At 46.8% G+C, this 72089-nt stretch overlaps 1 long non-coding RNA gene across 1 annotated transcript; it reads left to right on the plus strand.

Moving 5' to 3' along the window:
- Window positions 1-9665: 9665 nt before the first annotated feature.
- On the plus strand, window positions 9666-44446 carry LOC146198676 (uncharacterized). The gene is made up of 3 exons (XR_014704725.1): window positions 9666-9965; window positions 34399-34536; window positions 44359-44446. It is a non-coding gene; the product is annotated as an uncharacterized LOC146198676 (long non-coding RNA).
- The last annotated feature ends 27643 nt before the right edge of the window (window positions 44447-72089 follow it).

Consider the following 72089-nt stretch of genomic DNA (forward strand, 5'->3'; position numbering starts at 1 on the left):
GTAGGCGACTGCAGTGAGTGATTAAGTTAAATAAAAACGAGAAAGCGCAATGTATCAGAAAGACTAACAGTCAACACTGCTCAACTCCGGGGCCTATTCCTAGCGCATGCAAGGAGGACGACGATATAAATGACTGGAAGTGTGTTTTTTATATGCCGAATCTTTTGACTGGCTTTCTGCTGCTTCAAGTCCTTTCACTCTAAAGAACAATACTACCGGCAACCGGCCTCTTTAGTCATAGAATTTCATATTTAATACGAACTCAATATTTTAGTTCTTTGTAACGCATTCGCCTAATGCACTGCCAATTTGTTTTATCCTGCTCGATAGAAAAGACGTTTGGCGTCTGTCTCATCTTACAGATCGACGTAGCCAAGGTCATTCACAGGTTACTATATACATGAAGGCCTGTAAGAATGCTCTCATTGTGTTCTCTTTCTTCTATAGGAAAGAAGCATATGAGCGCAAATGGAACGTTCTCCACGATCGCTTGCAGCGAAATTTTCGCGATCTGCTGAGCATTTTTTATTATCCTTGGAAATGTTTTATTCAAATGCGCGTCATCTTATTCTGTTTATTTTGCACCCCTCATGGCCGACTCCACTTTTGGACATTAAACTCCATGTGCCATGCTGAAATATCCTGCTCGATCAAAGCTAGGTTGTACATGGATATTTATTTCGTTCGTCAGGGTCTTAATGACATTCAAAAAGAAAATTTAAGAATATGTGAAATAACACTGCGTGGCTGCCTGGATCCTAACAATGTTGCTTTCTAGAACCAGTGATGAAGATTCACTCATTGAAGCTCGCGAAAGCAAAAACAGATAAAAGATACTTCACAAGTCCGGGCCTGTAAATTTCGGGAATATCGCGCTGGAGTGACCACTCAAGGTAATTACAGTTACCTTGCAGCAGCTTTTGTGGCCTTTTTGGTGTGAACATATATGCATGAGCAGTACTGCATGTGAATGGAACTCACAGTGTATACGAACACGAGTTGCAGGCATTTGTTCCTGTGTTACTCGTCGTGCCGCCGAAAAGCAATCACGGCAATTAATGGTTGCAAACAAATTGATCTTGCTTCAGTGCAGAAGTGCAACGCACGTTAAGGCACAGCAATCCGTCACCGGGGAGTGTACTTGCCGCGCTAAACGCCGCTGCCCTTTGCTCTCATCAGTATCCGACAGCAAGAAACACGTTAAAACAAGTGTCATTTTGTTTTTTTTTTTGTGCGCAATCAACCGCACCACAGCATGCAGAAATATTGGGAATTATGCCTGAAAACACAGTAAGCATCGCGCATCCAGTGCAGACTGCTCGGGCTTTTGCTATACACCCCAAAAGTCACTGCCGTCACTAGCGCCACCGTGCACTGACGTCACGGGTTGACACTTGTCTATATAACTTCATTGTCTCAAACTGCTTATAAGGTGCTCGCTTTCTCCTTTGCTGTGCTTGAAATCGGGGCAACAAATTTTCACTTCTTTTATATCATTTTTAAGAGAGAAAAAGGTTACTTTAAGCGTTTTAGAATCGTCGGCAACCATGTTGAGCTCCTTATTTGTGTTGTGTGGCCGCGAAAAGTTAGCACCAATTTTGGTTCAAAAGACTACACGAAATAAAAGACAGTACACACCGCAAATGTTGTTTCGGCCTTAAAGGGATGAGAATACCTCGTATGATTATGACAAGGTATGTGATATGAAAAATGAACGCTCGGACATTTAACAATTTTTAAAGTAATAAATAGTGGCTTGGAGCCGGCCCGCCTTCAGGCACTATAATTAGTCCATCTAACCGCCGACCGTCGCATTAGGCAGCGCATTTAAGGACATCAACGCTTAATTACTCATTCTTGTTACACTCGCAATTATGTGTTTACCTCTATAGACGTTTCTATGCTAGCCAAGTGCGACAACTTTTCCTTCGTCACGCTGTACGAATTTTCCTCTCATTTGTTATCTCCTGACACCCTGTGTTTTTCATATAAACACTGAGCGTAGTCTGATAATATTTCAGGGTTCTTTCCAGCGATGATATTATGTATATGCACGCCAACTATACATGAGAAAATTGGAGCGTGTTTATGAAATATGGCTTAACTGTTCCCAGCGATTTCTTGCAATCCCTAATACTTCATAGTTTACAGCACACCAATGACTTAACTGTTGTGACGTTGCCACATAGCGTATACGGGGGTTCAGCTACTCTTCTTATCTGCCTGTTGGGGAACTCCAGAATTTTAGAGCGCAGCTCTTTGGCGCCCGTTCCTGCATTTCGCGTCGCCGTCGGCCTCGTAACAAGTTCCGCCCCCCTCTCAGCCCCCTCTTGCTCCGTGGCAATAACCAGTCTAATGGCTAACTAGTCACTAACCAGTACTAATGATTAAATAGTCATTAACCACTTCTAATTATTCATTGGTCATGACTAAATAGTCATGAGTAATGACAGATGACTATGACGCCATCACATGGTTACGTCATCGGCAGGGAGATCATGACCGGATGTGACGTCATCGAGATGTCACATCCGGCCATGTCCAATAACCGGATGTGATAATGACGTCACATCCGGTCATGACGCCATGACTGGTGATGACGTCACCATGAAATTCAATATACTATACGAAGCTGACCCCACCGGCCGTTCGATCCAGGCGTCCGTGCGGCGCCTTTCATTTGGGCTTCCTCGAACGCTGCATCACAGAGCATGTAATAGACGCAGTACAGCAGGCATCAGCGGCATTCAAAATTGATTGACAGCAAAGAAAAGGCGCAATATCGGTCACAATCCTGAGCGGACACCTTAACCGGGCTGTAGAGAAAAGGAGAAAGGTGCAGTGAAAAAAGAGAGGAAGAGATGCCGTGGAAGGCTTCGGACGACCACAAAGCTTCCTTCATAACAGTCAAGAACTGTTACTAATGCGAAAGCATTACTTCGCTATGTTCACAGATTTATGTCTGCAGACCGTGTCCGCAGACCGTGTCCTCAAAATCGTGTCCACAGCAGTTCTGAGTAATTGAGAAGTGTAAGAGTTTAACGAGTGGTGTCAATCGACAGAGCGTGAGGTAATGTTGCGTCCGAAAAAATAATTAGACAATAAGTTAATTAGGTGATTAATTAGAATAACTGGTTCACTGGAAAGACAAGGCGCTGTTATTGTCACACTTGTTCTGTGGACACCTGAACCACGCTGTAAGGGAGGGGAGGAAGGTAGGAGTGAAAGCGGAAAGAGAGAAAGGGATGCAGTAATGGATATGACCTCAAGGATGTGACATCATGCAACCGGAAGTATAACCGAAAAAAGGGCATAGGAAGGGATTGGCGCACAATTTAAAAGTACCAAATACTAAAATGAGCAAACAAGAAGCGAATTATAAGCAACTAGAAGCAACCACAAGCAGCCAACAGCAGCATGCGTGCTTTCTCATTACTCCAATGCAGATTCTGCAGTGCTCTTTATTTTTTTTTTGTTTTTTTTTAAGGAATCCGCATGCAAAATTAAAAAGAGTTGTCTGTAATTGTACATGCATGTCTTGCTCGTAATGTGCAATGTCAGCGCACGCTAAAGATCCCCAGGGGGTCGAAATTACTCCGTAGCCCTCCACTACGGCTTTTCTTTCTCTCTTTCCACTTTCACTCCCATCTTCCTCCTTTCCCCTACTGCGCGGTTGAGGTGTCCACAGGTAACAAGTGAGGCAGTTACCGCGCCTTTCCCTTTCTATCGATCGATTAGTTTGCTCGTGATGTTTGCCTCATTCTATCGAAAAGGTGAAACGAGTGATGAGCTGCGCTCAAATTTCGTATTAGGAAGTAGCGTAATCGTCGGCAAAATGTTTTAATACGAAAATACGAAAGCAACTGCAAACGAAGAAAGACACCACGGTCAGGCCAGAACCCACACAAAGGCTCGTGTGAAGGAACAAAAAAACAGGTGCGTAGTGCTTCATACTGCTTCATATGCACACTCGTGCACTGCTCCGTTTGCGCCTTATGATTTTATCGGGATAGTATATAGAGAAGACAACCCAATTGGTTCGCAGGAAAGAAAAGGTGCAGTATTTATCACACTTGACATGTGGACACCAGAACCGCACCGTAAGAGAAGAGAGAAAGGTGGGAGTAAAAATGGATAAGCAAAGAGGGCAACAGTAGTGGAGGGCTACGGAGTAATTTCAACCACATGGGGATCTTTAACCTGCACTGACATCGGGTGGGGGGGGGGGGGGGGGGAGGTCGTGAAGTGGGGCAGTTCCTGGACCTACGGTGTTCTGGGCTGGGACGGTAGGTCAACGCCGCTTGTGGCGGAGGCTAACCAGCCACCGAATTTTATCTATTGTAAGCCGTCATTGCACCCGCCACTGCTTCGGTGGTGGACGACGGCTGTTGGTGAGGCGCGCGTCTTTCTCTCCCTGTTCTTTTCCTTTCTTCTCTATCTTCTCTTCTGTCCGCCACGCCGGGGTGCGTATGTGGGTTTGCTTGGTAGGGTGGCTCCGCGAGAGAAAAAAACGACAGAAGAGAAGAAAGCGAGGTGTTCCGCCTAGCATCTACTGCCCCCAGTAGCCGAGCGGTCTAGCGATTTGTGGCGCATGCTTTTTCAATGGGCGTCATGTGGGCCGCGGCACTACCTTGAGAGAGCCAATAATGGTTTGGCTTGGTTTGTGGGGTTTAACGTCCCCAAGCGACTCGGGCTATGAGAGACGCCCTAGTGGAGGACTCCGGAAATTTCGACCACCTGGGGTTCTTTACCGTGCACTGACATCGCACAGCACACGGGCGCCTTGCTTTTCGCCTCCATCGAAAAGCGGCCGCCGAGGCCGGGATTCTATAATAATAATAATAATAATAATAATAATAATAATAATAATAATAATAATAATAATAATAATAATAATAATAATAATAATAATAATAATAATAATAATAATAATAATAATAATAATAATAATATTATTATTATTATTATTATTATTATTATTATTATTATTATTATTATTATTATTATTATTATTATTATTATTATTATTATTATTATTTATTGGTTGGAATGGAAAGGCGCCGTATCTGCCACACTTGCTGAACCGCTTGCGCTGCCTCTGGGGGCGGTAGATGCTAGTCGGAACAGCCCGCTTTCTGCGTCTCTTCTGTCGTTTTCTCTCTTGCCGAGCCACCGTACCGAGCAAACCCAAATAAGCCGCCGGCGTGGTGCAGTGGTAAGACGCCCGACTACTGTGCCGGAGTACCCAGGTTCGAATCCGACCTCAGCGGCTGCGTTTCGATGGAGGCGAAACGAAAAGGCGTCCGTGTGCTGTGCGATGTCAGCGCACGTTAAAGATCCCCAGGTGGTCGAAATTACTCCGCAGCCCTCCACTACGGCTCCTCTTTCTCTCTTTTCACTTTCACTCCCACCTTCCTCCCTTCCTTTACGGTGCGGTTGAGGTGTCCACAGAAAACAAGTGAGACAGTTACAGCGCCTTTCGCTTCCTATAAATCAATCAATCAATCTCTTCTGTCCGCACGAGGCTGCGGAGGTGACTCAGCTACAGAGCCAGTAGCAGGCCCGTGCATTTTCTTTTCCTTCTTCCTACAGCCACAACGATAACAACAACGCCTCGTCGTTTCGCCTCCATCGAAATTAACGCAGCCGCCGACGGTCGGGACCGAACCCGGGAACTCCAGCACAGTAGTCGGGCGTCTTACCACTGCACGACCACGGCGGGGCACCCAATCACGGAGTGTTCGTGTTTTCGTTCCTCTGGTTTGCGACTTTGGGACACTCATGACGATGTGTAGTAACGTTTGTGACCTTTTGTAGCGAAAGCTATATTCCACTAACAAGGAGTTTCGCGTGGCGGGAGGTACAGAGCCGTTGCCTAGCAACCGCCGCAGCTGCCGGACGCCGCGCGCTTGCCGCACCATCTGGAAATCAAGAAGCAGCTAGAATAAGATCTCTCATCTTTAATGCAACAACAACATAGCTAGACATAGTGAATAGCGCATATATATTTTTTTTTATTCGAAAATGTTAATTCTCCTTCTCTAGCGCGAGGATGATATTAGTGATGTTGATAGGCTAGTCAGCGGCGCATTCCAGGCGAGCGTGTACTCAGCATTGGACAGGATTGGATCGGACTAGATTAGATTGGACTGGTTGGATTGGACTCGATTGGACTGGTTTGAATTGAACAGATTTGGATTCCATTGGACGAGATTAGTTGGATTTTTCTGCTATATACCCGTAACGGCGGCTGTGTGGTTGTGCACCAAGGCGTTGGGGTATAGAATATTTGAGCCCACAAGTGCAATTACCATTGCTGCAGCTACATACTGGCGGAATTTAAAAGCGACAATGTTCTGCAACTGATGCAAATTAACCCGGAGGTAACGTAACCTGATTGCTCACTGCCTTGTTATGGTATACTTATGCCGAGAGTGCAGCGATGGCTCACTACGAGCATGTAGTGCTGGCCACGCTTGCCGATATTTTTTTTTTTTGTTTCATCCCCAGAAGGCACGCACAATTGTACTGAAACAGAAGCCAGTTCTCGCCCCGTGTCAGGAGATAATCTCCGCAGCACTTCTCATCGGTAAGGCGCGAACATTCACATAGTCAGATATGGCTGGTTGCTAATGAACTACCAACGGCGAAACAAGAAAAAGTGGAAGGAGGTTTCCAGAGAGGCGAAACTATTATCGCCGTGTCTGGACGGTGCGGCTTTTATCAAACAACCCTTGCCCACTCGGACACGACGTGTGAGCTCTGCGTTCGCGACGCATGGTGGCCAGGCCGTGCGCCGTCGCCTATACGCGCGGGACAACCGCTACGTGGCGTTGGCTAACATAGCGGCCGAGCACGTTCACGGATTGATGGTTGTATGTGTTTCCGCTAAATCGACCCGTTCCTTCGTGCCCAGCGTTCGCTTAACCGCTTTCGTCCCCTTTTGGTTGGCGCGCGAGCGTTTTGTTCATTTCGGCGAGCAATTTTATAGCGACCACGGCGAGGACGTTGTAGCGTAGTATGAATAAAAGAAAGAGAAAAGGGAGGCGAGAAAGATGCAAGAAAAAGTTAGGGACGGAAACAGGCCTGGCACAGGAACTGCATCGTGCCCGGGCCGTGTCGCCTCTACAGCTATTCCACTCGGGGTCGAAGTCTGGCCGCATTAACTAATGAAAGGCTAACATGACCCCCTTCGCCTCTTCTTGGCATGCCCCTTTTATGGCTTAAACATACATGTAGTCCCTCATTCCCCGTCTGGCCACTCCTGGATCCCCCCACTGGTCTCTCTCTATATGCCGGCAAAAATAACTCTGCGAATGTTTGGAAATGAGCTCGAAGCGATGAGAATTGTTCCAAGCGCGTGACTTTGCGTTGGGAGCAGATATGAAAAATGCACGAATTAGAACAGGCAAGGAAGAAAAAAAAACGAAAAAAAGAAAACGGAAGCTATGGGTTTAGCATTTTAGAATATTTCGTTGAACTATAGCGGCGCACAAAAATAGACGCGAAACGCTAGGTCACAGGTAGGCCTCAGTAGTTTCGACACAAACAATTAGCATGTTTCTTGCAAAAATAACTTTGTTATCACGAATAATACTTCCGTCAAAAAAAAAAAAAAACTAAACTGCGTGCTCACTACAATTATATACACATATGTACGATATGGCCGTGAACCTTTCAAATTTACCATCATCCATGAGCGTCAAACTTGCGACGCGTATCTACGCGCACGTATATATGGCCCGGATATCTATTTTGTTTTTCTTTTATCCTCAAGCTTAAGACTTTTCTCTGTGACCAGAGCGTTGAAGCCGCAGCCGTCGATATCCACGGTACTTTACCAACTTAAGCCAATGATCAAAAAAAAAAAAAAAAAGCGATGCACTGTGTACAGCTGGGTGAAATCAAAGATCCATTCTTCGCCGTCGTAAACAGCTCCTCAAAGGGCTTTTTTTGGGCCGCCAATTTTTTTTTTTTCGCTAACTTGCCTTAAGGCATAGTATAGAAAGTCATGCAAACCATTTTCTGTCAACTGAAGAAGTCTTTTGGTTTTAGATTTGTCTATTAGCGATTTAGTTAACTAAGACGAATTAGGTAAAATGTTTAATATTGCCTTAAGGGTCTATGTGTACGTGTTTCATTAAGTTCAGTGGGAGTTAAGAATACGCCGATCCAGTTTTTGTCTAGCGGCGCAACTTGTGTTTTAATTTTATCGGCATTTGAAGGAAGGCGGCGGAATATGAAAGAAAGAAAGAAAAGAAACACGTGACTGCGTTTTTGCTCACCATATTGCTGCGCTGCCATGCAAGTTTTGAATCAACAAACGTATGTGCTGACTATCGAAATGAGTGACCTCGAAGTGCGCCTATATCCTCCTGGAGCATGCATGAAAAACACGAACCGTGATCAACGATAAGTGATGAGCAGGCCATCGAAAGCCAACTCAGACGGGGCTTTATTGAGCTATGGTAATGAAGAAAAAAAAAAGAACAAAGATACACAACAGGAAAAGGAACCTCATAGCCGCGTAATTCAATGTGGGCTCCATTTGCTTTATCTGTATCATTGCACTGTCCACCGAAATGGGCGGCGGCCTCTCGCATGGGCCCAGTAAGCGCACACGTTTCCTTCTTGCAAAACGCGATTGGATACCCTGCGGTATGGTGTATAGCGCATTAACGCAGTCAATTAGTAATTTTTCATGTTTCGCGAGTTTTCTTTCAATCCCAGGAAAATACGGCCACTTATACAGGAGGCACTTTGGCGAAGAAAAGAAAAATGAATCGGCTCTTTCTGCAAACCTTCTAAAGCCTAAGAAAACGCACTTGGACCTAAACTGAATTAAACTGCTCGCCTTATTTAATTAACGAATTTGTCGACATACAGAAAATCATGAAAGCAAATTGTATGTTGCTGAACATGTTGCTGATTTCATATATATATATATATATATATATATATATATATATATATATATATATATATATATATATATCCAGCTACTATGTAGAAAAAATTATTTTAAAAAAGAAACGTGTCCTTGCATAGTGTTGCCCCCAATTTTTATTTAACGCCGTCAATAGGGCTGTGGATATGGTATCTTGATGCGAGCACTGTAGCCAACCACTTTTGAAGGCAATCTACATTTCCTGAATTGACACTTTGTCTCTGACTGACGCCAATAATTCATAAGCCAGGTAAGTGGTCCTTGCTAAATAAATAGAATTGGTGAACGATAAGAAGACAGCAGAGAAGGCCACAGCTTGATTATATATTTAGTTGCGATGCCTGATATATATATATATATTAATACAAGACTTCACAAGTGGCAGTACGTGTCCCAAGGGCGAATGAATCTATGCGGAAACAATCATCTCAGCATACGGTGGTTGTGGTTACGCAAAATAAAACCGCTTACCCCCGAAACGGAAATATCTAGCAGGTAAACAGAAATCGAAAGGAATGTGTTCTTATAAGAAACACTGCCCCTGAGTCAAATTCCTTAGCAAGCAGTCTATAATGTTAGGGAGAAGGGGGGGGGGGGGGGGGGGGTTGCATGGCTTTGGTATTGGCACGCACTATATTACAGGGTGACACGGTTATCGCAACCGCTTCCGAGCTGTTCCCACCCCTTCATTATTTGGTTTTCTTTCGCAGCAAAATGCCTGTTTGCAGGATAGCTGCTTGCCACAGATCCAGCAGTGGCCTTCCGCTGCGAGGCGACCAGGAGCGAGCTTTCACCCGGTCCACGTAGTCTCGTTCTCACAGCAGCGGTCGCGAGAAACGCGACCAGCCAAGCGTCTCGTCCTGTCTGTTCCGGCCGTTGTGGTCCACGCAGGCTGCACGAAGAAAGACGCTGAAAAACGACTGCAGCTGCGGGAATGTACACACGGTCGCTGCATGTCTCGAGTTGGACAACCGCAGACCTTGAGAGCCCTCTCGTGAGTTCGAAGGAGAGAGTCTCGGTGAGTAGATCGTCGCGTGCACGCAGTGCGCATTAAGCGTGGTCCACCAAACAAATAAAAACGAAGTCGACGGAGAGAAATCTACGAGCTTGGACGAATGTACAGACAGAGAGACGTGGAAAGGCGTTGGAAAGCGGACACTTCTTCCGTCGCGCTTTTCTATCGCGATATGGCAGCAGCGGCAGAAGGCAGGCCCTTGCCTTTGAAGCGAGGCGGCGACGAGCGGATGACTGATGAACGGATGGCGAGACGTCTTTTTTGTGCACGTCTTCTTAAACTCGCATCGGACGCGCGCCGCAGCCGGCCGCCTGCAGGTCTCAGCGGAGACCACGGTGCCTATCTCTTTACAGATCTCTTTCAGGCTCGCCTGTCATTACAAGTGCTAATACGGCCGTTTACTCAATTTGGGATCGCGTTTTCTTTCACCCTCTGCCTGTATCTCTCTTTAACTCGGTTCTTTGCGGCGCGCGATGGCCGCTCTTCCTCACGCATGGACATGCAAGGGCATCTCTTGGTGCTAGCGGTGTGCAGCCGGCGAAAAAAAAAAAAAAAAATAGCGTCATAGGTGAATGCCTGGCCAGCCAGCTTCGCAGGGATTTTGGCTTCTTCATCGCATTATGCAGTTTGGAGCTCGCGAGCGCAATCTTCACACCTGTTGGAAACGAATGTGCACCAAGCCGCCTGGCGCTTAAGGGAAAGAGAGAGGGAGATGTTATCGCCTTCTTCGAGCAGCTCCTGGTGGGAAAGACGTGCACATGCTCTCTTGACTGTGCGTAATCACGGGCGGCAGCGTTATGTATGCGTGCGTGCGGCTCGCGGCCGGCGGTCTCGCTGCTGTTTATTCGTGTACTTTATTCGTAATTTCCCGTAATTCGCCCTCAGTGCTTCCACTTTTTGCTGTTGACACCTACCGGCCGACGAATTACGCCTCATAGGTGTGGCCGTCTCCGTGATTCTACTGTTATGATTGGACGCGAGAAAAGTGCGTAGACGACGGGTAGCAGGACAGCGCCATTTTGAGAGGCAGCTGGCGTCTATGCATGTGCGTGCCTTTTTTCCTTCTGGAGGTTGGTCGGTGCACGCCAAAGCGCGCCACCACGACAAGCTTGCTCGGGCATTTGTGCGGACAGATGGGTCATCATCGCTGCCCACGTTGGAGCTCTCGTGTATGCTCACGCAATAACCCCGACGCTTAATTTATAGGCTTTAACTCAAAACCTTAACTAGTTCTGTGGGGAACCAGATGACAAGAGAATGCAGATTTGCCCAGAGTGAAACCACTAGCTTATCTCCCTTTTAAGTCCTTAGACATTTTTACGTTATAGAGTAGCCTCCTGGGCATGCGCAGTGCAAGAGTCACGGCCGGGCGGGCTCGGCCACTGGGCGTGTGCAGCCGACATCCGATAAAATACGTCTCCGCTATTATTAAAGCTTCCGTTAAAGCATTTTCTTGCGCAACGACGCGGGACGTTTGCCAGTATATATAAGGTCAAAATGCCTATCTCTCTCAAGAGGCACTAGCCCGCGGACAGGGGCGTGTTTTATAGTGGCAATTAGTCGGCCTGTTTTCCCACGTTCTTTTTTACTGTATACGAACTATGCACGCGTATCTCAGCCACATCAACCATATGCTCTCAAAGTTCATATATTCCGTTGTGGTGCACAGGCTATGTTTTGCGATCGTAAACATTGACTATGAAGCGGTACATTTTACCTTGTTTGAAACAAACAAACAAAAAGAAACTGGGCTTACATCGAAGAAAAGTTGGAAATATGACTTCGCTCATTATCGCTCTTTAATAGGTCACTTCAGAGCGAGCTTATGGCATTCTAATTCTTAAGCACATATGAGACTCACTAACATACCAATAAAGAAAATTTCGGCCTCCAGAAAAGGGATTGCAGGTGTTTGTATTGCACACGCTGTACTCTTAGCTCGGAAAGAATATATGCTACTAGGTTTCATCGCACCTTTAGTCCCTGACATCGCTTGAACGTTAAATTAGTGTGACGCGTAGAAAATTGTCACTCGTCGAGATCGAGATTTAGCGCATGCAGAGAGCGTAGACGTATAGGGGGTTTGCAGGACGCATCCTCCCACTCTGCTAAATATATAATACGACATATGCGTAATCAGGGTAGATGGATCGAAAGAAGATGGCTACATGGTATGAAAGAGCATGCACTGAACAAGAGTTGAGCGGAAGCCTCAGTTCGCAAACCGTGTCAACGTTTCGACTAGTGGACTTCTCTTCGTCCTCGGTCCAGATGAAGACAATTGTCCATTTGTCGAAACCTTTGCTCGGCTTGCGAGCTGAGGCTCCCCTCAACCCTTGTTCAGTGCTCTTTCATACTATGACATTAGCGTAAGTTACGCAAGGACAATGGGATAAGCCTCTCGGTCGAACATTTAAACGTCGAAGTTCGAGCTTTCTTCAGGAACAGTATCAAGAACCCTTGTTTTGCCAGACAGTTATACTTAGCCGCTCTTAGTAACTGTACTGCTTGTTGTTCGTCGACCGTATCCATAAGAAAGGGCAATACATTATCTTTTGTATGATTGCATAGCAAGATTCCGTGCTTTGCTATTTGCGAGTAAACTCGGTTCCTATTGGTCACAGAAATCACGCTACCCAATCTCCATCCTGCGACTACTTGAAAAGAATATCGCCTTTCTATACGCGCCTCAGGATGGCTATACATGCGCATATTTACGACGTTATTGATTATGGCACGCGTGCATCTCGGGCACACCCACGCGCAAATGTCGCCCCGAATTTCAAAGCGTGCCATGAATATGGAAAATAGCGGAGGAAATGAAGAAAAAGACACAACGTCGCGCGCGCCATTTCGCGCGGCCGTAATGCATGCGAAGCGCTCTGCGAATGCCGTTTCATTCAGGACATTTCTCTTTGTCCAGCAAAGCCTTTGACTCCGCGCCGCCGACGCCGCCACTGGGGGCAACACGTTTCTTGAAATATAAACACACACACATACACATATGGTACGACAGCCGCACTTGCTTCGCGCAACATTCAGATTGCATAGCTATTGCCAGGTCGCCTTCCTTTTGTCCCAGACGTTCGTTTTCACCCGAGACGCCAGCCCGCTGCCAGTACCGTGCGCCGTACAAATAAATGCATTCCAAGCCAAACAAAGCAAAAGGCGTCGTCGCCGCCGCCGTAGAGCACTCACGCAAGGCTTCGCCGTCACCGCCTCGGCTGAGGAGAGCGTGTGAAAAGCCCGCGAGGAAGGCGAAAGGAGAGGTAGAACAAATTTGCGCCTGTTTCGTATTGATTGCCGCTGTTTTTCGACAATAACGCACGCCAGTGCTAAAAAGGCGTGGCAGGGGCTCGCGCCTCGAGCAATGCATGCAGCGCATGCAGCAGCAGCCACGCTACGGGAAGCCGATGCACACACAAGGAAGGAGGCATACACGGGCTCCGAGTCGCACTCTGTACGCACGCATGGAGACAAACCATAGGGGCCCGCGCGAGCCCCATTGTTGCTCTTCGGGGCGCCGACGCCTTATAACGTTTGCATAAACACGCCAGACGCGAGCAAACTGTGTCACATATCGATGAAAGCGGAGGCGAAAAGGACTCCGTCGTCGCGACTATGTCCGTCTTAGGTTTCTTTTTTTTTTTTTTCTGTAACTTTCTTTTGCCGTGTCCGAGCTCTTGTAAAGCTGTACACATGTGTGCGTGGACGTTCGCCGTTGAAAAGAGAAGAAAGACGGCATCGATCCGCAGAGCCTTGGCTTCCAAGGATTTTTCTACTCGGCTTGGGCCGAACGGTGCTTGTGTTTGGCTTGGCGCGCGTATTCGACGGGGTTGGCTGGATTGGTTTGTTGGGCTGTCGTGCTTCTGCAACGGTCGATGGCGTGGAAGCAAGTACACAGTGACTTGACGTGTGTAAGGACGCCGTATGCCGTTCCCCGGATGCTTTTCCTCTTCATTTTCTTCCGCTTGTGCCTCGCTTCTTTCCCGCACACGGGTGGAACCGGGGTCTATGGGAAGACCATATAGTGCCGTATACGCATGCACGTATATATCGAAGGAGCGGCGGTGGCGTGCCGACGCGCGTTATGGATTCATGAGCGGGCGTTCCCGCTTCCGAGTCATTTGCAGACTGTGCTTCTCCGATTGCTGGGATCAGAACGCCAAGCGAACGGCGGCGGCAGCCAAGGTTTCGATCCTCTCCGCTCTAGAGCCCCTTTCTTTGGTCGTTGTTGTTGTTGCTGACACGACGTCGCGCGCGAATGACGTCTGTTGACGTGTGCACGCTACACCTTGTCTTGAACGCTGCATACAATGGACAGTCCGAAAGGACCTAGCATCCGGAATTCAGCGACGCGAGCTAATGATTCTCCTAGTTTTCGAACAGCATGCTTAAATTCCCCGAGAGACATGTGCATGCACCGGTCTCTAAACCTGGATGGATGAAAGCAGCTATGACACGAGGTGAGCTTCACTCCCTCCATTTGGTACGAACTATACATCCTGCTCCGAAGTTCTGACTCTTGTGGTGACGTCAATTTCACTTTGCCAAAAAGGAAGTATCGAGACAGAGCGTACAGACATAGCGGAGAAGCCCTTTTTTCCTGTGCAATTCAAGTCAGGAGATGAATTTGCGGTTCGCACTCTCTCGAATATACTGTTGTGGACCCTGCAGAACAGAAGTACTTGGTCGATATCCGATTAATGCTGACTACATGATTAATTTCACATTCTTAGCAGTGCACATATATTTTCTCTTTCCAAAACCCGTGCCGCGGGAAATGCTTTTATTGGATAAATTTTTCAGGCAGCAATGTGAATGTTTATGCTTTGCACGCGAGGTCAACAGCAGACGCAAAGCTTTGTTTCCATTTCACATACCGCACGATAGGTGGCGACACAAAATGGCACAGAACTCTATACTCCGTTTCATACATCAAGTGCAACACTACCAAAGCTACAGCTCTTGTTTGCGCTCTCCGCATCCGCGATAAAAAATAGTGCCTGCTCTTGATGACAGAAAATAATAGTTGCTTTGTCTGCAAGCTTAATACATTTTACATTTGCCATCAACTTCATAAAAAGCATCTTTTTTAGGGAGAAAAGGTCGGATTCGGCTAATTTGTATGTTTTTTTTATGTCGTTTTTGTTTGTGCCGCGTTTTGCTGCCCCGCAACCTTGCCAGCTGTGCCACCAGATGGCGCTGGCGGTGCCCTCCGCGCTGCGCATCGCTTTCTGAGAAAATGGTTCTTTGGTGCGCATTTTTTCTCTAAGATCCGCTCTGTGAAGATGTCTAAGCATGCGAAGCATGTTATTGCAAACGTGTATGCTCGGAATAGAGCCCGTTTCGGCAGGAACCACTCGCCTACAGAACGAGCGCGTAGTGATACGCCTCCTGTTTTTTTTCTTGCGGACTACTTGCGTAGCTTTCGCTGCGTTGCACCTGATGTATGAAACGGAGTATAGCTGCACTTATATATACGTTTTCCAGGCCCCGATCGTTGGCAGCTTCTGAGCAATGCATGCTTCTCCTGTTTCTCTCGAGCATGGGTTATATGTGTCTATTGTAGTCTTATCTCAGTCTAATCAGGTATGCGTCTCTTCCTTCTGGAATCAGAGTTCTTTAGGAGCATGACTGCGCTTTAAACCACTTTCCTCCCAAAAGTCACGCGTTTGGGAGAAATATTCACCACCATGAGCAAGAACAATGACGCATTTATGAAGCATCTTTACGACAAAACAGATCGCATACCGATAGTGTTCGACCGCACCTTCGACTTCGGCAGAAGGCATTCTACTAGTTCGAACTTGCACTAAACGCTACCGATCTTATCGATCAGTCATGGGGAATGACACTGCGTGAGAAGATGCCGGATACATCGTATACGCCTTGAGAAAATCGTTTCCTTAAACAAAAAGAAAATTGCTTATGCAAATGGTTTTAGAGGTGGACGAAGATTTTTCTTGGGAAACTTGGCGTAATAAAGAAGTCAATTGCGGAAGCATGTAATATAAGACCCGGAGATCAACCTGTGGACAAAAAAAAAAAAAAAAAAAAAAAACATGACACTTATACGGCGATTTGTGGCGTTATATAGGAGAGCTAGGGTTGGGCTCTTGGCTTAAAACAAAGCATGGTCGCACTGAGGCGTCGTTTGTGGTAGAAAGCGAATCGCAGAGAGTATCCTTCTGCGGCAAGGCGGCCTGTTGGAGGTGCTCATTCAAGGGATGGAACAATGGCCACCACCTCGTCCTTATCTTTCAATGGACATTTACGAACAAGTATGCGCACTGCGCTGAGTACATTTTCTACGCTTCTTGTCGGCAAAGTGAAAAGCCGGCAGTACATACAGGGCGTGGCTAGCTTGTTTCTATTTTTCGTTCGCCTGACCCGCTCGTGAGTGCACCGAAACACAGGTTTTGTCTCGCGCACCGTATCGTCCTCACTGGCAGAAAAATGCGTCTTCGCAAATGGACCCTGTGCGTTCTCCCGTATAAAGTATAGCCTTATTTTTTTCCTTTCCTTCTTTTAAGTTATACACGGCTCAACCTTTCCCCTTCTGAAAGCCATACATCAAGGTGCGTGCATCGGGCATTGATGGAGGTTGTATATATGACTCCGCGGCATTCACGCGCCTATAGGCGTTGAGATTCAGGAAATGGAAAGGACCATTCACTGTAGCGCCCTACACAGATGGCGTTTTTACGAGCGACGCTATATAGAAGAACGGTGGCGCCCACTCGACACGTCCGGTCTGTTGTACAAATGGCCGCGGGGCCTGGAGGGAACATAGGCGGCACGTAATGTGTCCTTTGTTTCCCACGTTATGGAGCGCGAGATTCCACTCGCTATATCTATGCATCGCGCACGTATACGTATACATCAGCGCGCGCTGTCTATCAAAAAACGTTCATTCAGTTTTCGTATTCTTTCACGGCTTCAAAGTTGCCGACGAAAGTGCTTCAACCACTGTCTTCAATGGGCCGTGGAAGTCAATGAATGTGTGCAGCGATACGTATACTTACATACTTACCATGTTGATGACATCATAAGATGTGTATGCGGATAATGTCCTCGCAGTGTGCGGAAAAAATAAATAGGCAAAATTATCCTTGTTGAAGGTGTACGCGTTTCATGAATGCTCCCAGCCTTGTATTACGTTACAACAAAGCGCAGTGCCCGTATGCGGTCCGCTGTGCATGTTCATCGCTCGTCAAGCCTTTCTACTGGCTTTTTGCCGGCGCACCCAACATCCTCAAGATGTTAAATAAACGTTATTCTTATTCTTATGTGTACGTATGAAGATAGAAGCACTGGTGCAAATGCACTCTTAGTGCATGCTATACTATATTACCACAAGCAATTTGAACTCCATCGCTCACATTACTGTATTTGTGAGCCCTCATGAAGCAAAGCTTGGAGTTCCCTGGCCTGAGAGAAAGGCTATCATATTTCGAGGCAAGTAGTGCGATAGACATTGGACGAGTTGGCCCAGACCAAGTTCGGTTATGAGATGCACCTCAGACGTGGGAGAGCATCTTACAGGGATGCTTCTCACATGGCAGGAGAAATGGATCTGCGCCAATATAGAAATAGACTCGCATATATACAGTACTATGGGATGAACATGCACAAAATCGCTTTCGTGATACGCCGTCGCGGCACCTCATTGTATTCCGAGCTAGGGTCTCCGGGCCAGCGCACTCCGTAATTTTGAAGTGTCGACCTCGTCACCAGCCCGACATCACCAAAACACTCTCCTTCAGCACTAAACACACACACACACACACACACACACACACACACACACACACACACACACACACACACACACACACACACACACACACACACACACACACACACACACACACACACACACACACACACACACACACACACACACGCACACGCACACGCACACGCACACGCACACGCACACGCACACGCACACACACACACACACACACACACACACACACACACACACACACACACACACACACATGTATAATCAACCGAGTAATTAAGGACTGTACACGCGGCGTGGTGACGTCTCCCAACAGCTTCTGGCAAAAGATGAAGAAGGAGACAGATGACATCGTAAGAGTACTAAGACGTTTTCAAACAAACCAGCTCTCAAACGTGTATACGAAGGGCTTATGACTAGGTGAAGTAGCTACATTGCAATATAGGCAGATGAAATGTGAGCAAAATACATAAGCGCTATTTTCTAATGAACAAATGCTATGGCAACACTCACTTAGCATTCTCAAGGCATCGCAGCAGCACGGCCAGCTTTCCTTTCTCGAGTCCGTTCAAGGATGCCCCGCATTCCAACGCAGGGTCATCACTTTTTCTCGCGCCGCTCGTTCCCCTCCACTGTGTTGGAGGCGGCGGCGCGCACAAAGGCACCCGCCAATTTGGAGTATGGGAGTCCCGTTCCGTTTGCCCCCAGGGTTTGAAGAGGCATGTTCCACGCAGCACTTCGGCGAGTCTGTCAGAGACTCCTCCACTGCACCTTTGCCCTCCCACCGGGCTGCCGAAGCGAACACATGCCGATCGACGATGCCCTTCTTGGCTCTGTTTCCCTGTTTTACTTTTTCTATACGCGGGGCAGTGGTGGGTGTAGTACTCTTTTTTGTTGTGTGCTCGCATGGTAAAAGTTTGGTTTTTTCTCCTTAATTTCGCGAAAGCAAATAGACGGGGTGACCGCAACCATCAGGGGTACTGAGCACTTTTGAACCCCGTGGGAACTTCCTAGCTACGTGTACGTGTACGATGTACGTAGGTCCGGACGGTTGGACTCCTTGCGCGCACATTGCTTTCTCGGACTTAAGCGAGTGACAAGCGCTGCCATTGCCATTGCCGAAAGCGTTCGCTACGTTAGAAAAGAAATGCAAGTCCGAAGACTCGGAGACCCTTCCATCGCGAGAACAATATAGTACACCCGGAACAGGCTGTCATATAGCTTGATAGTGCGAATTGGAGGATTATTGCAGTAAGAACGACAAGATGCTATTGCCTTCCTTTTTACTGTCTGTAAAATGACGTCCCAAGAGACCATTTCTGAAAGGCGCTGTAAGTTTTTCTAATTGTCAGAAAAGCCGGCTACGTAACGTTTAGTTCACAATGATTCGTTGATGTAGCAAGCGGACAAAGAGATGGGATTCTTGATAACCCAAAAGTCAACTAGAGTTCAAAAACCTCAAGCCAAAGATTTCAGAAGGGAACTTGTTCTCATCTGAGACAAGGACTCTTCTCGCATTGTTAGTTAGGGATTGAGACTCCAAAGTAACCTTTTGTTGCCTCTTTATGCCTCTTCGGCACTGCCAGCTAAAGGCGCAGAAGAGAAATGCAAGAACGATTAAAGGAACTGGCCCCACGTCAACTCGGCGTACTGACGGATCGCGCTTCAAACGTGGGATTCGCGCGATTCTTCTTTAACAAATATGAGTTCCCTTATTTCCCCGCTGCTTGGGAGCAAGTTTTACTTTATATATATAATATGTTCTCCGACAATTTAACTGAGCAGGTTTCTTGTCTACTCGGGTCATTTTATGATACCTGCAAGTGTCTGTATAGCACAATTGCCTCTTTACTGTGGTAAACTTTTTTATTGTGATATAGCAATACTGCGCCAGGTTTCGGCCCATTGCGTCGTCCCGGGAAGGGCCACGTTTGACCTCGAACTGCCACGAAGAAGACGAAGAAGCCGAAGAACGCTCGGTCAGAACAGCAGCAGCTGAAGCTTTCGCTCCACATTCGGTTCAGCAGCATTGAACCCTTCTCATTTATATGTCGGCTGATAGCTTACGCTTAAGTGTCCCCAATAATGTAGGACCTTACACTGATAGGGCGCTATAGGGGAATAATGTAGCAGGCAAAAGAAGCTCCCGCCGTTGCTATCGCAATTCAACTAGTTGACTAGAGTTAAACCACAACTAATTTTGTGTGTGTGTGTCAGCTTTTATACCATTGGAGATCACCTTAACAATATATATATATATATATATATATATATATATATATATATATATATATATATATATATATATATATATATATATATATATATATATATATATATATATATATATATATATATATATATATATAGTTAAGGCGATTTTATGACACAAAAGCTACTTTACCCGAAAGTGTAGGTTACCACAGTTGGAGGCTGTATCATGAAATGGCCCCGAGGAGAAAAGCGACCTCCTTACGGTTAATTTTCTTAATTTATAAATGCATTTATGACCACCTAATCCTGTCTTTTCGTCTCCAGGCTAAGAGGAAGGAGGAGCAAACAATAAATTTACAGGACTTGTACACGTCTGATGGGGCTCTCAGTCCAGAGCTCCAGTCGCCGCCACCACCGCACGGGCCCTGGTCACCAGCGACTGCTTGTCGCTCAGGTATGTCGAGCGGAGGACTGCGTCCCATGCCGCTGGGCCACGATCGGTTACAGGTTGGAGGGATGGAATGACGAGGTAAGCCCACGTCACGTGGTGCAGGTAGGGGTAGGCGTCACAGGGGGACATGTGGATCAGAACTGAGAGGGGTAGAAGCGATGCAAGTACGTGAGATTGTGGATAGACGTTCGCTTAATTGTACCTGCAGCTCTACGCCACAGCCTTAGCTCGACTGAGCTGAGGGGGAGGGGGAGACACGCTAATGTAGAAGAAGGTCGGGAGTGATGACAGGGGTCATATCATCATCGATCATATCCATACCATCAATCAGGTGATAGAAAAATGCTCGGAATATAACCAGCCCTTATACATAGCATTCATTGATTACGAAAAAGCATTTGACTCAGTTGAACTCGACGGCGGTGATGCAGGCATTGCGAAATAAGGGGGTAGACGAGCCGTACGTGAAAGTGCTGGAAAATATATATATAGTGGCTGCACAGCAACCATAGTTCTGCATAAAGAAAGTAACAAAATTCCCATAAAGAAAGGTGTTAGGCAAGGAGACACAATCTCCCCAGTACTATTCACAGCTTGCTTAGAGGAAGTATTCAGAGACTTGTAATGGGAGCAGTTCGGGATAAGGGTAGATGAAGAATACCTCAGTAATCTGCGATTTGCTGATGACATTGCCTTGCTAAGCAACTCGGGGAATGAACTGCAAATAATTATTGATGACCTAGACAGGAAAAGTAGAAAGGTAGGCTTGAAAATCAATATGCAGAAGGCTAAGGTAATGTTCAACAGCCTCGGGAAGGAACAGCAGTTTACATTAGCTAGCGAAGTACTGGAAGTAGTAGGCGAATATGTCTACTTATGACAGGTAGTAATCGATCCGGACCATGTAAAGGAACTAACAAGAAGAATAAGATTGGGATGGAGCGCATTTGGCAAGCACTCGCAGATTATGACTAGCAGCTTACCGGTATCGCTCAAGAGGAAAGTATACAACAGTTGCAGTTTGCCTGTACTCACCTATGGGGCTGAAACGTTGAGGCTAACCAAGATAGTTCTACTTAAGTTGAGGACAACCCAGAGGGCTATGGAACGAAAAAAGGTAGGGGTAACATGTAGATAGGAAGCGTGCACAGTGGGTCAGAGAAATAACTCAAGTTACGGACATTATAGTGGAAATTAAGAAGAAGAAATAGACATAGGCAGGACATGTAGTGCGAAGAGAGGATAACCGATGGTCGCTGAGGGTAACGAACTGGATTCCAAGGGAAGGAAAGCGTAGCAGGGGGTGGCGGAAAGTTAGATGGGCGGATGAAGTTAAGAGGTTCGCAGGTGTCAAGTAGATGTAGCTAGCACAGGACCGGGTTAATTGGAGGAGTATGGGAGAGGCCTTCGCCCTGCAGTGGGTATAGTCAGGCTGATGATGATGATGATGATGATGATGATGATGATGATGATGATGATGATGATGATGATGATGATGATGATGATGATGATGACAGGGGTGAGGGTAGAGGTCTGGACTGACTGAGGCGTCAACTGGCAGGCTGCCCGGTTGATGCATTCGCGGACGAGTTGATGTGCCTGCTGATTGCCGGTCACCAGATTGTGTCCGGGTGCCCACAGGAGTTCTACTTGCACATTGGTTCTTATGTGACAGTGGAGAATGTGGAGGGTTCGAGGGGTGACTCGACCTGTTTGGTAACGGCGAAGGGCCGCTTGAGAGTCTGTGATGATGGTGGCTTACTCAACGTGGGATGGGATGGCAAAGGCTATGACATTTTCTTCAGTATGAGTATGTCGGGGGTATACAGAGGGGCAGTAAGGACAGGAAAGCTTGTGTACTCAGTAATAGATACTGAAGCTGTGCAGAGCGATTCAGGTAGAGAGCAGCATCGCAGTAGCGCACCGAGTCGTTATTTGCATACATGCTTCTGGATGTGACGAGCCCGAGCTGCCCTACGTCCAGAATGAAGAGAGGGGTACATGTTTCGAGGAATGGGAGCAACCTGAATTTGGGTGCGGTATATTCAGCGGAGGCTCTCTAGCATTCGGGAACCCACCGGAAGGGGAGGGCTGAGACAAGTGAGGAACGCTCGTCCGGCGGGAATGAAGGCAAAGCGTCCTCTTTGATTGGTCAAGTGCATCTCCGCCAACTCTTGAAAGGTGATGTGTACTCTCATAGCCAGAAATCGTTGCGTGGGTGTGTGCTGTGGTAGACCGAGGGCGTGCTTATAATGGTTATAAAAAAGTAATAAAAATACAGCAGTAAAATATAAGACAATAGAAAGCAAACAATAAATCAATGACTAAAATTATGGGTTTCGAAAAAGGCAGTCCAGTTGGTCACGTTGGGTCTGAGTTAGGGGAAGATAAAGGGCTCCATAAGTGAGGCGGCTGTGAATGAGGTCCTAGATCAAGCGGATGTTGTCATGCTCAGTGAGCCCGTGTCTCCTGGAGGTGACTCGGACAGCCATGCTTAAGACCTGGTTGGAGGTTTCCAGGAGCTGGTTCACAGTCGCGGTCATTCTTCTGAGGAATGAGGTCAAGCAAGCGGAGAAAATCCACTCGTGGAACGCTTTTCCCATCCAAAGAGAGTCTGATATAGGAGAAGGTGGTACTTTGGTTGTGGCAGTAGGTTGCAGAACGAGAAGTTGAGACTTAGTGGCCGAGCAGCAGAGATTGTCTGGATTAGTAACCGCTGGGTGACATCTATGGCGGCTTGCAGGGCCTCTTTTTTGTCGCCAAGGAAACCCGATACTGTCCATATTGTGAGGTCTTTGGCGTTCCCGGATTTTTGGTATGGCCTAAAGCAGGGGGGGGGGGGGGGGGTACCTGCAGAGGGCCAGATTGAAGAGTGTCGGAGACAAAATCGAGCCCCATTGAGTGCCTCTGCTTGGAAGATTGAATTTGAGGGAGCGCAAGGTGCTCATACCTATGGTGGCCATTCAGTCTTGTAAAAAGCTGCGTATATACGCGTACTCTCTGTGACCGCAGCTGGTGGGTGCCAAGTTGTTAAGCATGAGCGCGTGGCCTATACGTTTACTGAAATCGGTCGAAGTTTGTCGATAGAAGGGCTCTTTCTGGTGCCTGCCTTTGGGATCAAACGGATGCAGGCATGCTTCCAATCTGCCGGAGGCTCTCCCGTGTCCCACACTTGATTGAAGTAATCGGTGAGTGCCAGCAGGGTGCCGGAGTCTAGATTTCACAATGCTTTGTTCGTCACTTGATCATGGCCAGGTGTCCTGTTCCACGTTAGTCTAAAAGCGGCAACGGTTTTGGCAGGCTGATTGTGATATCATCCTCCCATATGAAAGGAGAGCCCCGAGTTGGCAGCTCCTGCCAAACGTAATGTCAGGAAGCACTACGTCCAGTTAGTGCAAGACCATGTTAGCTGCCAGCTACCGCCTCTCACTATTTCTTCGCTTTTCGGACAGGCACGGACAGCACGGACAGGCACGGCGAAATGGCGATACTGTGGCCAATGTAGCTGTCGCTACAAAAGAAGAAGAAAAATAAGGAGGAAAAGAAGACAAGGAAGAAGAAGAAAAGGCAGAAGAAATAGAAGTAAAAGAAGAAGAAGAAGAAAAGGAAGAAGAATAGTAATGACAGATAACTCGGTAGTTGATAGAGACGAACGACAACAGCGAGTTGCTAGGACAAAAGGTTCGTGCGAACGTTGTGACGGCGGTGTGCCCCGGAGTTCGACGTATAGAGAGGATGTCATGCCACTAGCCGTCTTCATACACCAGAATGAGAATGGTGAACAACGAAGGGCACAGGCTGCTCATTTCTGAAGTGATTCCCCTATAGCATAAATGAAGATGAAACCATGGAATGAACTACTGTGTGCGAAAGCCATGTGCTTATACTTTCAAGTCGAACCTAAGCGTAGTCAGATGGCTCTTGCGTAAATCCAGGTTTAAGCACAAGCTTTAGACTACAGCTAATTTTTTGGAGTTGTTGAAGTCAGGCTAGTCCACTATGCATAGCGTCATATTCCACCAAAATTTGGTCTCGGTGCTTACGAAAGGCAGTCTAATCTGTGAGTTGCTGCTTGTAAACTCTCTTTTGGGGGAGGACGTGGTGAACCGTCGTTTGGAGAATACAGTGATCGCTGTCCAGAGTTTCAGTCAAGTTGGTCCACGTGGCATGCGGATAGTGCTTGATTAGGGCAACATTGGGATGAGTGCCACGAGTAATGCTATTGCCGAGGCGAGTTGGGGTAGATAGGCCGTTGAGGAAGGTGAGCCGCAAACGATGGAGCGCCTCCTAAATGCAGCAACCCTTAGGTTTTACATAGTTGAAGCCCGCCGCGGGATGATGGGCATTAAACCAGTACAACAAGACATTTCTGAGCTGCGGAGAGCCTCCGCTAGAAGAGGGCCGAAATCTACCCGTGTTTGCCGAGGGGGTCTGTAGACGTTGAGGCCGAAAGACTTGATCGGTTGTGGGAACCCGGAAGAATTTCTGAGGAGATAAGATACTATAAAAGGAGTAAGAATGCACGCGGCAACTACGACTCTGTTGTGGTGCGGATGCGCGCGAATTCGGAATGATGCCCGGGCGGTAACCCTGTGTTGCAAGGCTGTAAGATGGTTAATTATGAAAGTACATATTGCCGGGAAACAAGAATCGGTACGTGAGAAGGGCACAGCCGGGAACAGCTACAGGAGAACGCAATTCTTGTATTGCAATGTCTGAGGTAGGGACAGGTTGGTGGCAAGAAATTGCTGCAGACCTGCTCATTTGCGCTGAAGGCTTTGATAGTTTCATTGCCATATAGGATGACTGAAGGAGGACGCTTAGCGTTACTAGCCATGATGGATGGTCAGTGTGGCATGGCGGAGGGGCGATGGCTCTCCAGGCTATTTCGAACATTAACGGTGAGGGTTGAGACGGTACACTGTATAAGTATGACCTGGCCAATATGTGATGTGAGGTGGAACCTCAAATACGTGCCGGTCTAACGCTGTTATGAGGTTTAGTGAGAGATAACACTTAAACGATGCTTATCGCCACGTGTACCGCAGTCGACTTAGCCAGGAGGTTAGGGTTCGATCCCGACGTGGCGGCAGCGTTCCGGCGGCAGTGGAACATAATACTTGTGTATACTTTTCAATGGCTATGCACGTTAAGAAAAAAAGGAAAGAAGCCCACTGGAAATTATCCCGAGGCCTCCACTAAGTGCCTGAGTTCCTGATAGTCTGAGTAACTTTGGCAAGCTGAACCACATATACCATAAACCAAATGCTACGTGCAATGTAATGTGCGCTAGCTGCGAGCGAACTGCGGTAACAGACACTAAGAGCAGAAGCAAAAATTAAACAGCGGCTAAAGTTAGCCGCCTTTTAAATCTTCTTGCCAATTAAAGTAGATTATTTTAATCTCCACAGCGTATTATGCAACATGGAATTTCCCTTTATATATATAAAAGTTTACAGTTGAGAATGTCGAATTGCGGAAGGCTTCTCAAGTACACCCATTTTAAGCGCAATTTTATCTCAGCCATTGTGATATAATTTACCGTCCAATTTTGCAGCAAAATAAAGTACGACACTGCATGGGCTCAAACTATTTGCTTGCATGTGATGCATAGCTGCAAAAAGCAGTGAATTGATATTTATCAAGGGTATGTTCAGAGGAGGTTCGACCCTAAATGGTGTGAGTAATAGACACGGAAAGGGTGGCATTTTCTTTACAGTTTTAGGGCTGCAAGCAGTTTGCGAAACGCAGCAGAAGCGTGCACCGCGAAAAACACAGAATTCAGCCGATAGGGCACACTCACACACATACACACTCTCTCTCGGGCTTTCTCTCACACACACACACACGCACACGCACATACACACACGCACACACTCACGCACTCATGAACAAGTGTACACGCAGAGCAGCGCAAACCACGTGCCGTCACCTTTAGAGTACAAAACGCACATAGTTTACAACGAAACGGAAATAAAACTCCACGCGAATGAACAGACGGTACGCCGGAGAAGATGCAAGAGCACCGCAGCTGCCAAGGAAACAAACAGTATGTAGCTCGGGGAGGACAATACACCGGCACGCATTTGTACAGGGGCACGGAAGGGAGGACACAACGGTGGGGAAAGACGGCAAGGTGAGTACTGTTTACCTGGGCGTTGCGACCCCTCCACTAAAGACATATCGGGGGAGATCGGCGCAAGCTGCGGACGAGCCAGCCCATGCCATCAGCTCGGACAACGTCCCTCCTTTGTGAATCGGAGGCAAAGGGAGGGAAAAGAAACAAACAGGAAGTTGTAAAGAACAAGAACCGCAGGGAGGTGCATATGGCTACAAACCCACATAAATTATAAGTATTCGAGCGGCCGTTCCCGCTGGCACGCAGAAAGTCGGGCGTGTTGATACACGCAGTAATCACCGTAATCGCGCGTCGAGTCACCGACACCACCAACACCATGCACCGAGCCGGCTGGGCAGTGAACAGAAGGGCACTGTTGTCCACCGAAGCCTTGGGAGCAGCGACGCTGTCTTGCCGAGTATGTACATAGTCCACAGCCTATACGAGCTTAGTATCTATCTCTCTCTCCATATCTCTAACCCCCCTCCCCTCCTTCTTTTTTATACTCTTTCCTGCGTCCAGAGGTGCATGTAGTAGTAGATGCATTCGACCAACAGCAACGGCGGCGGTAGGCATTTTGCGCCAGGTGCTACTTGGGTAGTCTGGCACCTCCGGCAGAGCCTATACTTTCGGGTTTTGTAAAAGGGCCTGCTCGCTGTTGTGGCTTCTCAGGAGCCCGGCGACTTTCTTGCAGCAGCACGCGCCTTCGCTATCCAATGCGCAGATGTCGGCAACCGTTCATCGGTCTCTCTGTTCCGTCCTCGCTGTAGCGACGAAATGCTGCTGTCCTTTCAGTCATCGTGTGTGAACTGTGAGTGCATGTCTCCGTCGACAGGGGAGCAGCTATCTTGCCGCAACTGTAGTGGATTACATACATACTCTGATGACCACCTATGGTGCCGAAGCCTGTTGTGCAGTGTGACGACTGACGAGTGCTCGGCGAGCGAACCGATTTTGTCTTTTAGCGCTGTGCTTGCCCATTTTGCGTGCGCGCACGACAGCCTGGTATAAAACGCGGTGCGCAACGCAGCAGCTTACGCAGGAGCTCTTCTATTATGGAAATTCCGTTGCGCACCAGTGCACGCGCACTTGACAAAAACACTGGGTAAAATATCCTTTAGAGGCAGAGACACCTTCGATATATGCTTCCACATTTTTGACACCATATAGTTGTAGAGCTTGGAAGGATCGAGGTCTTGGGATAATGATGCGAAACTGCCTTTCACTGTCGTTTGCACCAGCCGCCGAGAAAAATCAGGGCACAGGCATACTAAACATTCTATAGAGGCCGGTAGTAATGGTGGTGGTGGTGGTGGTGGTGGTGGTGGTGGTGGTGGTGGTGGTGATAATGAAAGAAATATGCAGTTGCGTGGTGCCACAGCGATCAAGCTCCTCAGATTGGATCGTTTGTTCTGTAAAAAGTGACAGGAGATTGTACACTATACTGTCAGGGCCCCTGGCCTCTCGCAACTCCTATACATAGATGCATTACAACGCGCAGCCTTTGTCAAAACTAAAGGGAGCAAGCGGCTTCTTTCTAATTCTTTCTGATTAGTAGAAGTTCCAACTTCATCTCCTCAAGGAGCTGAACCCAACTTTCTCCAACTTTCTCAAGGGGAAGACAAGAGAGGTCCTCCGCTGTTTAGCATGGTCCAGATGCAAACTCCTCTGGCTGCATGATTTTGACAATAAAGGTTGTCCCTTTCTGTTCGTGACCAGGAAACATGGATCCAAGCAATGTACCCAAATGGTACGTCCTTTCTCCGACTATGCAATTTTCGTCAAGGCTATTCGTTCCCAATGAAACGATACACACTTTCGAAAAATCAGGTACGTCTTTTAACATGTCATGATTTGTACACGAAGTGACGGGGCACGTCGAACATTGAGCCACCTTGGTGGCTTGAAAGCAGTCTCAGCGTGCAGATGGCATACAGAGCTTCCGAGCGAAGATGGATCAAGATTAAAAAAAAAAAAAAAAGGTAATCTAAGCGTTCCTCCTAGTTGAAATCATGTGAATGTTGTATGTGAATGTTGTTTGTAGGATTGGTGTAAATTTTGTGCTCGTTCCCTCTACTTCAGTATTTAGTCCACATTAGGTAATCAACTTTTTCAATATCGGTCTATAAACGTGTGTCATACATAGCCCTTTTTACTCCGCAAAAATGAAAGCCTGCGAAGTTTAAAAATACCACGTGCAAGAGGGCTCTATGCGCCTGTATGCGGCGTTATTCCAGCGCTGCAATCCGCGACTTGTCACGACAGAACTTCATTTTGCAGTTAGTCGCGAGATAAGCCGCAACGACTGCTGACTGGCGCATAGGCTGCAGCCCAGGCGCTTAATAATCTCGAAGTGGGCGACAGCGCAAAGCTATGTTGCGGTCGTCATGGGAGGAGAAATTCTGGCAACGCTTTACTCATTCGCTTATGAGAGCGCTGTAATCGCGCGCTGTCACGTTGTATACTTTCAAACTTGGCGGGCTTTCATTTCATGTCGATGGAAGAAGGCTACGCGTCGAAAACACTTCGGTTGGACTGTTTTCCGTGGCGTTTGACATTTTTTCTATTCACACCAGAGCGTTTAAGTGATATATAAAATTTAATTATTTAATGTCGATTGGAGTAGCCGGAACGAAAAAAACAAACAAACAAAAGGGGGTACTTTAAAGGCTCCTAACAACATTGACTTGAGTTCCGTCGGGAAGAACGCTAAGGCTATTTTTTAAACTAGGTCCACCTTAGCTGGGACGCGCAATATATTTACCACTATTAAAATTCAATCTTACATTTTATGTAAATATTTCAAATTTTGTATGAGTCAAATCATTTATTAAAATCGTAATACAACTTACAAGTAATAATTTAGTATTATTGCTGAAATTTTAATTTTGAAATAACAATTGAAACTAACCTTAGAACAAAACTTACTGTATAATAAATGGCATTATTACTGGCTAGGCACCTTTTATGTAACGAAAGGGAAGTTTACGAAAGGACGGTCGCAGTAAAGATTTGGTTTATTGGGTTTAACATCCCAAAACAACTCTGGCTGTGAGAGACGCCGTATAGTGGAGGACTCGGGAAAGTTTGATCACATGGGGTTCTTTATCGTGCACTGACATCGCACGGCGCACACGGCCGCTTTACTTTTTCGTGTCAAAAAGCGGCCGCCGCGGCCAGGATTCGATCCCACATTGTTGAATACAGCAGTCGAGCGCCCTAATCACTGAGCTACCTGGTCGGAATACAGGGTTGAAGCAGCAAAGGGGGCGCAAAATCCTCTGCGCATTATCAACAGGTGACCTTACTGTAACAGCGGAAAGAGTGTACTAACTTGACAAATATCCACTTTGCAGCAGTTTTTAAACTTCCAGCAGAAGTTTGGCCGCTGAGCTAACGTCGGTGCTTCTCAGCATGCACAAATAAATGTTGGTTGGTTTGGTTGGTTTACGGGGTTTAACGTCCCAAGGTGACTTAGGCTATGAGAGACGCCGTAGTGGAGGACTCCGGAAATTTCGACCACCTGGGGTTCTTTAACGTGCACTGATATTGCACAGCACAAATTAACGTGGAAGAGAACCGGCATACATGAACTGCTTTTATAGTCAAACTGGTCGCGCTTTTTAAGAAGAACAATTCGCCTCTGTAATTTTATTTAGAAAGCTGACCACGGCACAGGCTACGCATAAATTATTATAGCCCCACTTGTATCGAGTGGTATAGGATTGTGAAACCGCTTGGAGAGAATATTCGGTCAAGTGCTGAAGCGAAAATTGATTTTTATATGTGCAAACTGAAATATTTTAGTATTACGCTGTTAGTACTGCCTTAACTAACGCACACTGAAGCCACGGAAGGGGCGAACTTTCTTTCAGTGTCTGGATGCAGTTACAGTGGCCTCTTCTCACTCGTGCACCGCGCTGCGCTGCGCTGCAGGCTGGTCTGCAGGCCTGTTCCACATGTCGACAATAATGAACCAAATGGCCGTCGTGTTACGGAGACTTTTGGGGGGAATGATGACACGTCGTGTTTTTCGCATATTCAAACTTGTTCGTGTATGTGTGCTTCCTGTAGCTCAGCTGTCTGGAGGGAAGTGCTGCCTGAACCTTCTGTCATACAATGGCCGTGCCGAAACTTAGCAGTTTTGCTGTCAAAATATATACATCTGGAAGTGTCCGGAATTATTTTGACTACCAGGCTTCTTTTAGCATAACAAACTAGTATGCACAGGTGTTTTAGCATGTCACCTCTGCTGAAAGGAGAATTGAGCGCATGAGCAGCGTGTAAATTACAAAGACCAATTTACTGCGGACAAGCGAACGCAGGAAACCGCAAAATAAGCTGCACGACCATCGTGAAAGATACAAACAGAATCCACTGCGAGTGACTCCCTGCTGCCATTGCTGAAGAAGACATGCGTAGCCTTCAGCTGATGCTGAGTGGCACCTGTATACTATTGAGAGAAAATACATTGAAAACGCAATTTATTTTATACTGTAAACTGTGAGTACATTTGAGATAATTTCTGGCGTTTTCAGTGCAAGTCTCTGTGGTGCGGTTTAAAAATTTGATTAACCCTAATAGTACATCACCAAAGAAGCACGCGCGAAGAAAACGAAATGAGATTGCCGCGCTCTTCAGAAGAAATCAGGCGACCGGCTGGAAAGGCAGCGATCGTCTTATAATCCGTGATGATTGCATCACTGCCTTCATTCGGCGCGGCTTCAGTAAAAAACTTGCCTGGGTAAGCGCTCTAAAAAATAAAAAAAAAAAGAACTATCAACCTGCAGGGCTTTCTGCAAAAACAAAAATGCCTGTGATGTCGACACTTTATTGCCTCAAAATTTCGGAATGGGCAGATTTAGAATGGGGTCGCAAATTTCAGTATCTTCATCATCGATGCCACCCTATTCTAAACGTCGTTAACATAGGGGGGATAGTGAGCCCGATTACGCAATTAGGAACTTCGCAGAAGTAGTGGGACACGTGTTCAGTCACCTAGAAAAAAGTTTTGTATTGTATTTAAAATATAAAAATCTTTCAAGCCCGTCAAAAAAAATAAGAGAAAATTCACCGGCAGGGCTGCATAAGAATGCCGACGCAAATGAATGAATAAATTTTGGATTGCTAATTTCGCCTCGCGCTCTTTACTCCGCCATATTGTGCAATATATATATATATATATATATATATATATATATATATATATATATATATATATATATATATATATATATATATATATATATATATATATATATATATATATATATATATATATATATATATATATATAATATTGGACGCGTAAGATGAGAAAATTAAGCAAGGGAAGCTTATTAATTCAGCACGACCTCGCTGCGCGATAAACCACACATGCTTGTGCGCACCCCTAAACACTATGCGATCAATGATTAGTTAGGCACGAAGATCTGTATCTTTATTTCCTAGGACGCATGAAAGGTAATGTAGGAAATAATAAAATATAAACAGGAGCTTACGCATTTTTTTTTTTTTTTTGAAGCACCTATAGACATGTCCGTGCTGCAACGGAGGAAAAAGCAAAAGAAAGCAGCCCAACAGAACAACACTGTTATAAACTGAAGGCATTGCGTCGTATGTTCAACTACCTCTTGCCGCGTACACGCCGTGTATTAGACGAATTAGACGCGTTGAGAAGTAAGAGGATTATTAAAAAATATTTATGGCACTATTGTCGCCGTTTCCCCTGCCCACGCAGCTCTGCGTAGCGTGCAGGAATTAACTGCGTGCGCTGGAACGTTGTGCCATCGTCGGCCGCGTGCAGTTTGCGCTCAGGCAAAGCTTGCTGTAGTGTGATTTTCAGGATGGGCCTTCCACAGGTCAGTGAAAACACATATAGACGTTAGAGGCACCGATGTTTGGCTGAGCGTAAGCGCAATTTTTCGCGCCTGCGTACAGCAGCACCATGCGGGACCTATGTGTGCGGGCTTTTCAGCGACCGTGCATATGGCGTCAAGCAACATTACCCACCGTAATGGACACACCGGCCCCACCAACGTGTCCCCGACCGCCGAGAGGCTGTTACACGAACGCCTACTCCACGTGCGTCCGTGGTTAAGCAGCAAATAGCACCTCCCATGCAGTAACGTTGGATTTAGTGCGCCGAAACTCAGGCAAAAGCAAACGTCAGTGGCCGAGCTCGCGTGGTCATTGCCGTGAGATGAGTCCTTATGGCTTCTGGTCTCTGCACCTTTGTGACTCTATTTGGCAGAGCGCTCTGTAGCTATGTAGCGTGGAATGATATCCGGTGTCAGGTAAGTGTAGGGCGAATCAGCTGGGCAGTGGCGCGTGTCATACGAAGGTAAAAACGTGACCACTGAGGTGTTTTCGCTATCACATTTCATCACCACGTCCTCTCCACTTTATACTGAGATGACGAAAGCAATAAAGAAGCAATAAAGACCTCTCCAGGATTGGGAAACGCCTGCTGCCAGATGGGCTACGAATTCGTTCAACCTGACTAAATTGGGATCTATACAAAAGTGATTGGGACGTATTTTAGATTATTATCGCAGTACAAATTTATTTTTGGTTGGAGAATCTTTCTGACGCGATTATTTTCTGTCTTCGTTTTGTTCACGGTAATTCGGTGGGGCAAAATAAGAGAATTCTTCTTCCAGCCGCACTTATCAACTCTATAGATTCAGTGCAATAACACTCAGTCCTCTGTAAAACATTTGTGTGAATTTGCGAAAAGATATAGCGGAAATGTTCTTTTATCCTTTTTGTTATAACGCAGAGGGAAAATGCGGCTAGGCTATGTTACGTTGTCGTATTTCCGGACTATAAACGGTACAATGTATGCAGGAATTTCATCCGCGCCATGTAGCAGAAAATAGATTTGTGAGAACGGGTAAGGAACTTTTAGCAGCCACAAACATCCACAAACATCTTTGCTTTTGTGAAACGGTGCGGATCCATTGTTTCCACAAAATGAAATTTTTGCCAGATGATCGTTTCTCTCCGGCATGCATGAAATTCCCTCCTGTTGGAGTGGTCGCCTTATACAGTACAGTGCTCTGTTGCCCCGTCATTTTTTTTTTTTTAAGTATTTGACGCCGTTTCCTGAAACCCTATAGGCAAATAGTTGATGTAAATGGGACATTATGTCACTTATAAATACCATGTATTAACAAAAGCTTTTGTGGGGCACTCGGTTAATATTCTGCTTTTCAACGAGTATGACAGCGGTGCTATAGTTCATCTGTTGCAACTTGCTTGTAGTTTAAATTTTGCTTATTATCGAAAAATCGATTGGTCATTTATAGCTTGAGGTGTGTTGGCTCACAGGTTCCGCTTTGAGATGTTTTGAAGCCAAAACTACTTTTTTTAAAGCAGAACAACGAATTTATTTTCAGTTAGCTCATTTCTTCTAATCAATAATTAAAATCAGGAAAATTTTCATTTTCTTTATTGTGGAGTTTTCAATACAATGCAATAGCGCCTACAAAGCAAATCCTTCCACACTGCTTCATTTATTAGTATAACTGTCTAAGAATATTTAGGGATATTTCTTATTTTTTTCACAAACGCTGCGAATACTTTTCTAATGAATTCAATGCACAATGAAATTAAATGTCTAGTATATTCGGTTCGGCCAATTATAAAATATATTTTACATTTACAAAAGTACGTATCCTTGGCGACGAACGCAGCAAGCAGGTATTAAATCTGATAAACAAGAATCACATTTGCTTCAGCTCAAGGAAAAACACTGTGGTGGTGCTGACTATAGAAATCAGGACAGGCCCTACTTATTTTCACTATGTGGTTCCGAAGAAAAAAAAAAAAAGAGAATCCTGCAAGTAGAGAGCAATGATTACGGCTTATGCGGGAAGTCATTCTGTAATTGTTTCAGACACAGAAGCTGGCCCGAGGCCATGTCCCACCGAGGAAGCCTGCAGTTTGCCCCTCACCTTTGAATGTGAATGGCGGTCGTCACTTCGAGGGTCCATATGACACGGAGGACGTTGAACTGCATGCGCCTTCATTCACGGTGAGGACGCCTCAACGTTTAGCGATTGACAGCGCGCTGCAGTGTTATTGAGACACCAAAACAAGAGCTCGTTAAAAAACAAAACATATCTCGCGCATCGCGTGTCACGAACGGCCCACGGGTCGTTTAAGATACTCTATCGCTGTTAACTGGCTTACAACGACGGGGAGTCCGTTAAATACGTGCAGCTAACGAAGTGACTGCGATGAATGGCAGTGGAGTGACGGACGAAAGCGTCCTCCCTAGCTTTGACGTGACACGTTGCCATCGATTTATATTTCCGGACATATATAGTCTTCAGGACCAGATGACTTGGGGCTGCAAATGGCACCTATAGTCCCGTGTCAATAACACCACTTTTAATGGCGCCACCTCGAGCGAAATTTTTGTGCCTCTCGGCCACATTAAACTTCGCACTCTTTCACTGTCATCTGCTTCTCAGCTCAGATGATGGCGTAAAATGGTCGCGCGTCTTCATTGATAACAGATACGTGCCGTCATCACGTCATTTTCTGTCTCTAACTGAAGCAGGCCATGCACTTTCCCTTCGCACTCACGTAATCAACAGGGATGGAAAGGCGATATAATCAGAGCCCTTTTCCAAAAAGACTCACCAAATTCAAAGCGACCGAACAGCCACGCGTATGTTTCATCTTACGTAACATACGAACCGTCCACGTTCGTTCACACTGCAGCATACGTTGAGCACCCTTCCTTACACCGATGCCTTCAACAAGGCGCTCCTGTAGTACATTCCCGAGTGGATTTCGGGGCGCTGTTGCCCTTCTGGCGCTCTATAGCAAGCAAAGCCTTGTCTGCAGGTATACGGCTCTATACCTGGCATGCAGCTGCGCTCAGCCTCGCCATATGGCGCCGAGGCAGAACAAAGGGCCTTTTACGAGATCGTTAATTCGTTTGTCTCTGCTAGACGCGGCGCGGCGCTTCAGCACTCCGGCGCGAGGGTTAAGCGTCATCCTCCTGCCCCTCCGCGATCCACTCCCTATAGGGCGCCAGCGACGAGCGATGGCGCCTCAGAGGAAAATCCCTGCGGAGGCTTTGTACGAATCCCCTCGTCATTTGCACGTGCGTTCCAAGTGTTGGCAACTTGATCCCCGCATAAATTAGGATATCCGCCACGTCTCGTGGCCCGTCACTATTCAAGCCGCGGACGCTTAGGCTGACTCGAAGAATGCGCTTGGGGAACGCGCGCGCGAGTGTGTTTTGTGAGGAAGACATAATACCTGGGTCCCGAAGAGTGATGACAGGCTCTTTACTTAAATATACGCACGCGGTGACTACCATGGAACTCCGCAGCCAGCGGTAATGTAAACGTTTGGAATAACAGCGCGAAGAACGAGGACGAAGATCAGAAGGACTTCAACTTCAACGCTTGTAATGTAAACGGTTTTGAAAAAAAAAAAGAAAAAAAAAGAACAGTCGGTGCATATCTCTTCAAGCAGTGGTCCCTCGATGAGCCGGTTATTACACGTTTTCTTAGGGAATTCGGAGTTTGTACGATCGTTTCCTCTGTGATGCCTAGTATTAACGCTATAGCGTTTGATGTTGGCCTGTTAAGAAAATCCTCGTTTGCCGAGAGGGCGTGGCGTCACCTTTGGAGCAATACAGTGTTTCAACAAGTGATTAAAATTTAAAAGGTTGGATTAATTGCACTTGCGGGCTCATGATATGTCTTAAACGCTATTATGATAGTATGATGTAACGTAAATAAAATGGCAAGCAAGTAGTGAAGTCAACCCCCAGACCTTTGGAGGGCGAAGGCGCGCTACTCTCTTATAGGCCACAGAGGATTGTTAACTATGGACATGGTTAACGGGAGGCCTTGTGTTGGTGTGAATCGAATTACGTGGTTTGCTCTGCAGGGGTAATAATTAGGCAGTTAGCTAATTTGTGCCGCCAAGTAACTTGAGGTTTGTTATATGCCTGCCAAGAGTTACTTAACTCTGTGACGTCATATGTTTGCACTTATCTTAAGTGTACCCCAGGTTTCCTTTTGTAGCGAAAGCTACACTACTGTAGGTTTTTAAGCCATCGGCGTGGCACCGTGGAAGACGAAGAAGAAAAGAAAAAGAGTAGAAGAAAAAGAAGAAGAAGAAGACGGAGAAGACGCAGAAGAAAAAGAGAAAGAAGAGAAAAGAGGAAAAGAAGAAGAAAAAAACGAAGTGGAAGTAAAATAATAAGTAGTAGAAGAAGAAAAAGGTTAACGGCTAACTGCAGAAATGCTGCAATGAACAGCCTGAAACTTTAAAATGTGCACTTGCAGTTCTCTTGGCCCTATTCACCCTGTGCCGTTTACATCGCAGCATGCAGATTGCCGTAGCATTCTAAACTGGGCTATTTCTTCAGCGTCCATACGTGTAACAGTTTATGGATGTCGTATGCATCATGCATTCCGTCGTAACGCATTGCATTTGCGTTAACACTCTATGAATGTGTCGCACTGGTGAAGCTGTAACTCTTCCAGTGATATCATAGTGTACTCGGTAGACATCTATTGTCTGCCTCCTAGAAACCATCAATGTTTCCATTTTACTGCCTTCGTGGGCTGCGTGAAGTCCCAAGAAAAAAAAAAAAAGATTGTCCCCGTTCTCCATAAAGCCGCCCTGAACGCCACACCGCGAGTGTGAACACCCAATTTCGCTCGTCACTTTCGGTATTTTTTTCCCGATGCAGCTACTACAAAGCATGCAACGCTCCTCGGACACATCGCTGCAGGCACCACCAAGCAGCACGAAGGAATTTCTTCTTTTACAAGTTCACACGTGCGTGCTCACACGAGGCCGGAATCGCTCAAGACTGCCAGACCTCAAGCTCGTAAAACCGTTCGGTCGCTCTTTCGCTCGGTGCGGTGTCCGCGTCGGCTACGAGCGAGCAGGACGAAGAAGGCGGCATGCGCCGGCGCTTTCTCTGGGCCTTCGTGTTGGGTCCTTCTTCTGGCTGTGCTCCTGGAGCGGCGCCCTTTTCGACCGCATGGCACGTAAGAACGCGGCTTCGCTTCCGAGAATCGGTCTCCCCTGGGGTACAGCAGGCATACACATGCACGTTACACGTGTGAGCAGGGGCTCTAGCTTGCAGCGGGCTCAGGTGTTTACACAGTCGTGGCTCCCCAAGAATCCGCGGAATTTGATTCGGCATGCCTCTTTGAGAAGCCCCTCTCTTTAAGGAAGCCGGCTGCACGCACCACGGGGAAACCACATCGACTTGAGACCCAGGCGGCCAGATTTCGGAAACTACGCTGCAAGTGGGCGTTTGGAGGAGCGAGAGTGGTGCTTGTTCGGAACGGTGGCGGTGATTGCAGCGAAACAAGAGGGGGTGGAGGGAGGGTGAGGTTGAGCGCGTTGCAGGACTTGTGAATTTCGTTCGTGCGACCAGTGACCCTCTTTCAGTGCAGACCAGCCAGCGCGGATACTTTAGATAGGAGGAGGCAATTCACTTGTCTCATGCCTTGCCTTCGTCGTTCTGTAGTGCGCTGCTTTTATTTGCTAGTTCCGCGGCCGGCGCGGTGCTGACACTGGGCAGAACGCGCTTTGCCGTATGTATACAAGCACGCCGCCGCGGCATTCGGATCATGTACGCCGCTCGTCCTACGCCCGGTCGTTTGGCGATAAAGCGTCGTCCGTCGCGCGAGTACAGATGTGCAGCGCAGCCTAGAGAGACAAGACGCGGCGAGTGTAGATTGCGGCAACAGGCTTGCGCTGGGACAGGAGCGCAATTTCCCAAGGGTCGCGACCTGTCATACGTGTCGACAAGGCGGCTTCATCCTGAGCCCACTGGAAGCGAAATGTCCAGCGAGTCACGCAGCGTGGATAAATGGCGCTTAAGCAAAGATGGTCAACTTGAACGATAACGACGGTTCCCACCGACGATGGCAGCGGGGCTGACAAAAGCAAAATTATGGCTCGTGTCTGTTGCTTGCCCTCGGCGACCGACCATGTAAAGCAGACGCTGAAGCTACCAAATGGCTGCCGGATATGCTAGGGCAATCAATAATTCTGTTTTTTTTTTTTTTTTTTCTTGTTGAAAGAAGCTCAGTTCAGATTCCCGTGTTTGGGCATCTGGGTGCAGTAAGCAGCCATAGGCGCAAAGAGGGAGGGGGGGGGGGGGGGAGCGTATTCGGGGCCAAGAGTATTGCAGTATAGAGTTCCAGTAAGTAGTCATATGTGGTGTTAGGGGGTTTCAGGATGCAGTGTTGACAGCACAGAAGTGCATGTCTCATGCAGGATGCTCTGAGGGTGGAACATCTGGTTTGCAGTAAGCAGACGTGGCGTTGTGGTCTTTAGGATATGGCTGCAGAAGACATTGGAGTATTTGGCTGCGGTAAGCACTCCTAAGAGGCTCTGGGGGGGGGGGGGGGGGGGGGACGAGAGTATTGGAGTGTCCGTTTGCAGTAAGCATGTCATGGGAAGTTAGGAGGTTTCCGGATGCGGTGTTGACAACACTGGACTATATGGCTACAGTAAGCAGTAACGGGGTGTTGGGAGAATCCGCCGAGGGTATTATAGTATCTAGTTCTAGTAAGCAGCCATGTGGTGCTAGTGGTCATCAGTATGTGGCGCTGAGAGCATTGGAATATCCAATTACAGTAAGCAGTCAGGGGGTGTTGGGGGTGTGGGTAAGCGAGGACGGAAGTTTGAATATCCATTTGCAGTAAGGACTAAGGAGATGTTAGGGGGATGCACCGAGGGTATTAGAGTATCGAGTTCCACTAAGCGGCCATGCTGTGTTAGCGGGTATCAGGATGTGGCGTTGAGAATATTGGAGTATCCAGTTGCAGCAAACAGTCCTGGGGGTGTAGATATGCTAGAACGAGAGTATTGGAAGCAATCTTGAGGTTTAAGCACGCGGTGCTGACAGCGTCGTAGCCTTCTGGCAGCGCACGCATCCTGCAGTAAGTGCAATAAGTAGTCGTGGGGTGTTAAAGAGTGGCGTGAGACGAAGGAAATGACGATGACGCGTGCCTCGCAGAATGACATCCATGCCGCTTGTGCTGTCAAATCACAAAAGTCAGCCGCAGATTAGGCACGCTTTATTTCAAAGCTATTTACCATGTATTTACCATGTATTTACCAACCCGGGTGTTCTCGTTGAGACAAGCTTTTCAAGCCTGCACCCACCCACATTTCATGACATAAGGCCGTCATTGCAGTCCTCTAACAATGCACATAGTCGTCATGCTGTTGTCTCAGGCATCGTCATTGCGTTAATCATCTTGCGAATCAGCTAAGTATTCATCACCAGAGGTATCATTAGCTTCTGTAACCCTTGTTTTTTCACTACTCACTACGCACTCACTACTTGAGTCATCATCGTAAAAATAAGCTTGTTAAATTGAGATTTCAATATCCGGTTCTTGGTCCTTCTCGATTCGAAGTCAACTAACTACTTTTTTTGCAGTTTTCGAAAGCACAGATGAAGGGAGGAAGGGACAGGGAGAAATCTATTTGAATGAAAGTAACAGCAGCCGATTGCTAAAAGAAACTCCGCAGATAGTTGTTTAGAGCAGTGAGTAACGACACGTGGCGGCCATTTTCTTACATACAGTTCTTAGTTTCGAGGATGGCATGCACGAAAGGCTCCATGACAACTGGGTAGTTTAGATATCCCAAAACCGATCACCCTTTGCGTGTTCCCACGCAGAGTGTGGCACGTACTGCAAAACATCAAGCACTACGCTCACTGCATGTGTTTTAGCACGAGCAATCAAGAGCCAACTAGAAGCAAGCCAGTTGGGCGCAGTGTACTGCGGTGACCGCGGCGTCGGCGAAGCTTGCCGCCCGGCTTGTAAAAATCAAAGGCGCCTATCGATAGTGAGACGATAAAGAAAACCGGGCTCAAAGATGTTCTTCACCGCGTTCTGCAGAGAACTCTTCGTCCTCCTCGATAGCCTTCCGATGCCGCTTCGACAAAAGCCAACAAAACTAACTCCCGGTGGAGGGCAGTCCCGCAACAACAAACAGAAGCGTCGTCGGAAACCGCCTCGGCGGAGTCGACGGGGCAGCTAGCTTTTATGGTACCCGCACGGAGGCGGGGACGGCGATGGCGCGCTCTTGTCGTAAATTTGTAGTCCGAACATCGCGTCGATTAAGGAGGGATGCCGCCGGGGAAGCAAGAGCCGCCGCCGGCACTGCGGTCGTGCGCGGAGGCGACGCGGAGAGAGAGGGGAGACATGTATGGCGATGCCGATTGCGACTCGTGTTTCTGTCCTGTCTGTATGCGGCGCAGTGGTCGCTGCGGCGGCGACGATACTTGGGCGGCTCAGGCTCGCCGTGGACGTCGCGTGAAGCGCCTTCGAGACTCGGTCGCTCTTGTAGGCAGCCTCGCGAGCGTATCAGCCCTCATACCCCGCCATTACACAACGGGTAGAGACGGAGGATTGTCCTGGTTCTGTGCAGCATCCAAGAAAGTTGTCTCGTCGACAATCTGCGCCCATCCGCGGAGTGGATAGTGTCGTTGCAACTTTAGCGCAAGATTTTCAGTTAGTGCTTGAAAGCACGGTTGTGATCAGTCGAAGCCTCAACTATCGACCTGCGGAGCTCGAACGAGACAAGGCTTCGCTAAACAGATGGTCTAAAAGACGGGAATCTTTCCATAGCGGACGTCCAACCGATGCGCGGTCTCCACTGTGATGCACAGAACTATACCCCAGACCGTGAGCCAAGAAGCTCTTCGTGCCCGGAGAGAGGACGGGGCATGCGCAGGTTCAGCGGTGAGAGCACGCGGAGGGGGGATATTTATTCGTCGCGTTATCGGTTACCGCAACCGCCGAAACTGCAATCGGACATCAAATAAAACGGACTTTATGTTCGTGTAGAATCGTTTTAGTGCGCCGCGGTTTAGTGCTCCCCGGCAGCCGATCGACGTCGCACAAAAGTGGGCGACAGCACGCTTGTCATTTTGCCATTGCGGGCCCTCGTTGCGTGCACGGCCGCACTGCCTTTCTCGATGCGGCTGCCATTGCGAGTCTTCATCCTATAGCCTTCTGCGCCCACGGGACAGGACATCTCATCATGTCCTTTTGTGGGCGCGTGCCATGTGCACTCAGGGGCCGCGTGCTTGCGGACGACGCAGAAGGATCATGATTTATTGCGCGGTTCATCTATACAGTTGAATCGGATAATGTTGAGCGTGACAACCAGCTTTCGTAAGATAGTTAAGACGCGTTTGCAATTAGCCGAAAGTGCTCGTTCGTTCGCACTTAGGGACATGAACCCCCTGGCGCGTTTTTGTTTAGGATGCTACCGAGCATAGCGTAAGCTTGCGAGTCCGATAGCTTGGTTCTTGCCCTTCTTTAAAACTTTTTCAGCTCTTGCCCACGTCTGCGACCGGGGAAGATTTCTGAAAGAGATATGAGTGCTCAAACACAGCTGAATTTCAAATGAGCTCCGCGCTGAGTGCACCTGCTATAGCTTCGGGAGCTAGTCATGTCTTCTTGCCCACCTTGTTCCGAAACAACCGTATACACGTTTTGGGTGTTTGTTTGGCAAATAAATGTCGCATTTGATGGCGCGGCAGTGCTCGTAACATCTTTCAGTGAAGGCCTGCTCTTCTGCTCCCGTATCTGTGTCTCTCAGAAGAGGGCGTACAGGTTGGTATTTGTTGAGCGGCAAGTACACGAATCGCTTAGCGATAAGCTTCCGATCTGGCGTGGATGACGAGGTCGTTTGGGGAAGCGAATCGAGAGTCTGTATGCTCAGATGTACGCATTCTTCGCACCCAACCTTTTTCGTGTGGTCGTAAAAATGGCACGACGTAAGACAGCTCTGTTGTCATGCTGCCCGATTTCGGAGCAGTCCCTGCTGCAACACGTTTGGGAGTTCTGCGGTTTGAGCCCTCTCTCTCCTCCGCGTGAATGGAACATAATCTGAACAAGTTGCCTTTGTCTTCTTACCATAACCTGGAGTTCCAACTACCAATAGCACTGTGAACAACATAACTAAAATTATTGCAAGCATATTTTCAGTACTGTTCAAGGCTCAGCAACGGAGACATGGAAAAAAAGCATCGTTTTTGTCAGCATAGTAGGAAGCTATCATATCTCCTACAATGAGATTGGAGCTAACTGCGAGTTTCCTGAAAAAGGCATTTGTGTGACAGGAAAAAAAGTGTGTGTGTGTGTGTGTGTGTGTGTGTGTGTGTGTGTGTGTGTGTGTGTGTGTGTGTGTGTGTGTGTGTGTGTGTGTGTGTGTGTGTGTGTGCGTGCGTGCGTGCGTGCGTGTGTGTGTGTGTGTGTGTGTGTGTGTGTGTGTGTGTGTGTGTGTGTGTGTGTGTGTGTGTGTGTGTGTGTGTGTGTGTGTGTGTGTGTGTGTGTGTGTGTGTGTGTGTGTGTGTGTGTGTGTGTGTGTGTGTGTGTGTGTGTGTGTGTGTGTGTGTGTGTGTGTGTGTGTGTGTGTGTGTGTGTGTGTGTGTGTGTGTGTGTGTGTGTGTGTGTGTGTGTGTGTGTGTGTGTGTGTGTGTGTGTGTGTGTGTGTGTGTGTGTGTGTGGGTGCGTGCGTCCGCGTGGAGGGGGGTACAAACGCCGCTGTCAGTCATGCTATCAACGTCGATCAGCGTAAATTCAAATTTCTGAACATCATATATCTCCGGAGCTCACAATGGCTTCGTTCTATATATCGAGAGCAGCAGCGCGCTGATAAAAGCATGTCATATGTTGATGTATGCAAGAGAAAGCGCATATGTTGTTAATTCGAGGAAGACATACTAAGTAAGCACCTCTATAGAAAAGTAAATTTCCACCACTTTATTAGGCCACATAATCGCAGCATTGAACGCCGCACCAGGAACTGTTTGTCAAAACCCTTGCATGCTATTACCGTTCTAAGTATAGTCCTACCAATAATATCCGAACTTTCATTTAAAATTCTACCGACTTCTTTGGACCAATACGCGGGATGAATAATAGTGAAAAAGTATGAATTAGGAAAAACAAGAGGGGCGCTATTTAACGGCGCGCCCAGTGGCGCCGTGCGCAGAGTGCATGTTTTGCAAAACATGCAACCATTTTGTGCGTGCAATTGCCCATACAATGGCAAGGCATTCTTTTTCGATGGTAGAGAGGTTGGCATCGGTCTTCGACAATGAACGACCTGCTTAGGTTTGTACATACACGTTGTCGACACTTTTGGACCTTATCGCTGACAATGTCCACATCATCATTACTCGCAATGGTGTGCATACATCGGTATCAGCGTACTAAGTGCGCCAGAACGGATGTTGACTTGGAGGCGGAGTTGAAGCTCCTAAACGGCGTGTCCTTCCTGTGTTTCCCATTTGAATGGTAGATTTGCCTTTAAAAGAGAAGAAAAGTAAGGGGTTCAGATGCTTTGTGCAGTTTTTCCGATGCATGCGGCAATACACGAGCACATAACGCGAGGAAGCGCGAAAGTTCTTTCTGGGAACGCAGCCGCGGGAAACGGGCTATGACAACGGTTTTTTCAGGATCTCGAAGGGCCTCTTTCTTGTTCACGACATGGCCTAATACATTCAGTTCCTCGTAGGCGAAGTGATAGTTTTCGGCTTTTGAAGTCAGGCCAAAAGATTTTATAGCTTGTGTACCGTCCAGGGGTGACGAATGTGCTCTTTAAATCCTAGGGCGACTATCTATAGTATCACATCGTCCAGGTACACTATCAGATAAGTGTTCCATATCAGATCGCGCGAGGATGGTGTCCGCATAAGCCTTTGAAGGGCCGATGCCCCTAAGCAAACACCAAACTGCATGATTTGAAACTTGTAGATCTCATATGGATGTGAATGCAGTCTTCTCGTGGTGCCTATATACCGTATATCTATACCTCTATTTTCCAGCGCCCATGCAGATTTCAGGTCAATGGAGGAGAAATGCTTGGTGCTGCATTGTCTATCTAAAAGCGCCATCGTTGATTCTGGATTGGCGGTAAGCATCCTTTTTAGAGACGTTATTCAGTCGTTGGTGGTCAACGCAGAACCGCAATGTTCCATCCTCTTGACAAGGACAGAATACTCAGGGGCAACGAGAAGCATTTTCTTAATTTGTGTAAAGATTGTGGCGGATTATTTAGAGGAAATGTAATTGGGTGACTGTCGAAGAGGTTGACCACTTCGTGCGTAATAATGTGATGCGTGGCGATGTGGTCCTGCAGCTACTGAGCAGGTTCCGCAGTGTGCCTTCCTCCTGCTGCGAAGCAGCCCGGATGATGTCGTATACTTCATGCCTGATGATTTACGTTTGTTCTCTAGGCGAAGCAGAAGCCAAAATTTGCAGGCATCGAATTTCAGCGATGGCATCCATGCAAGCCAGCCGTCCCTAATTTAGGTGCTGGCAATAATATTGCTAAAATTAGAAGGGAAAAGTCAACTTTGCCATCTTAATTCACTGACAACATACCTCCGTCTGTTCCAGAAGCAAAAGGAGTTGGTTCTCGATGACGCATTCGGCTTTCCGTTCGTGTGTGCACCGACGGTCACAATTACATTGAAATAAGCGTGGAGGCACGGGCACGTGTTCATCGCGAATGTGGAGCACCACCGGGAGAACGCAGTTAGCTTCGATGACATTCTCTGTCGAAAACTTCGCGGACTGGGAGTGTAAATCAATGATGGCATTGTTTTTGACCATGAAGATACCCAGTATAATTTCAATGAAGCAATCAGCTAGCATTACACCCCAACAGACATTGTCAGGAAGGTTTGCCATTGCATTGTGAGCATTACCGAACACGTTCCGGTGGGGGCGTAACTATATGTCCTCCAGCTGTACGTACCTGAGAGCCGTTCCAAGCCGTCGTAAGTGGTCTTCCAGAGCGAAATAGACATGTCGCATCTTTGTGCCGGCGTCCCAGGCACTTAAGGCGGCCACCTGGCTGAACTGGTTCAGGTCATTCTGGACGCCCTCGTATGGAAGGCCGCCGAAACGCAGCGGGACCCGCAGATGAAGTTCTATACGATTGGAGCAGTCATCAGAGGCATCTCGTTTTGAGGCCGGAAAGTGGACCAAATTCGGGAGACAGGCCTCGCAGTCGCATATACTGTGCTTTTTAACAGGCACGTGTCCACACGTTGAATGTAAAGGTTGAATTCGAGGATTGAGCGAGGCGTCAGTACATGAAAGATGTACGCAGCGTTCTTCAACTATAGATGGCACATCACTGAAAAGACATGCTGACATGTTCCTGGTTTGATCGGTGTCGTTGTCGCTGCTGCGCAATCAGTGGACGGCTTGCCCTTAAGGACATACTATCCTATTGTCAATATTGTCGACCATAAACCCTGACTGCTCATTGGAGGGTCAAATTCTAAAGTTAAAGCTCAGCTACTTTGGTCATCTGATGAGAAGAGAGGAGTCGCTGGAGAAAGATTTGATGTTGGGAAAGGTTGAGGGTCGCCGGAGAAGGGGTAGGCAGCGAACGCGATGGTTAGATGGCATCCTCGAGGCACTGCAGATGAAGTTATCTGATGTTAGGAAGATAGTGAGAGATCGGAAAGCGTGGCGTGACATGGTCAATAGGGTCACGAAGAGTCGGACACGACTGAACGACTGAACTGAACCGAACTGAATCCTATCTGGCATCAGCCAACTAGCTTGGGGTGCAAAATTCTGGTCGGCCTCCCGCAACCCGCCATGGTCATCAGGAACACAGAAGTGTCAGAAACTATGCGTGATGTATGGTATAATTGGGATTTCGAGTGATTATTTAACGCCACCATGCCCTGCCCTTAAAGGCGAAGCTTTAATGCACGCGGTATGGGTGGCCCGTGTGCCAGCCTATTACAAGTGCAAATGACAGCCTGGGGCACAAGATTCTGCTCGGCTTCAAACTAACTTGGGTGTTTCTTAAAAATATAGCTAAAATATAGACACGGATGACACAGATGATGTCCGTATCTATATTCGCGCTGCATTTTCGAGAAATTGCTACCACCTAGCTAGCCCAAACCAAACATATGTTACCCTCCATGGCCGCTTCGGTGGCGGACGACGGCTGTTGCGACGCGTACCTTTCTCTCTCCCTCTTCTTCTTTTTCGTTCTTTCTTCAATATTTTCTCCTTTGTCCGCACGAGGCAGCAAAGGTGGCTCAGCTACATAGCCAGTGGCAAGTCCACGCTTTTTCTTTTCCTTCTTCCTACAGTCGCTACAACAAAAACAACGTAGAATCCATTCAGACACGCGATCGGAAGCTGAGAACCGAAAATGGAAGTTGGCATGGCGGTGATCTTGGCTCCAAATTACACAGTTAACTGGCTCTAATTAATTATCTAATTAACCCACATCAACCATTTTGTCAATTGCACACCTTTCCTTGACGCTCTATCCTATGGTACAAATATTTTTCCGATATACCAACTATAGTTCCTCTTTTACAGCTCCGACAAGGTCACGGCCATGCAAAACCCACCTTAGCCATGCAATGCTTACGCATTAATAAGCAGAGTAGATGCTGACTGCAGATTGCTGGTTGCTGAAGGCGCTTCCAGAGGGTGGAGTTGTGGATGAATGGACGGACCCTGAGGTTGACGGTGTACAACGGGGAGTTTGGCGCGGATGGCGCATCTGCACAGTGCAGGAGGCTCCGCTCTCGGGTTGGAAGCTTCGCTTCTACAGAACTCAGATTTCTTAAAGGTACAGGCATTACTACAACGCAGTAAAACACTGTCACAGAAAGTCTTTTTACAATGTGAACAATATGGGGGTTTTCAAGAGGAAAACACATGCTGGGATACTGCGGTTGAAGCTTCAACCACTCTTGCCGAGCAGTCTTCCTCGAAAACAGCATGAAAAGACAAAGCGCGGAGAGAAGTTAAGGCTGTGTGGTAAACGCTCGTAGAAATTTAAATGGTTGCGCAAAACAACTGTAGGAAATGAGAAAGTAAGGCCTGCCGAAGTGGCGAACGGCTTTTCTTTCAAGCCGCGCCTCCCCAGTTTCGTGATGCCGCCACCACAAGTGTGCCGTGCAATTATAGTCGGCCCTTGAAGCCCGGGAGAGCATCGGCCGGGAGCATTGGCTCGCGACCCTTCGGCGCGGAACATCGATGCACACCCATTCGGACACGGCGTGGCCGCGCTCCGGGTCCGCGTGCAGCGAGCAGGTCTACGGCCGTCCACCCACGTCCGTATACAGGTGCCACATCAAGATCGTGTTTCGGAAGGCTGACGCTGACCGTCTCGAGGAGCTGCCGTGCAGGCGTGTGCGGAAAGATATACGTGTGTTTATATACATACACGCACACACTCGTGCACACAGTTCACAAACGCACGCACTCTCATGCGTAGAGGGGCCCCAGTATATAATGCCAGGCCGGCCGGGGTCCTCCCATTAGGCGCTGGCCGCTTTTGGCACGTCCGCGGAGCATTAGCGCCTCGGCTTCGGCGAGCCGCCCTATCAGAAACTGGCCACGCGTTTTCTCCACCTCCCTCGGCGTCGTCATTGTTTCAGAGAGCGCATCGCCGCCGACTCGAGACAGCCGGGCATTACGGCCGCTCTCTGGCGATGAGGATGCCGTGGAGGGAGGGGGTGTACTGTGGCGAGCGGCGGCGATCGCTTCCCCCTTTTATTACAGGCCGGCCCGAAAACAACGGCGGCCGCCAGCCTCGAGAGCAGCGGCGGCTGCGCGCGATAACGCAATACGTCACGATCGTGTCACGTTTTGTTCATTGGGAACGCGCCCGGGACGACGCGGCTGGCCTGTGTGCTGGCGCGCGCGCCCAACTCGAACGGATCGTGGCCCGGTAGGAAGGATGGCCGCTGCGTTCAGGCTCATTATCGAGACAACCCCTCTCTTTTTCTCTCTGTGTGCTGTCCTGCACTTGTTGCCAGCGACGTGCATATGCAGTAAATATACTCGGCCCATGGACGATGGAGGAAGACCGAGAAGCTCCGAGGAAAAGATAGGTGGCTTGGAGACGTCGGCGTCTGTGTTCCACGGTCAGAGCGGCTCTCCATTGGCACGCTTGTCATTCGGTTTTAGATGATCTATGGCTTATCAGGATGCCCAACTGTGAACGAAGTCTGCGCATATTTCAGCTTCGCGGTCAGTTGGTGTCTGGCCGTTGCTCCTGGTGTAATCGGGCTGGTTCATTGTGTGACTATCAGCTGAGAGAGAGAGAGAGAAAGAAAAAAGAAATTTTTGGCACTGTAAGGATAGCGGAGATGTGTTAATGCAAACGTATACTGATTCGCCAGCCGCCTCCTGCGCGTGAGCAGTGGTAGTGGCGGGGCAAGGTAGGGCCACCGGAATTCGTTTAGGATTTGTTAAACGCCTCTATATTATATCGATATACTTTTTTTTTTTTCAGAATATGGCTGCGGGTGCAACACCGACACAAGCGGCAATCTCGGAACCACCGCATCATATTATTCAGTTGGGATCATATCATGCGAAGGACACGTGCTGGGGTGAAGCGACTTCATAAAAGGCAGAGTAGAATCGAGGTTCGGGGCTGACTTGCCAATATAGGGTGTCACAGAGTTGGGATAGCTTTATAGTTGTCTCTCTGTCACTTTCTCTTACACCGCCGGGCTGGCACAGTGCTAAGGGCGCTCGACTACTGTGCCCAAGGGTGCGGAATAGAATCCTAACCTCGCCGGCCGTTTTTCGATGGAGGCGAAAAGCAAGGCGCCCGTGTTCTGTGCGGAGTCAGTGCACGTTAAATAACTCCTAGCGGTCGAAATTTCCGGAGCCCTCCACTATGCCGTCTCTCATAGCCCGAGTTGCTTTGGGATGTTAAGCACCATAAACCAAACCTCTCTCTCTTCCCCCCCCCCCTCTCTCTCTCCATCTAATTCTTCCTGCTGACGTCTGACCTCTCTCAGGGCGCTCTGTCGGTCTTCATGGTATAGCACTGACCACAAATTAATGACAAACACTTCTTTCTGTCTGCCTGCTGTCACGCTCTCCACCGTCACATTCCTCGCGGCGCGGTCGAGGTGTCCACCATAGCTTGAGAGTGTTACTGGCCTTTTTGTGGATCAAAAACGATTTCTTTATGAATCGCTGCCACGTTATTCACCCGGTGTCATGTCTTAGTGCACTAGGAGCATCACCCTAAGGCATCACATGCAGCAAAATCCTAGAGCGTAGAATGGGCTGGCCATAAAAACTAAATCAAACACAAAATGACGGAGAAGAACACGCTGAAGCACAGCTTTCTCTGGGGTGAGCTTCTTCCTCCTTCTTCATGCGACGAGACAAGCGCTTCTTTACACAACATCGGGGGCGCGTGCAGTCTCGACTCTCGAGACCGGAACCGCTGTTGGTGCGATCGCCTTTGCAAGCGATTCGGCAAGAGCGCAGCAGAAGGAATACCAAAGCAGCCCTTATACACGGAAGCGAAACACGCGCGTCTATCCTAGGCCGCTCCCGCATCACTCATGCGCGCTCCGTGTACTACACCGGAGCTGCTGCTGAACACAGCCGCGCCAGCCAAGTCGCACGCGCTCTCTTCTCAAGCGGCCAACGGCAACATGTGCGGGTCGTGCGCTCACGCTCGCGCAACAGCTTTGCGACGGCCGTGAATCGCAAAAGAGCGAGCCGCCGACGCCGTGCACGCAGGGAACGAATCAGGCAAGCGACGCCTTCAATCACCGCAAGGAGGAGGCTCGCTCTGCGGCGCTAACACGCGTCTGACGGCCCCGGCCATTTGTTCACGTGGCGGCGTGGCGGATGCGCGGCGCGATGGAGCGGTCGCAGCTCAGCTCAGGACTCGGTTCTGTTCTTTCTGGTGCAAGCGCACCTTACGTATACCTTGCCGACGAGTTGCTGAGCGGGCGATGCGTGTGCTCTGCTGTTTTGTACCGTTTCGAGGGGCGTCATCTGCTTTGAGCTATTAGCGAGCGCGAACGAGCAAATCGAACGAGGTTACGAGGCTCAGAGGCGTTATCCAAAAGAATATATATATATATCGTTGCCGTTTTCCTCGTGACGGATGAAAAGAGATGGCAGCGAAGAAAGAAAGGGCCAGCGTTATTTCTCTTTATGATTTCTGCACTGATGACAAGTAGAGATGGTTATGCAGTTGCATAAGAAAAAGCCGAAAGCAGACCGAGGCAAGTTATCGATGCGGGAATAGATATAATACCAATAGGGAATTTGGTGATCGTATTGAGAAGCAGCACAGAACTGGCTCTAGTAGTAATGTGGTACTATATGAGAACGGCTTCATATGCTGTGTTTATGCGCGGTTCGAAGTATTCTACCGTTTCATCAATGGCGAGGGCCTTCACTGTTTATGGTTGCGTCAAACGTAAACACATCTCGTCGGGAGAGAATAGGAGGTTTGAGTACATGCCCTGAAGAATAGCCGGACATGAAGTTGCAGTCTGGTTCCATTTAGCAGTCTGGTGTCATATGCGCGTACAAGAAGAGAGTGACAAGTTTGGGCTTAAACTGAACATTAAAAAGACAAAGATCATGGCGTCTTGCCCTATCAAGTCCTGGAGCATCAAGGGACAAGAAGTGGAAGCCGTGACAGATTTTCTCTTCTTGGGCTCCAAGATTACCCCGGAAGGAGACTGAAGTCATGGAATTAGGAGATGCCTGCTTCTGGGAAAGAGAGCCATGGCTAGCCTTGAGCGCCTAGTAAAAAGATCCGTATAACCAAGATCCGTATAACTCGTGCTATGGTCTTTCCAGTTGTGATGTATGGATGCGAGAGTTGGACTGTGAAGAAGGCTGACCGCCGAAGAATTGATGCATTTGAATTGTGGTGCTGGCGGAGACTCTTGAGACTTGCTTGGACTGCCAGAAGATCAAATCAGTCGATATTGTCGACCATAAACCCTGACTGCTCATTGGAGGGTCAAATTCTAAAGGTAAAGCTCAGCTACTTTGGTCATCTGATGAAAAGAGAGGAGTCACTGGAGGAAGATTTGATGTTGGGAAAGGTTGAGGGTCACCGGAGAAGGGGTAGGCAGCGAACGCGGTAGGCAGGAAACGCGGTGGTTAGATGGCATCCTCAAGGCGCTGCAGATGAAGTTATGTGATGCGGGAAGATAGTGAGAGACCGGAAAGCGTGGCGTGATATGGTCCATAGGGTTACGAAGAGTCGGACACGACTGAACGACTGAACTGAACTGGCAGGGCAATGACGGTAACGCGGGGCACAATAAAAACTAGAACTCGCCATGACGAAATGAAGCATAGCAGGCACCTTTATTCTAACATATAGAGAAGAAATGGGATTACTGTATATATCGCCCGGAGCCTCCTTTCCAATACGACTTGCTTCATAGTCATTTGTGTAGCGTAAAATAAAATTAATGCGTAATTGAACAAACAAATCAGTCAAGTAATCAAGTGTTCAGGTTTTGTCCATTCTCTGCGGCAGTCCGCCAAAGCTGGAGTAATTTTCTAACAAAGCAGTCATGCATATACGACTTGAAACGAAAGCTGTTGTATACGAGTATACATATCCCTGGACCAGGGTCTTTTTTTTTTTTTTTTTTTTTTTTTTTTTTCAGCAAGTTTCTGAGGAAGCTTTGTACCACCCCTTTACAGCCATTGATGTCTTTGGTGGATTAGAATCAGTATAGCTACTCGCTTATTGCAAATCTAATCCAACATGAAGGAAGGATTCCCTGTAAGCATCGGACCAACACCGGTTGGCACTTGAGTTGTTGATCAGCCCGTTCTCGCCACATCCGCTTGCCGTCCTGCTTATTCGTAAAGTGACTGCCCGCACAGGCGGTGGTCTTGCGTTCCAACCCTCGAACCAGGACAATTTTTTTTTTTTAATTAGAGGAAGTTTTTTTTTCTCTAATTTTTTAATAGCTGCGTGCACGGCGTTCCTTCGTAGGCTTGTAGATGCTCTGGTGTGCATGCTGGTAATTACTCCAATATTATAGCGGTGATTTTCCTCATTAGAAAAGGAAATGATACTCTCAGAAACCCCCGCCTTTACGGTTAATAGAGGCACGGGATACCCTTTACGGTTACGCGTCGTCCCTCTATGATGTTTGTGAAGACATTTGAAAGTTAGGCTGGTCAACCCGTGCAGTTCGTGTGACTGTGTGTTATTGAGGAATAAGTTCAAGAAGGTCACTTTTTTTTTACAAACAATTGAATATTTATATATAGTAGTCCAAATTACACTGCATAGTAGTACAGTACAATAAAAGAATAAAACGCCACGACACGATATTGATAAAAGATGACTCGGTAAATGACAAGAGGAAAAGCCGACAATGAACAAAACACTGCTATAAAAAGAAAAATATAAAGGTAACAAAGCAAGTATTTCAGATATAATAAGTATTTCGCCGCTGCCCCCAAGCGCCTCATTGCCCAAGTGGTCGAGCAACCATTGCCTCTACCAATGAGACGCTGGACTGCTTTGCCGACACGGTCGAGATGGAGCATAAAGATTTTATCTGGGATCCAGGTATAGCCGGTCATCAATAGTGATGAGACCTAAGTATTTCACCTGGCGTTTGCACGGCAGGGTGGTTCTTCCGATATGCAAAGTTGCGAGCCGGTGGGTGCTCCTTGTTCCTCTGGGATGGTAGACCAATGCCTCTGTATTCATAGCCGAAGGGATCAATCCCTTAGACGCTGGGGAATGCTGGACACTATCGAGTGCCCGCTGCAAAGCCTTCCTAGCTGAGATGATCTGCTTCTTTGGAGTCCGGATCCAGAGAGCAATGCTGTCTACGTAGATGGAGCAGGATACCTTGCGGATTCTGCTCTGCTGAATAGATTTCGGCAGGCCGGCCAGGACAACGTTGAATAGCCATCTGCTGAGTACCGATCCTTGGGGAACGCCAGAGGTAACGGGCGAGGGGAGCTGAGCAATTGTCCAACTCGAACCTCCACGGAACAATTAGAAAGGAAGGCCCAGATGAATGGTCTTGTGCTCCTGGTTACCCCGAAGTCGCCCAGTGCGTGCTCAATGAAGGAATGAGGCAGGTTGTCAAATGCATATTTCACGTCCAGGAGGATCAGGAAAAGAGTATCCCCTGAATGTTTGGCTTCCTCGAGGACAGAGACCACGTCCGCAATGGAGTCTGCAGTAGAGCGGTGCTTCCGAAATCCTTTCTGCACCTCAGGAAGGAAGTTTGCAGCCCTGACGAGTGGCGATACAAGTCAGTCGCTTCAGAGGAGAGAGACAGGACGGTATAGGATAAAAGTTCCTTAGTCGACTTATGGGGCTTAAGGATGAGGACGACAACAACGTTCCTCTATAGGTGTCCGGCAGGATGCCGCTGTCTCAGACATCATTGAAGACAGCGAGGAGACGATATATCTTCTCAGGGGCATCCCGATCAATTTAGGCAAAGTTGATGACGCCAGGAATTAATTTGAGTAAGTTCTGAATCCGAGAATAATGCTTTCCTTGATTTTATGGCGTTCACAGCTAATGTCCGCATATCTTGACGCGAATTTGCTGCTTTCATCTTTGAACTTTCTTCTTGATATTTTTTTTTTAATATGTAACAATCAGGAGATGTGAAAATAAACTCAGGAAGCATATGCCGCCCTCGCCTCCTGCTTGAGTCGTTAACGAATAGGCTATTATCTGCTAGGATATTGTAATAAGAGAATAATTACTCATTACTTGTCCACTTATGTCTCCCGACGCCTTTATGCTAGACGCGAATAATGTTCTACTCGTTCTCAGGAAGTCGGCATGAAGTCTACCGCTATAGCGCTCGGCTGGGGTTTGGAAGAAGGGTTGTTCGAGCCCCGGCGCGGACAGGATTCACTCATTGTCTAAGTCGGTCATCCCTTCGGTCCCAGCGAGGCGAAATCCGAAGTTAATTGCATCCCAAGTAATAGATCTTTCGCTCTAAAGCTGAGAATTTCAACCCCAGCCTACTACACCCTGGGTTAATAAAATCACTTAGAGTGAAGAGAACTCTTCTTAAATTAAAAATTATCACTTTCTTAAAAATTTAAACGTGGCTGCTTTTTCATGAAATAAAGTTTTGGTGATCTAGAAGCCAGCAAAAGTGAGGCACCTGTCAGTGCCGTCACCATCACTCAGCGGACGTTTTCATATTCAGCCGTCACTGCCTCTATGAATGGAAAGAAAACGAACATTTATGAAGCCGTATGCTAAGGACAACCTCTGCATCGTGGCTACTGTAGCGATTCTGATTGCACGATTGTCAGAAGGAAACGAAAGATATGCCAAAAATTTTTGACGAAACAAAGCTTCGACTACCCATATCCTGACCAACTTAGCATGTTAAATTTGAGTGGTAGCGGGAAAGTATTGTAAACTCCAAATCTATTTGTAAAACAGCGCTTGAACACGGGACAAAGAAGGAAAAGATATGCACAGCGCTTCAAATCTTTGCAGTGATTACTTCCTTTTATGGCAAATACCAACGCCATAGTGAATGGCCTATAGAATTCACGCGCCCAGGAATTCGGGAACCTCATTTGTTACTGTACATAGCCAACAACACGAGTTCCGTGTTTGAAATTGCTTGCATGAATATATGTAACGTGAAGTAGCCCAAATTACTCAAAATCAAATCAAGGGCGTTACGAAGGCATTTATATCTTGAGTTTTCTGTCTTAATCCTTGATGCCAAGTTCACGATCCTTCTTAGAAACGGGTCGCTATTCGTTCCCATGCCTCAAAGTTTATAAGATGGCGCGGACGATCTGCTGGGCGCCTAAAATAACGTGATAACTCATACTTCATGCGTAACTTTTCTATGCGGTCTTTTTTTCTCTACATGCCAGCCTACCTACACTACAAGTCGCTTTCCGCACAGCTTAATCAATACAAAACAAGACATTAAAGTAACACCAGTGGTGCCACGTGATTCCGCGACGTCACGATCCATGCACCGGGCTGTTCGTTCTTGGCCACCATCAGTCTCTGTCGGGCACCGTTCTGGGCCGCATCGTTCAGTCATCCCGCGCCTCCCTCTATATAGGCCCCGCCTGTACGCTCTGCGTGCGTGGTCGCTTACTCAACGCATGCCAGGTATGTATACCTATATACTACACTCACGGCGAGCTCATGCGAGCGAGGCGGCGTTCCGCGGACAGGCCTCACGCGCAAAATGGCTGTGACAACCGTGTTGGCGCCGCGGATACGCCGGCGGCTGACAGGCTTTCACCATTTGCTCGAATTAAGGCGCTCGCTCGTGCTTTTATTTTTTCCTTCGCCTCACCGCATACGGATTTCATTGGGCATGGTGCACGTACTGCGCGCGCTGTACGTTTCCCCACGTCTGGTCAGTTCAGTGCGGTGCACGCGCGTGTGGGGCATCGTACACCTCTGTGCGGCTCTCGATCTTCGCGAGCTAGCTTTCGCGCACTGACATTTGCCTACGTGTCCAGAAGATCTAAAGAAATAAAGGAAACGGTTACACGTGCGCGTATACTTTAAAGAAGAGAAACATAAGTGGTGGTGGTGGGGATGCAGTGTGAGGGACATACACACAAGCCTCGAGAATGGCTAGGAAAAGTTGTTCCCGCATATGAGGTAGGAGATTCTGATCAGAGGAGAACAACTGCTGATAATTAAGAAGCGAGTGAAACGGAAACCTTCCTGCTACACAAAGGCTAAAGTACAGGTTATGTGTCATACATTTTAACGTTTTCCAAAACTGTTCATAACGAGGCCGCTTCTGAGTTTTCCCCGAGGTTCTGTGAGTGAGAGCTTTCCTCCTCATCTCTTCTTCCTTTCGCTCCCTTTAATACTTGTGCTACCGGCTATACTCTGAACCTGCGAGAAAAAAAACAAAAAAACAGGTAGACAATCAGACAACGATAACAAACTGTCAGTCTTATAGGTGCGGAAAGCCCTCCGTTAGCATTGTTTGAGTCTGCCAAAAATTATTACAAGCACTCCCGTGCTCGGAAAACTAACAGGACAGTAAACACCGTGAAAAAATGATTTAATTGCGAATAGATACATTGTTCCTGTTCTGAAGGAGCATATAAATAAGCATATTGCTTCCCCGGCTGGACGTAAGAAGAGAGTTCACAGGGTGTATGGGGGGCTAAAGGTAGCGGTACGTAGGACGCTTTTATTTAATGGATCCAGCAATTTAACAAACAACGAAGTTTATTACGCTCAACTTATTGGAATGCTGCTACAAACTGCATTGCATATAAGGACCTGCGTACTTTCTTAAGGCTGCCAAAAATATAAACAAAACGAAGCAGAACTTTATTGTGAAGAGTAAACACAAGTGCGCACGCACGCGCGCACGCACACACACACACACACACACACACACACACACACACACACACACACACACACACACACACACACACACACACACACACACACACACACACACACACACACACACACACACACACACACACACACACACACACACACACACACACACACACACACACACACACACACACACACACACACACACACACACACACACACACACACACACACACACACACACACACACACACACACACACACACACACACACACACACAGATATATATATATATATATATATATATATATATATATATATATATATATATATATATATATATATATATATATATATATATATATATATATATATTAAGGAAGAAGCTTGATACGGCGCCGACACAAACGACGATGAAGAATGCTGGGTTCCTGGCCAATCAACTGGCGCTCTCACTGAAGGCTCGGACCGTCTTGTTCGGACTATAGATTGTGCTTCGCCCTACGATAGTCTTGTGTCACCGGTCGCCGTCTACAGTACTCCGAACAACCCCCAATACACCCCTCTTCATTTGGTGGAACGTGCCGGGGTACGACTCTTACACGATCACCGTGGAGCTCCGCAGCCGTACGATACTTATGGCGACAAACGAGGTAGGCCACCACTGTAAAAAATTTTCGTTGAAAAATACAGAAATTTTCTGGCAGGTGTGTTGCCAGAAATATTCTGTTCTGCTATGTTCTTGATTTTTAATTTTCCTGTGATTTTACAGTTTTTTCTGTTTACACTTGATAGAAAATTTTTGTAAATTTACAAAAACAATTTTGTTATACGGCGTTTTCTGTTTTTTATTTGTAGTTTTTTTTCTGTTGCAGTTAAAGTAATGATGAAAATACATCTTTTTTTACTCGTCTTTTATTCACATGTTTTTCTGCCTGTAACAACAACAAAATTGCTGGGCGCCAATTTCTTCAATGAACACCATTTTTAAGGCGAAAACCTTGCTAATTACTCATCTCACGGATATCTGTCGGCGCTGCCAATACTCAATTGCACCCATAAAGTTCGCCGCGCAATAGGCGTTGGCTATCCACCAAAAAAAGGCGTGTAGAAAAATGCATAACAGACGCCGCTCTAGCAGGGAGCCAACCAAAAACGGACCTCAATGTGGCGCCACTAGTAATCTTCCTTCGAATGAAAATTGTTTATCAGGCGATCGTCAGACAGCGCATGTTGTCATACCGTTTACCTTTCTATATTCAACATTTACCTACTATTCAAGTAAAAACCAATTTGCGGTAGAAATAGAACAGACGACAAACATATATTGAATTGTTTGCCTTCCAATCAAGGTTCTGGCTGGAAAACAGAAAATTACAGTTTTGTTTGTTTGTTTTTGTGAACGTATTTCTCTCAATGAAGTAGAACAGATATTCTCTGTACGGGGACAGAAATTTTCTTTAAGAACACCTGTGATTTCACACACACATTGTTAGCCAGTGAGACCCAGCAGTCTTCATCGTCGTTTGTGTCGGCGCTGTATCATCTTCCATACATATACAGTCATTGAAAATATCTCTATACACCAAACTTTCGTAGACACTTCTCGTTCAGTTTCGCAGACACTTCTAAAAAAAAATAAAAAATAGTACATATGGCGTGAGCCAGAGCTACATACGGCGTGAGCCAGGGCCACTGGCTCTGGCTCACGCCGTATGTCCTGTTTTTTATTATTTTTTTTTTCGCAGGTAAGCACGACGCGTCTTATGTGATCACCGCGACGCCAACCGCAAGCAATAGGTCTTAAAGGAGGGCAGTGCACCGACCAACGAGGGAGGCCGACGGTGCATGCGTATGCGCTAACAACCTCCTCGTTCTACGCGAGAGACCGTCGCTGCGCTTTGTCTCGCTTGCTTCTCCTTATCCCTCCTTTCGTCGTACTTTATTTTTATTTTTCAACCTCCACTCGCTTCCACGTTGCTCGGAAGGAAGGGAGAGCGTCGGGGAGTAGCCGACAGCGTCACGTTGGAGTCGTTTGTCACCCTCGATGACAGCGCCGCGCAGCGCGTTGTTGTTGTCGTCCTCGTCGTGTACGGGGCCGGCTCTACAGCGGCTAGTGTACGCCGGCTCTCCGCGAGATTAGCCCCTGTCCGGCCTCGCAGTGTACACTAGCTGCGACGGGACGACGCTGCGTTAGCGTGGAAAGAGTTTTCAAAACACGTTGCCTTGCCTGGGGACGAAAGCGAAAACTAAGAAAAAAAGTGCAGTTAGGATAGCGAGGAGGTATACAGATGTGCGCGCAACGCGAAAACAAGCAACAACGAGATACGGTGATTAATGCATGTACCTTGTATACTCTTAGATTAGGAGCGCCGCCGGGCTTTGCCCACAGCGCGCCGTGGAGAAGCGGTTAGTGACTTCAGCGATGCATATATGGTAGATGGAGGTTTCGCCGCAGACACGGTAATTCAATTAATCCGAGCCGTGTTCAGGTCGCGTACGCAAAATAAGCGCAGTATTCGAACGCCTTATTCGAAATATGGGCGTGTCGGGCGTTTAATGTGGCGATGCAACCTGGCCATGGGCGGAAACAGGTTTCGAAAGATTACGAGTGCCTCTCCCATGTCGTGTGAGGTTCTCACTTTGGCACTCGAATGTGGCCGTAACGCATATGGGGTGCGTGTTAAACGTACGCAATAATTGGATGTACAACTCGAATAAGCCTCTCGTCACAATTTTCCCACGTGGAAAAATGGCTATCAGTTGGACTATGTGTAATTCTCCGCAGTTTAGTCACTGCAAGGTTTCTAACCTACCTATAGGGGTGTCGTGTAGACAACCTTCATGTAGTTCCAGTGCTGGTTCCATGTATGTGACACTACCCCGCTCTTTGTTGGAGGCATGACAACGATGGTTAAACGCTGAGGGCGTCGTACTGACGCATAATGAGGGATGGAAATCAAGTAACACATGTTCACATGAATATACGTTGGAAGGCTTCTTCTAATCGGTGATGTGGATTCATACGTTCCATGGAGCTTGTGCACATCAGCGAATGATGAAGCCAACTTTGTTCTGCTGGAGGGATTGAAAAAAAAACAAACAAACAAAAACGAATTCGTTCCGCGTTCCAACAACATTACAAGCAACGTGATACTTTGAGCAGGCACCGGATTCGAATCAATCTCGAGCGAATGCGCCTATCTTCTAGCTCAAATCATGCGTCAGTTCGGGCACACACACACGCACACACGTATGTATGTATGTATGTATGTATGTATGTATGTATGTATGTATGTATGTATGTATGTATGTATGTATGTATGTATGTATGTATGTATGTATGTATGTATGTATGTATGTATGTATGTATGTATGTATGTATTTATGTATGTATGTATGTATGTATGTATGTATGTATGTATGTATGTATGTATGTATGTATGTATGTATGTATGTATGTATGTATGTATGTATGTATGTATGTATGTATGTATGTATGTATGTATGTATGTATGTATGTATGTATGTATGTATGTATGTATGTATGTGCGTGTACGTATGTATGTATGTATGTATGTATGTATGTATGTATGTATGTATGTATGTATGTATGTATGTATGTATGTATGTATGTATGTATGTATGTATGTATGTATGTATGTATGTATGTATGTATGTATGTATGTATGTATGTATGTATGTATGTATGCAGGTTCATATTCAGTTCAGTGTGGGGTCGAACTTTCCAAACTTTGCTTGGCGCCTATGACGGAGTCCGAAGTGGAGGGCTACGAATTAGACTGACGTGCGCATGCGCTAGCTTCGCAAAATTCGGGGAACGCACAACTTTAGGCTTAGCAGCCGAGGTTATAGAGACCGGCTTGGAGGATATACGCATGAAGGGTTTAGCTTACATGTTTACAAACAAGACCAATTACAGAAGTTGCAGCTTGGCTATCTCCCTTTGACGGTCCTTTGTTTTGATGAGAGGAGATGCCAGCTCGAGATGTCCAGGTGCACGTATATGGGCGGTGGTCCTGCTGAGTTTTACGCCAGATCAATGGGGCGCCACAATATTTCGCTCGTTGATGTCCAGACAGGACGTGTGTATTTTCACGCGTGGTTTTAGATGCCCCGAGAAGTTCGTGGTTTCTGAAAAACCAGCACCGCGCACATGACAGCGAAGGTCGGTAAGCAACATCGCTATAACACCCGCATGACACTCACTTCAGCTTCCTCGCCTCGCGAATAACGCGCGCTCGAGATTACAGCAGAGTAACGGCTGAAGACGGCGAATGCGTATAGTGTCAATTTCACAACCACTATTATTTTGTTTAGTAATAATTCCGTGGGAGACAAACTGTATATAAATGCAGGGGTTCTCCACGACCTATGTCTAAAGTTGTTTCGGCCGACTTTCTCAATCAAGAGGCTATATACCTTACCCTCCATTTGCTGAGCATTCACCTCTGCGCTCTCAATAGGGTCTATAGCTGTGGGCAAACTTTTGCGGCAGATTCGTTATTTCGATCACGCTCTTTGAATAGGTTGAGCGCCCTAGTACCTGCGAGGCCACCTCATGTACTCCTCTTCGCTATCTAGTCAATAATCTCGTATACGTTAGCTGAATATGGGTATGGAAGCTTGCATTGGTCACATAACCCACATGAGCGTCATCGACAAGGAAGGATGGGAAATAATTATCTGCATTTGTAGTGTTGGTCAATGCAAGCTGGGCAGATAAGCCAGTTCGATTGCACACAAACGACGGAAGACTTCGTCTTCACCCTATATATATAGTATATTATGTGTATACAATAAATACGCGCACACATTCAGGAAGAAACCAAACTTGGGCGTTAGTCTGTTTTGACGAATGCATGCCGAACTGCAACACGTGTGCAGAAGATAATGTGCTTTGTTTCGCTCATCGGTCCTTTTCGCAAGTTCCTGCACACAACGAGCAACAAGGACTCCGCGTATATCTTGCAGGAAGAACCCTCTATACATGTTTATGGTTCAAGCGCGCTGTGTGTAGATCGGTGCGGAACATCTCGAACGAATGCCGATTGGAAGCTGTGAAGGTCTTCGCCCAGGCGGCGGGATAATTTACACCGCTTCGGAGGAAGGTTGCTCTTTGCGAGCACGGACGCCGATCTGCAATGATAATATTAGTCAGCGGCGCTGTTTTCGAGAGAGGAAGCGAATAAGCCTGGCAATGTTCACAGCGACCTATACGCTTTTATATAGTATACAGTTTCAATCACACTTAGCGGGAACTCGACTCCACGTGGCAGCGCGCGTGCTGAGCATCACTGCGCCCAAGCCATGTAACAAATTCACGCAAAATGAATAATATTACGAAGCACCGCTTCGAGGCACCCGTAATCACGAGTGCCACTCACCATTGATTAGTGAATGGGTTATACACAATGGAGCAAAGAACATGCGTTGTCACGCGAAGCCGTGTTCTCGCTAAGTGTGATTGACACTGTATACCTATTATGTAGCATAGTATATGTGCAAACGTTAATATGTAAGCACACTGCTGAGCTTATTTCTTCCATAGAAATGCCGAATGCTGGACTAAGGCAAAATAGAGAATCTAACAGGGAAGTCGGCAATTACACCTGCACTGCCTGACTGCAGACTTGTCCTATACTGCAGACCACAGCGCCGATCCTGTGTAAGGAATATCGGCGACAAATAGCGCCACAGTATTCAACGGAAGATTTGTGGTAATACTCTTGGAGGTTGTGGTCGAGAGAACGGGGTGGCTGTGGGGTGGGGGAGTATTTGGGGATGTCTTATTTGAAATATGTATTTCTCGGCCATATTGCAATGATGAAAAAAAAAACGAGTTCAAGATAGTTTTTTTCAACACTTAATCGCCACTTCAACCACCCATAATTCAGATCCTGACAGCACGTACGTGTTAGGTCTGGCATTTATTGAACTTCCTTCTCAGACAACTTAATGGAAGTGAACTGTAGCTTCTCAAATACCTCCTTATCTCATTCAAAGCATGTACTTACCGCCTCCCAATATCTTCAAGACTGAAGGTGGAAGGTGGCTTGACGCGTTGAAGTACCGTAACAAAAAAAAAAGAAAAAGAGAAAAAAGAGACGCCTACGATTAAGTTAGGTGCAACAAGGGATATTAAAGGTGAATGACGAAGTGCACAATGAGATCGTTTAAAAAAAAAGAATCCACCACATACGCACACATTCTCACACAGTTACAAAAGGAGTAGGACAGCTGCGAAAGCAGTCCGGGTAGCTTGAGGTTGCGGAGGAAGAAACGGCAAACCACGCTTCGGAGTTGTGCCCTATATGCTGCAACTGCACCTGGAAGGCAACGTGCATAATATAATTTCCCTTTAAGAGGTTCAAAGTAAAGGCAAAACATATTTTTTTGCTTGTGGTAATGTGTAAAACATAATAAAAGGTAAGAGGCACTGCATGTATATGGCAAGACATGCTCCTTTATAAACTGCAAATATCGTGATGTCAACAGTAACGTTATATCGAATGTTAGATACGGCTCGCGCTACGTACAGTGTGGAAGCTGCATGAGATTAAATGATGACTCCATTGTGTTGCCGAATACTGGACTATGTATGCCTTTTTTTTTTATTTAAGAAACGGGGTGGTTCTTTCTCTCTCTCTCTCTCTTTTTTTTTCAGTCCGAATACTTTATAGCTTGTAGCTGGCTTTGAACATAAATATATATATATATATATATATATATATATATATATATATATATATATATATATATATATATATATATATATATATATATATATATATATATATATATATATATATATATATATACATATATATATATGTAACGATGTCATCGTGAATACCGATAGGCTGGTTTGAAAATGCATGACATCGATTGTGTACACCTACACAGCAGGATATTTTATACAGGAGTAAAGAGGTTAATGGGTTTCGTTCTGAATGTGATCTGTGCCTCATTCCTTATGCACAACCTCCTGTCCAGATCTCTTCGGAAGTGATCTCTTTCTGGCCGCTTTGAAAGTTAGCACTTTCACGGTTATCACTCCACTACAAGCTGAAGAAGCAAACCACATTGGACCCTGAACGTTTTGAGAAATGTTGTGCATAACACAGGCAGAGGTTCGCCATCAGAGAAAACAGCGTTGTTGCAACAGCGCACATACTAACGAGGAGTCAAATCGGCAGTGAACAATGCGCTATTAATTTCTCTTTATTGAAGCCATCACCGTACTTTAGTCAATAATGTTGAATTATGGAAGCGATATTGAGGATGGTCAATTTAAGAATAGAGTTTTTACACTTTCGACGTCAGAACTTTTCTACCCTCAAAAGGAAACGAACACGAATTCTGTCTTGCGAATTTTATCTTGTTATGAGATAGACTAACAACTCGCATTCGCACACAAAGAACGTTTAGTCTGCTTGCAGTGCAGTTCACTCCCATGAAAAACAACCTTGTGGGTCGATGGGGTCACGCACGTTTCGCCAACAGCGCGTTGGCAAGCATATATATTACACCATGCTCAAGCGCTTTGCACCAAATTGAGTTATTTCTCATCTGTGCCAATTAACTGATATCCGCGTTATCTCCGGCCAAGAATCTTCTCCCAGGCGACGTACGTACTCCTTGTATATAGTCCTTTGGGGAGGTGTATGTACACAATCCAGGTGTACAAACTCGCGTACAAAGCGCCGGGAGCAGTGGCGGCAGGAATCGAGGTGTGTACTTATGCGACAAGATCTCCAACTTTCCAGAAGCCTCGCTCGAGGCATGCATCCCCCCCTCTTCTCCTCCTCCCCTTCTTCGGTGAGTGTTCACACGAGCGCCGGAGGAACAAACGAGCAAAGGCAAGCGAGCCTAAATACATCCATCCCTCGCCCTGTACACGGTGGTGCCGAGTGCGCACAGCTGACGAGGAAGAGCAGAGATGAAATAGAAACACGTAAAGACGGTCGCTGAGCGGAAAAGGTGAGGGGAGAAGCGGCGGCCGGCAGGCAGGCAAAGTGCAAGAGCAGCGGCCGCAGCAGCCGGCGGGCAGGGCAGCGCCTATGGACCAGCCCCGTCTCTACTCTCGGGCCACTGCTCTGTAATCAGCAGCGGGGCCGCTACCGCTTCGAGCCCTGGCGAGAGTGTCAACCGCGGCGGCCCACATTACGCACCTCGGCTGCCGCCGCTGGAGGCTTCTCTTTAGCCCGCTCAGGAATGGCCGGCATGTTGTGCCCGCACTGGAGAGAGCCCACCTCTCTGTCCGACGTCCGCTTAGCTCCCGAGGAGATGCCGCGCTGGCGGCGCATGGGATACATCCGTGGCTTCCGGCGGTCTCTTGCGAGTCGCCGCACATCTTTGAGATAGTTGCGAGCAGCGTCTGAAAAGACTTCGGCATAAGAAGATAAACCCCTCTTCTTTACCGTGTGTGCTGATGAAGATGTAATTCAGCGATCGAATTGCTCGCTTATTTCTTCAGCACGCTTTATAAACCTGTTCAGCTGACTGCCAGTTAGGCACCATAAGACATAAGCAACCAATCCCGCCTTTCGGTCTCGACGAAGAAGAGATATCCGAGTGATGTTGATTAGGTGGGCTGCATAGTAGGGAAAGATACATAGCCCGTAACTGTTATGCACATAGCGCGGTTCACTATTTCAAGCATACTTGCGGAGACACAGCCCATAAAAGCATTAGCAGATGCCCTTGGGTGAATTCATAGGCTTTTTCAATTTTTTTTTCCGATCCCATGCAGCGCTGCCGTTGGCTGCAGTTGGTTTCTGTTGCCCTGCACGCAACTGCGGATGAAGAGTTCCCCAAGGAAATATTCAACGAGTCTGTCGCGGTGGCAATAAGGTGGACCCAGACTGTGCTAATACAGAATGTCTCCCTGTCGCGACAGCGGCTGCGGAAAAGGGCACCGCGCGACGCTACAGCACTTACGCCGTTTGCGCTGCGGCCCACCCGGAATTACTCCATTAAGCAATTGTGAGAGGCGTCAAGTAAGTATACAGAAGTCGGCTGCATCGCGCGCCGTGATGAGAGAGCGCAACAACTTCATCGCCAACGGCTTCCATTATAGCGCTGCGCCACAGTAAGTCGTGAGTTCCTAAAGGAAACTTCCGTAATTGAGCCGCCAGAGTCGGGGTATAGGCTTCCTGTGTATGCATGTGTGTGATTGTTGGCCACTTCGCTGATACGTGAAATTGCTTTCACGATCTCCAGTCCGAGTTTTGCTATCCTCTGACAATGATCTAGAGCAATGCTGAGTAATGTTTTTTTTTCTTGTGTGTATATTTCTCTTTAAATCCTGTGATTGAAAGTAAAGAAATTTTAGGGCGCAGCTCTTTTGTAGCCCGTTTCTGCGTTTCGCGGCGTCGCCGTCGGCGTTGTCCCTCGTAACCAGGTTTTGCACGGCGCATGCGCGCATCGCCGAAGTGGACTGACCAAATGGAGCAGGAAAGCGTCTGCGGACATCGCATGCTCCCGGCATATCAATGGATCCTACCTAGAACACCTGTGAACTTTGATGCATTCAACAGAACGCTGGTTGTGTTCGATGCAGCGCTCGGTATAGCCCGCACCGCCCGAGCCGAAACGCTTAGCCGCCGCCGTTCGCCACTGCGAACCGCCTGTCTATATAAATAGTTTATTATCTGCCAGTTCTTTCTAAGCCATGAGTGAGGAAACCGGTGGAAGTCCGTCTGCCGCTGCGTGCACAGTACTCCGCCTTGTGCCACCGCCGCCTTTCCTGTTGTATAGCGAAGGCCACATATGCTTTTCTTTCTTGAACGTTTCTTGAAGAAGGAATATGTATGAAAAATAAAAAGCCGTCTGTAATTGTACATACATGTCTTGCTCGAATCCTTTGCCTCAATCTATCGAAAAGCTGAAACAGCCCCGGCGCTGAAATTTCGCATTAGGAAGTAATGCAATCGTCGGCAATTTTGTTTGTCATGTTATATCGCACTTTTTCTTTTTTAATTAAGTAACACATTTAGCTTGGAATGTCCACTAATTCTTGTCATTTAAGTGCTGTCCGTATACATCATGTTATGTCTTGCACATACTGAAAAATACAAGTGTAAATGGAACTCTTGTTGGCCCTCTCTGGACACTTAGAAGATCAGTCGTGAAGGGTATGACGCGAAAGAATTTATGGCGGCAACCGTTGCCTATTATCCGCGTATACATATACCCTCTGCTGCTCGCTTAAGCACAAATTCCTCAATTTCCGCCCCATATCCCCACGCGAAACTCATTTACACACGGTAGTAAGGTAAAACATTAGAAAGATCACCCGGAATGTATATAAAGCCCTGCACGTTTGAGTGCAAACTGGCAAACACAGGAAAGAGGAACAACACGCGATATGCCTTTTTAGCATCACTTCGTCTGTTTGCGCTCGAAACATGCACACCCTAACCAATTACCTCCATTTTAACTTCAAGCCCCGCTGTAAACTAAACGTGTCATGCGTGGCCTAGTGATAGCGTGTCTGAATCTGGATACAAGGGTTTCGAAGGATTCGATTCCGAGATCCTGCCAACTCGCTTACGTCATGTGGTTTGTAGACGTCATACAACCTGACGACCAATCAATGCGTCATAAAAAACTGTACGAGTCACAATAACCTCATACAGATTTCTCATATACTGCACTTATACTAAACTCATACAAATGTCATACAATCTCATATATTTCTCCTACGTTGAATGATATCTATATGAGAAGGTATGAGATTTGTACGAGCTTAGTATGAGAAATCTGTATGAGGTTATTGTGACTCATAGGGTTTTCTTCACTATGTCACAGGCATGTGCGTCATTTTTCACTCACAGCATCCACGCCAACAACGGGCCCGACGGCGGATTTTCAGGAGGATGGCACGTTTAGCGCTGTCGCCTTAACAACGTGAATTAACGATGTTGCAGCGAAATTATAGCCGCGAGATTGGATATTATTGAATAAAATGTATTATTATTATTATTATTATTATTATTATTATTATTATTATTATTATTATTATTATTATTATTATTATTATTATTATTATTATTATTATTATTATTATTATTATTATTATTATTATTATTATTATTATTATTATTATTATTATTATATAATAGACTACTTAAAAACAGTGCGACCTTATGAAGCTGATGGTGTTGTGCGGTGCCCGAAAGGCGCAGAGGCATCACATCCCTGAGGACAAAAAGAAAAAACGAAAACTACGAGTCAGACACCTGCTGCGACAATTCTAAGAAAGTGTTTGTATTTATGCTTCCTGGGTACTTCGAAGTCCGGGCTTTAAGCTGCTTTACACACGCGGCGGAAGTATTCTTGTGGAGAAAGGTGGGTGCGAACTGGTTGTGGGTGGGTGGGCAATCTCCTATATGTATACATAGACAACTAAGTTTGTGACCATGTTATTTCAAGCACAATGACAACCCCGACAGTAAGCTTGGAGCTGCCAAAGTTTTTGTCTAATTTCAACTTCATTGTCCCGCACTATGCACAAAAGCAGATCCTAATTATGACGTGATATTTTTTTTTTCTGAATATATTCGCGATTCCTTATTACGCATGGTATGGAGAAATCTGCTCGAAAACCAGTGTCCATATTAAGGAGGCGTATATGCAGACAGCAGAGAGCACAACCCGTATGGCGAACTGACTTAGCGAGGTCATTATATATGTATATATACATCAGGCATTATACTACCGAGCTTCGACGCAATATCCACTCAAAAATTGTTTTTAAATAGCCGTTGTATCATTTTCTTCCTCCTTTGCGTTAGGAAATTGAGGCTTTGCGACCGCTTCGCCTGTTTAGGCGTCAAGCTTGATCTACAGAGCGATTAAATTTCTCTCGGCACTTCTTTCTTAACTAAGTATGGCCTAGAGGAATTATGCTGCGCTCACTATATACTACAGGATACAACGGATGTCTTAGCGGAAAAGGAGACACAATTCTGCAGCAATGAGAGCAACCACATTCGACAGCGTTTACTGCTTTGCATGCTGAACTGTCTACATAAAGTTCAGTTTTTCTGTGGATGAAAACAATTGGTTATATGAAACCAGGTAATGCTTTTTGCACCGCTGCATGAGCCTGGCAGCATGTTAAGGGAACTGCAAGTTTTAACTCCATCTTCCGAAAAGTACAGTGGTGCAAAAAATTTAGCAGTTGACTGTTTTCTTTGGCACCCATAGCAGGCGCGGTGTGTAAGCCTTAACGCATTCCACGAAATTCGAATGAAACAGTGCGACTTACCAGCACGAATAAACTCAGCTAGTAAACTTTTACTGCCGAGATCCGCGCTTAACCTTTACTGCCCGAGGCCTCTGAATTGGCACAATGAACAACGCTGCGTTTTTATGTTTTCGGAGTGAGAGGATATAGTTTCTTGGTAATAAAGCGGCATGCTAAAAATTGGTGAGAATTCATAACCTTGAATGTGAAAACGGAAAAATGTGACCTGTACGTGCGTATTTTAAACACGTATACGTAAGCATCAATGTGAAGGACATATTGTAGGCAATTTTGACTGCATGCTTATTGGCGCGTGAATTAAACTCAGGATGCCTCTTTTGCTGTTTCTTTAATTGTGTAATAACAATTAAACTAATAGACGATGCTACACGGATTTTCCGGAGTCCATCTTTCTTCTCCCCTCGGTCGTTTTCCTCTCCAGGGTTGCTTCTTCTTCTTCGCCAGGGTGGCTAGACGCCTCTTTTTTTTTTCCGCTGAGCTCGCTCGCTGCGCATCACGCGGTGGCGGCTCGCTAACATATACGTGACATTTTTGACTCCTGCTGTAATTTCTCGTATACTTTCATTTCTCATCATACACCGGCAATAAAGCCTTAGAAATAAGCACACCACTGTTCCATACACGAACCATGCATTTTTTTCAAGCGCACGTCAGTATAGCACCCCGCACTGCATGGTTTCTTCAGACTTTTAGCAACCTTATTTCATATTACCTTGTACAGAATAAATGTTCTTGTTTATAACGCTATCTCCTTTTCTGGGCAATATTATTGTTTTCTTGTCCGGGGCACAACATTGCGTGCCATATTCTATAGAAAATGCAAATACGGCGAAGAAATGTTCTTTTCCCTTCCTGTTTAACTGTCGTTAATATACCCACACATGAAACTTCTTTCCTATGCCCGTGTTTAACACATATAATCACAAGTTAAGGGAAGCTTTCAAACAGGAGGCAAAAATAAAATTTGAAGTCTCTTCATGAACTTGTTACAAAGAAAGCACATTTTTGAGTCACCAGATGCATGGAACAGAGGAAGTGTGTAACACCCTGAGGAGCCAGTTCTACACACAAAATATTATGCACACTACCAACACCTCTTAATTCGTTTGATAAATCAGGTACTGATTTTTATGCTTGCGATACCGAGTCATGCGTGCATGAACTTACGTGTAATTTTTTTTCGTTCAATCATTCTTAAATAAACGAAGAGCATTATTCGGGTCATCTCCGTTTCCTTTTGGTTTTATATGTTTTGTACGTACATCGTATAAAGTCAATTATGTATGTCTATTTTCTGTTGTATCTTTGCCTGCCTTGCTGCTGACTCTATGCAGTCGCTTGCTTCTAAATTGACTTTTACCTGCAACCGATCTCCTCCGGCATGAAGAGAAATAAATAAATTATGATGCTGATTTGCGGTTCTTCTTTTTGTTTCTCCTTCCCTCTCTTCCCTAGCGAAAAACCCCTATGAGTCACAATAACTTCCTACAGATTTCTCATACTAAACTCATACTAAACTCATTCAAATCTCATACAATCTCATATATTTCTCATACATTCCATGATATTTGTATGAGATCATATGAGATTTGTAAGAGTTTAGTACGAGAAATCTCTAGGTTTTTGTGACTCATAGGGTTTTTCATTAGGGTTATCCTTCTTTGGCGGTTTCCTTTTTTATTTTTTCTTCTTTTTCACTCCCTTCATCATTTTATATGTAACCACTTGTATTACTAATCATTTTAGCAGTGATCGTTTTTTCACTGATCACTTTTGCCACCATTGACTTTTCAGCTGCAACTTTTGTCACAAATCAATTTATTTATTTTCATTTAATCATTTTCCATTTTATCACTCATCCTCATTTTCTCATTTTCGTCGGCAAACTTCGCCACCGCGGCGTTAACCTGTCCGCATCCGGCATGGACTCGCAAAAGCTGCGTGCCCAAGTAGCGGCTATTTTAAATTCTTTGGTCGCCCTGGGCTCTATCACGAATTTACCCTCGGCAATGCTCTGAAACCCGCCTCACCAGCTCGCTGCCTGCATGCATACCCTTCGTAGTTTTCCCAGCCGCGCCCTACATATCTGCTCTATACCTCGCCACTCGTGTCAACACCCGACTACTCCGTTGACAAGGCCTATAACACGCAGATGTTGTGTTCTCACTTTATCGTGTGATTCGCTTCACACCGAAGCCACGAGCCTCCGCTTTGGCTCACGAAGAGCCGTTAGCAGGCACGCGCAGTGTAAGCGCTTCAGTTGTACGGACAGTTTTCGCCTATGTTCCAAATGATATTGCATGAGAAACATGAATTATTGTGGTTGAAATGGGACAGCTCCTTCCAGCTGAGTAGGTCATAAATTCACCCGGCGTCTATCAAGATCACCTTAAAGATGCATAAAGAGTTGCGAGTTACTGCAGTTTCGTCTATGCAGTGGTTGCGGTTCTTTAACGTGAACTGAGATCTCAAAGGAAGCGTGATAGCTGAAAGTTGTTGAGTAAACCGAAAGGAGCTGCTGTCCCGGATGACAGTAAACACAGTAAACGGCGCCGTGAGGGAAAGGAGGAAAGTGGGAGTGAACAAATACGAAGACAAACGTTTTTCGTTGTGGGGGGATTCGGATTACCTCCGCCCGGGAAAGACATCCGGAGCAAAACACCTCTTTACTGAGCGACACATTAAGCGCTAAAACGAATACGTTGGGATCTTTAATGTACCGTCTTTGCCAAAAGAAACCAGGCTGTAGGGTTTCCTTCTCAACCGTGTTTGGAGCCCTTGATCTATTTCAAAAGGCAAAAAAAAAAAAAAAAGAAAGGTCTTTACAGATAAGAGTGATGGTCTTTTTCCCGCACAGGTAATTAATAATTTGGCATGTCCTATAAAACGCTTAACTACAGGGATAAGGAGCAAATCGGGCAGCCTGGTTACTTTTGGCAAAGACGGTATATGCAATGACATCGCATAGCACGCGAGCGCCTTTTGAGTTTCGCATCCATCGAAATGCAGCCGCGCTGTGGCAGGGGTCGCATCTGCAGGCACTCCGGTTCAGTCGCCGAGCACTGTAGCCTATACAGTGCAAAGGACGAAGTCCCTCTTCTCCCCGTTCCAT

This window comes from Amblyomma maculatum, chromosome 2 (genome assembly GCF_055883805.1).
Source record: "Amblyomma maculatum isolate TAMU_Amacu chromosome 2, ASM5588380v1, whole genome shotgun sequence".
Classification (NCBI taxonomy): Eukaryota; Metazoa; Arthropoda; class Arachnida; order Ixodida; family Ixodidae; genus Amblyomma; species Amblyomma maculatum.